This window comes from Pristis pectinata, chromosome 1, assembly GCF_009764475.1.
Source record: "Pristis pectinata isolate sPriPec2 chromosome 1, sPriPec2.1.pri, whole genome shotgun sequence".
Taxonomy (NCBI): Eukaryota; Metazoa; Chordata; class Chondrichthyes; order Rhinopristiformes; family Pristidae; genus Pristis; species Pristis pectinata.
In genome coordinates, this window is record NC_067405.1 from 56419859 (window position 1) to 56491947 (window position 72089).

At 41.0% G+C, this 72089-nt stretch overlaps 2 long non-coding RNA genes across 2 annotated transcripts in view; one reads left to right on the forward strand and one right to left on the reverse strand.

Annotated features, from left to right (window-relative positions):
- The first annotated feature begins 2110 nt into the window (after nt 1-2110).
- On the forward strand, nt 2111-39141 carry LOC127576056 (uncharacterized). The gene is made up of 3 exons (XR_007957163.1): nt 2111-2230; nt 36361-36452; nt 39030-39141. It is a non-coding gene; the product is annotated as an uncharacterized LOC127576056 (long non-coding RNA).
- Nucleotides 39142-71116: 31975 nt separating this feature from the next.
- Nucleotides 71117-72089, reverse strand: part of LOC127576051 (uncharacterized) — a 17568-nt gene continuing 16595 nt past the window's right edge. The window contains exon 4 of the long non-coding RNA XR_007957162.1: nt 71117-71286. This is a non-coding gene — a long non-coding RNA (uncharacterized LOC127576051). The remainder of the gene's footprint in view (nt 71287-72089) is intronic.

Below are 72089 nucleotides of genomic sequence, written 5' to 3' on the forward strand. Positions count from 1 at the left end.
TTAGAATGGAGCAAATTGCCAGGTACATGTACTGCTCACAAGCACAAACCTCTTTAACCGTGTGCGCAGATTGACTAATGATAGTTTCAGTAGTTGCCTAGCATATTGCAATGAAATGAAGCCACGGGGTTTCTCACTTTGGATACATATCACAAACGGCTCTCATCCGATGCTTTCTGCAGCAGCATGGCATCCAATTACTTGCAGCAGATTTACATATTTTGTTCCGTTTGAACCTGTTCCTGGCAGCTTCCTGACAAAATGATAAATCCAATCAAATAAGATCAAAACTATCTGCTATAACATCAAGCTAACATTTCTTTGTAATAAAAATTAAAACATCAGGTGACAAAATAAAAATACAGGAGACCATTTTGTATGCAAAGGTAAGAGACGCAGTGAGCTGGATCTTGCTGGATCTTGGTCCACTGCCCAGAACAAGGGATACAAGTGCAGGAGCAAGATGTCTTACTGCAGCTGTGCATTCTTGGTGAGACCCCCATCTGGAGATTTGTGTGCCGTTTTGGTCTCCTTATCTGGGAAGGATGTTCTTGCCATGGAGAGAGTGCAACGAAGGCTTCTAGTCATGTTACTGCAGCCCAATCAGCTGGAAAACATAAGATGCCTTCCAGAAATATTTAGAGCAACCAATTCAAGGAAGCTGCCGATTCCTGGGATGGCAGGACTGACATATGAGGAGAAATTGAGTTGGTTAGTCCTACATTCAATGGAGTGTGGAAGAATGATCAAGGATCCCATAGAAATGTCTAATATTCTTGCAAGACTAGACAGACTAGATACAGGTAGGATGTTCTTGGGTGGTTCGAGTGGTCAGAACCAGTAATCACGGCCTTGTGATGCGGTGTATGCCATTCAGAAATGTCTTCATCTTGAGGGTGATGAACACATAGAATTCTCTTTCACAGAAGGTAGTGGAGGCTGTCATTGAATATATTCAAGGAGATGGTTATATTTCCTAATGCCAAAAGGGTCAAGGAATATGGGAGTAGGGACTGGAGTGGATGATCGGCCATGGTCATATTACATGGTGGAGCCAAGCTGAAGGACAGAATGGCCTACTCCTTTCCTATTTTCCATGTTATGATGTTTCTAATTGTTGCCCACATTTTGCCTGATCCAAATGCAGAGGGCTGATCTTGCTGACCTCTGCAAACTCAATTCAGCAAAGGGGTCTGATTGGTGAAAGGCCTCAGGTGGCAAAGTGCCAATGACCCAGCCCAAACAGCCTTCAGTGTAAGGCAAGGGGTGAAGCTTCTGCCAAAGCCTGCGACTGATTTCAGCCGTGGAGGCTCAGTTATTGAATTCATTCAAAATAGAGATCAATAGAATTTTGGATATTAAGGGGATCAAGGAATGTGGGAGATAGTGCAGGGAAGTAGCACTGAGGTAAAAGATCAGCCATAATCTTGATAAACAGTGCATCAGGCTTGAAGACCCTATTTTTTATGTCTTTATGTAGAGGTTACAGACATTCAGAGACATTGAAAAACTATTAAACTTGTTGATTTTTTTAAACTGAATGAGAGAAGTATTTTTTTAATTAACCTTATTTAAAAGCAACTAACACACAGAACTAATTGAAAACCTTAAATTCAAGTAAAATAATAAAACAAGAATTACCTTGCCCTTTGCCTCCTAATCCAAAGGCATTGATTTTATAAAAGACTCGATCTGGCACATATTGGTAAGGGATTACTGCACCCTATTGCCAGTGAATGGACTGGATTCTGGACTTACTTCTGTTGCAGTGGCGAAGTGGTTATGGTTCCAAAGGGAACTAAAGACCATAGCCAAGAATGTTCACCCCATTAACGTTTGCCTCGTAACCTTTCAGATAGATCCACATACAAAACATTTTAACTTAGCCTTGAGTTTCACTTGGAATGGCAACAGTTAACAAAAAGTAGTAATACTAAATCAAAAATGTTGAAAGTGCACGGTAGGTTAATCAGGGAATAAAAGGGAAAGAAAAATCGCTTAATATTTCAAGAGCAACCATGTGTTGTGATCAAAGGTTGTATCTGAAACCTTTCTCTTTCAGATTCTGATTGATCTAAAGTGCTTTCTTAATGGCTTCTCCTTTTCTAAAGAAAAACACAGTTAATGAAAATATTGTTGATAAGAACATTTATAGAAAGGAAGCTTCTGTTCAACTGTCAACTCATCCCTCATCCATTTTCATGAAATAGTCTGCTGGTCCATACAGGAGGTAAGTGTTTTTAATCAAATTTGCAACTCATCCATAATCAGGTAAATGTTAATCTTGTGTGACATTACATGCACATTAAGCACAGAGAGTTTTAACACCACTAAGAACATGTGGATTTCTCAGTTGCTGTTATTTCATGTCAGTAGTAACCTATTTGAATTTAAATAAGTAGATACCACTAGTGTTAAAAGAACACTGAGGGGAATCCAGACCGATATCCATACCTATATTGTGAAGTCTAATACATTTATCATAATGTTATGCATACTTATAAGCTGAAAACCTGAAGACTAAGTTAACATGCTGCTTTAATTATGATTTTTGTACGCCTGTGGTGCTAAACTCTTGCAATATAGAGTTTGTGGGTGCAAACCCAGTTGGTCAGTAGGGCCTTGTAAGTGAAAATGAGACATTGCACAGGCATTTCCGTCCTATCTGCATGGAGGAAAGATTCACTTACACTGGAAGATGATACATTGGCTTTCTGAGAAATGTATGAAGGTCAAAGGTATGTATGCATGAGTGAATGCATCCAATATCAGCTGAAATTGCTGGAAAAACTTAACAAGTCAAGTGACATCCTAAGAAACTGGCACCTTTTCTCTGTTCATAGTTGATGTTGGACCTGCTGAGTGCTATCAGCACTTTCTGTTTTATCTCAGGTTTTGAATATCTGCAGCACTCTGCTTTTGGATTAGTCTCCAATATCATTTGTAATTTACAACATTATGCCTGCCCAATTTTTTTGTTTTGTGTTTATTAGCATTTATGAAAATTGGATCCTTGATCTTTTAGAAAACAGAAGGAAGGCTGAGAGAAATCAAACTAAAGACAGATAACCAGAAATACTTGGCAGTAAGGCAGAGAGAGAAAGAGCTTTAGTATTTCAGGTCAGTGATCTTCCATTTGAACCGGGAAAAGGTAGAGGCAAACAAGCTTCAAGTTGCAGAGAAAGGGTAAAGATTTGTGAGTCTTTGGAGGCAGGAGAGATTAAATGGCAAATGGTGGTGTGGCATGATAAAAGGTTGTCAGGGGTAAAGCAAAGAAAGAAAAAGTTGCTCTTTGGGGCATTAGCTGATGTTGAATTCAGTGGATGGATTTCACAGGGGGGAGCCCAGAGTTCCACACAAACTGATATGCTTTCACCATGTAAGAGCCAGCAACTTAGGGATTCCCATGTGAGCTTGAGCGAATTTGAAGTTTCTAAAGTCCCTGGCAGCTGATCACCTGCTGTACTACAATCACACTCCATCACTGGTTTCCTCAGAGTCCTGCAGCGAAGCAAAAGGATGTATAATTCCCCAGGACTTATGCTGAGTAGTCCCTCAGACAAGGCACACCTGCCAAGGAAGCTCTCCTTCACTGAGATCTATGGAGGAGAACAGCAGCAAAAAGTTAAGGTGAAACGTTAATATGTTTAGAATTTAAAAAAAATGTCAGTTTATTTGAATGGGATCATGTGGTCCAAATCCATAGCTCCCTGAAAGTGGCCGCACAAGTCGATAAGGTGGTAAAGAAGTATGGTGGTAAAGTATAGCATGCTCGCCTTTATTAGAGTCATAGCATTGAGTTCAAGAGTTTGGAAGAGTTTTAGAACGGTGAGGTTTTGTTACGGTTGGACAGGGTGTTGGTGAGGCCACGCCTGGAATACTGTACAGAGTTTTGTTTCCTTTACCGAGTGAAGAAAATGGTAGCGTTAGAGGCAGTCCAAAGGAGATTCACCAGACAAATTCCAGGGATCGGAGGATAGTCCTATCAAGAGAGGCTAGACCGTTTGGGTCTATATACCTTGGAGTTAAGAAGAATGAGGGGTGACCTTATTCAACCATACAAGTTCCTAAGGGGGCTTGACAGGGTAGGTGTCTTCACTAGTAGGAGAGTCACGAGCAAGGGACATAGTTACAGAATAAGGAGCCGGTCATTTAAAACTGAAGTGGGTAGAATTTTTTTTTGTCTCATAGTGAATCTCTGAAATTCTCTGTCCCAGAGGGTGGTGGAGGATGGATCATTAGATATACTGAAGGTGGAAATAGATAAACATTTGAAAGATTGAGGGATTGAGGGCTATGGGAAACTGGCAGAGAAGAGGAGTTGAAGCCCACAAAAATCAGCCATGATCACATTGAATGGTTGGTCAGGTCTGAGGAGCCGAGTGGCCTACTCTTGCTCCTGTTTTCTTGTGTTCTTTTGTTTCTGGCCTGCTGTGGTTATCAGACATCTTTCTCACATTACAGGTCTCCAGTGCAGCATTCACAACACTGTGTTGTACGTTCCCCCAATGAGATTGCAGAATAATTGCCAGCACCTGTTCCCACAACAATGCATTTCCCCTTTAAGTCAAGCTCACCTTAAATTGAGATCACACTTTGATGTTGTTTCTGATGCATCCACCAATCAACAGCACGCTGAGCGCAGTGAGCTTTGAGATCATTATAATGAGCAGCTCTTGAGGTTTTAAAACCCTCAACATGACTTAATTGGGTTTTGACCACTGGCCCACAGAAGGCTTAAATATAAAGATTATACAAAGCATATTTCAAAATTCTGGTTCATATAAATATGTTCAATTGACATCTTAATCTGCCAATTGTGGATTTCTGCAGTGTATTCTGAGGGATTTCTGAATGATGCAGACTGCTCACCAAATCCCGAGCAGAATGAGAGTTAAACATACCATAAATTAATAGCTCCTTTTGAACTCTGTGTGGCTATTGTCTACAATGCTTCTTGAGTGTTAGTAATGAAAGAAAAAATGGAGTATGTGGGGTGGCAATGAATGAGCCTTGCTTTAATTATCTCAACAGGAAGTCATAATTGCCTCCGGATGAGGGTGGTTCATAGTTGTTGGGAACCTGATGGCACCTATGGTGATAGGACTTTTGAAATGCTAATGACCTAAAGAGAACTGTAGGAAAGCATCCACTGACATTTGCCAATCAGTGGGAGGGAGGAGTTTTACATTTATTACTGCATGGGTTTCACAACCGACTGGCGATATTTTAGAAGTTGTCTCTTTTCCCTTAAATTTGCTTATATAAACTTTCTATTCAGGCTGAGGTCAAATTCAATAACCTGATGGTCAAATCTGTGAAAACGTACATGTGGACTCTTTCTTCTGTCTAACATAATAATTTAACAATAAATCACACTTAAGTACCAATAGCTGTCTAGTATGTTTAGATGTTTGATCATATAAGAAGTGGCAATAGATTTCTAACACACCAAACTTCTTATTGTTTAACCAGAATTAATACAACAACCATACTCTCACATTCAGTAGTAAACCCATTTGCAGAAACTCGACCTCAGTGCTTCACTTGCAGAGTGATAGGTTTATTCTGCCATCTCCAAGATCATATCTCTTCTCCTTCACTGTGTTCATGTCATCCATATCACCCTTTAACCCAGGTCTAACCAGTGTTCATCAGCACATTCAGTCCAAGTTTATGGATTGCAAACTTATTTCAAGCCGGTATTGTTCCTGCATCCCTTTATTTCAAGCTAAGGAGACTGAATTATTCATTATTCAATAGATTTTTGGTATGCAGGGGAATGAAAGAGAACAGGTGAAAATGTGGAATTGAGACCAAGATCTGATTGACATAATCTGAATGGCAGAGCAGGCTTGAGGAACCATATAACCCGGCTTCTGCTCTTATGTGTTCTCATAGAGACATATAGCACAGAAACAGGCCCTTTGGCCCACCATGTCTATGCTGACCATTGAGAACCTATCCCATGATCAGCACTCTGCCCATAGCTTTCTATGCCATTAGCATTTCAAATACTTATCTAAATACTTTGCAAATGTTCTGAGAGTTCAGGCACTGAGATCCAGATTCCAAGCACCTTCTGAGTAAAGACATTTTTTCCTCAGATTCCCTCTTAAATCTTATACCCCCTTACCTAAACCTATGTTATATAGTTTTAGATACCGCTACGATGGAGAAATGTTTCCTCCTATTTAACTATACCCCTCATTATTTTTTATACCTCTATCAGGTTCCCCCTAAGCCTCCACATTACAAGGAAAACAAACCCAGCCTATTCAGTCTCTCCTCATAACTGAGATGCTCCATCCCAGCAACATCCTGGTGAATTTCCTCTGCACCCTCTCCAGTGAGATCATGCACTTCCTATAGTGTGGCAACCAGAACTGTACACAGTACTCCAGTTGTGTCTAACTAATGTTTTACAAAGATAATATCTCCCTGCTCTTATGTTATTTTATATATATTTCTGAGTGAATTGAATTCACGAAAATCATTCTAATTATTTTAAATGTATTGTATTTGTATTTCAAAAATAATAAATTTCAAGTCTCAATAAATTAGTTGTTCACAGCTTTTTGAAGATATTTTCAACATCGGAGACTTCAGAATTAATTTACACAACCAGCTAAGACAGTGGGGAGGTGTCTTAGCCACCCGACAATGTTTTGTTTGTTTTTCAGCATTTGTGTGTGCGTGAGCGTGTGCGTGTTGGGGGGTGGTGGGCAAAGGGTGGTCACTACATGAGGATATTTACATCTCAAAGACCCATGGTTCTGACTAAAGAGGCTGTGGTCAGCTTTATGGAGGATGTTATCACTGGAAGATCCACTAAAGGTGAGTGCACACTTAGGGGTTAGGGGACGTATCATCTATGCCAGGATATTATGAGTCAGCAAGATAAGTGACTAGCAGATCCCTTTTCCTCTGCTCTTCAAGATGTTTTGCTGAATATTTAAAGTGCACCTGAGGATAGAGACCATGTTGAAACACTGACTGGATTATTTTAACCCCCTTGCACATGGCAACACCTCCACTTGTGTCATTAAATTTCTCCTATCACCAACTGTCCCTTTCTTACCCTTCCACCCTTTCCTTCTTTCTGTGCAACTTAAACCTTGTTTCATATTTAACTTTTCCCAGTTCCAACAAAAAATCATGGACCTGAAGAGTTAACACTTTTCCTCTTTCCAAAGATGGTTCCTGACTCCTGTCCTGCTGAGTGTTTCCTCTATGTTCTGTTTTTATTTCGGATTTCTGCCATCTGCAGCAATTTGCTTTGGGACAACTTGGATTGAGACAGGGATGTTTGACCCTGGAAAGTTCTACTTCATAGATGAAAGTACTATCACAGAGACTTAGGCTGGATCTTTTAACTATAAATGTCAGAAATCTCTACAGAGCTTTAATCTGAACACCAAAATCTTCAATAGTCTTTTTCACAGTTCATTGTACTAGTTAACACACTGATTAATTGAAGTGAGGACTAAAGCAGAATCCAAAAATAGCCAGGCAGACCTGGCTCAATAGCATGAAAGCTGTATTGCACAGACTACCTGATAGTTTTCTTTTCAATGGCTAATGAAGCTACAGGCCAATGTTTATACTTCTGCATTTGGATGCTTCAGCCAGATAATTGCTTTAGAGGTGGCAGAGGCTACCTCTACAGTTCTTCCTTCATGTTTGTGGATTGGGTCATGAGTAATTATTGTTCAGGCAATCATTACTCCCGGAGGAGTTTTTAGTTTCCATTTGTGCATTATGTCTACATCTTCCATGGTCCCTGGCGACACAGTTCAAAAGTTTCCTTAACTCGTGTGGAATTTCAAAATTCAAGGATATTCTGCAATGCATCTTTTATCACATATATACATGTGACTTCCTGTGAGAGCATTCTGCTTCCCAGGGACATGAGAAGTGGCTCTTATGTAATTGGTAATGGAGTGTGGTCCACAAGTAAAGATCCAAATGTAGCTACTATCCATCCTTTAAGCTGCTGTCCTTCATAAAATCCAGACAATTGAGGAAAATCAACATATTCCAGCCCATCAGAACCCCACCAACTTCCTCTCCCATCAATCGAAGTTGTAAAATGCCAACTAGCCCTTACCACTTGCCTTCCAGCAAGATCATTTCAACCCTACAGAGGTCTGGAAGGCTAAATGGAACTCACTGCACTATGATAAGCCAATAGCTGCACAAGGAAATATGTTGCCCTCTCTTATCCTGCATCTTACTCTAATTCCTATTGATTATAAAACTAAAACATTAGGCCATGTTAAAAGTATCTTCATTTAGTGTCCTCTTCCTTCTTTTCACAGCTTTTTTGTGCGTTTCTGTATTACTAAAAGCTGCCATTTCCTCTAATTCCAAGCGGTTTGTTTGGTTGCCCCTGATACAATAATGTCTGGTCGACAAAGGCTGTGGAGAGGGGTAAATAACACTTCAAAGTAACGAAACTAAAAAGGTAGGCAGTGAGAACCAAAACCCTGCAACAACAGCAACTCTAGACCCAACCAAAGCTCTTGTGGCTTTGAAAAAAAGAGGTTGAATAGGAAGACTCAGGTCTGCCTTAAATTTGGTCAGGCTGTTGCATTAACACACTCAGCCGAGCTGTGAGATTTGCTACTTGTCATGACCTGACCTATATAGGTTATGGTTTATTTTTATCCACTCTATATATCTTGTATCCTGGCAACAACTGAATAAAACAAAATGAACCATTCATTTGTCACTTATCACATTAACTGGAAGAACAATGAAGAGCTCCATCTGACTTTCCAATATAATTAGTTATAATTCCAAGGTACTTGAATGTTACTAACCAGCACATAATGTGTCTTTACACCATTTGATTTCTTGATAGAACAAAAAGAGCTGGTAGTGGTTACACTCTGTACTAAGCAGCAAATCCAGAGTGCTTGTGCGTCAGCAGCAAGCATACATAAATTTTGACTTAATGAAGAAAGCGGAGCACTTAGAAGTAGTTACACACAGCTGGAAGCTGTCTGACCCCATCATTTTTAGCTTTTCAAAATGATCTTGTTTCAGAAATATATGTGTGTAAATAATCATGTTAAAATTCAATTAATTTCCAATTATTAAAGAACTTAAAATTCTGCACTCAACAAAATTAATTTACATCTAATTTAATCTCCCAGTCACAAAGGTCAAATCTATACTTCTTGGAATTTAAGGATTGCAGCCAAATGACACTTTTGGGAACGGCAGGATTGGTGTACAATAAATTTAGGATATTGCATCTATTTCTTCGTATATGTCTTGATGAACGAATCTTCTACAATTACAGTTTGGAATAGTTGCATACTTGATGCAAATATTTGCAAGTATAATCTCTAATTTGAATTTTGCTTTTTTGTTTTGAGTTAAAGTTAAAAAAATGATGCATTATGGAACTAGATGGTGAATGTTTTTGAATTATTAGCATAAAGTCAGAGACAACACAACCCACTTAATGAAGCATTCTTGGGTTTTACTTCATGGTGGTGGTGGTACTTTTGAGAAGTTTTAGCATGAGGATTTTAAATTGGGCCACATTATCTAATTTATCTGTGTAATAACCCTGAACTCCTGGCTGGTTTGCATTCATTGTCTAGCCTCTACTATCCTAACTAATGCTCAGAAGATTTCAACCATTTCAAAAATGTTCTGATGTAAGGTCACCTAGTCTGCAAAGTTAACTCAGTTTTTCTCTCCATAGACGGAGGCTGACTTCTTGAGTGTTTCAGGTTTCTAACACCTGTGGCTTATTTCTTCTGTATATATTAAAACAAATTTTTGTCCCACTTTCACTCTACAAGAAAATCATGGAAATTTAATAACAAAGTAAATTGTAAAACCGTAGCCGAGCATCCGACAAGGGGTAGGGATCTTGAAAGACCCTGAGGAAAACCAGATCTGATTTATGTAATGTAATAAAACATTCCTAAGATAATGCATTGAATGTTCCGACTTCTTATCACATGCTTCTGGCTAAAGCTACTCTGATAGAAAACAAGCTCTTGGAGCTTTTCACTCCTCCTCCCAATCATCTGCTCACACCACAAAGAGAAAAGAAAGACTGAACCAGCTTTTACTTGCCCACACCGACAATGATTTCCTATTTCAATTCCTGCTACTGTTCCTGCAACTTAGGTTACAAAGGAATGCTCATCTGGAATTTGCCTACACGTTTGTTTTGTAGACTAGTAACATCTGGTGCATAGAGCCTGATGTTAGAGTGGCACACCCTCTCACTTTTACACGTGTTTAAGCTTGTTCCGAGAACTGATGGCTCACTGGTGTCAACTCAATTCCTGTCATTCTGGAATTCCCACACACTTAGAGAAAACAACTATGGCAGGAATAAAATCAGAAATTGCTGGAAATACTCATCAGGTCAGGTCACATCTGTGGGAAGAGAAACAGAGTTAACATTTCAGATCGAAGACCCTTCATCAGAACTGGGAAGGAGACAAAAGAGGCTGTCACGGAAACTTACTTCCATGCTGGGTGCCAAGGGGTGCCAGGCACCGATATGCCAAAGCCAACTGACCCACTCAGGAACCTGTTTCACTCTCAAGTCCACATACACAGCACGTAAAGAGCAGCTTATTGCTTCCGGTGAGGGCAGGATGGAAGCAAACCCAAAAGAAGCAAATCCTGGCTAGGCCTAGACTCGTACTGCACAGAAGCAGGCCCTTCGGCCCACCACACTCATGCTGAATATTATACACCCCTATACTAATCCCATTTACCCATGTTAGGTCCACAGCCTTCTATGACTTGATACAAGTGATCGTCTAGATCGTTTTTAAATGTTGTCCATGTATCTTCCTCCAACATCTCATTCGGCAACACAGTCCAGGTTCCAGCCACTCTCTGCATGATTCCCCTCTTGGTTCCCCTTCCAGTCACAGCTTAACGATTATTGACTCCTACCACCACATAATAGGAACGCAGGGCCTCGATCCAAAACGTTTGGTCCTGATGCACGGTCTTGATGCAAAACACCAACCATCCCTTTGCCTCTGCAGATGCGGCTTGACCCCGAGTCCATCCAACGGTTTGTTTTTTTCGCTCCAGATTCCAGCATCTGCAGTTTCTTGCGCCCACATAATAGGGAAGATCTTCTGCTGCCCCATAATTACGGACCAGCCTGCCTGGCGTGGCCTCAGGCACTTTCTTCCCAGCCTAACTCCAGCACGCCATGGCAGTGTGCAGCACAGGGGCTGGCTCAACTCAGTCAGATGGCTGCACCGTCGGGCTTTGACATCCCGTGAGGTTCCCTCCCATCACAGGCTTACTGCTTGTGAACACCTTTGAAATTAAAAGCCCTGAAAATCAAAAAATAAAAATACCTTTTAAAACATTGCAATTACTTAGAAATGCTTCTCGCAGGAGTAAAACTTTCACGGTCCAAATGACTAAGATACTTACATCAGTAAATAATAAGTAAAAATTCCACTTTACCTTTCCTCCGACACCCAACTTTGCCCATTATTGAAATGGAACTGCTATTTTTCCACCTGATTGAACCTGCCACAGTCTCAGTTGGAAGGTTTCCCAGCCTACAAGCTGAGTAACCTGTGCAAAGTGGACTTCATGAGATCTCCACTGATGCAGAGCAGGAGCAGCCAGCAGCAAAAGCAGCAGGGCAGGAGATACCACTGTTGGTTTAAGCCCACACCAGCAGTGGGCACAAGGACCTCCACTGAGAAATAGGGATAAGTCCCAGCAAGTAGTGCTGACATTGGGTCAGGAGATCAGGGCTAATGGTGTGTCAGTACAAGATGAGATGTTTCTTTTCTATGAACAGATTAATTCTAGGATAATTTATGTGAGGACTTGTGACTGCTGCTACTTTGTTGAATGATGAACCCATATGTAGACTACAGTTTGGGATCACAAGGGACTGCAGGAATCTGGAGTCCTGATGAAGGGTATCAATCCGAAACATCAGCTGTTCATTTCCCTCCACAGATGCTGCCTGACACGCTGAGTTCCTCCATCATTTTGTCTGTTGCTTCAGTTTGGGATGTTTAGGACCACATGCAAATTTTGTACTTCAAAGTTAGAGCAAATTTGAAATTGCCAAATATAATGAGGTAACACAGTGTTCTCATGAAGATGATTCTACAACCACCATCACATCTATTGCACTTTTTGTTAAATTAGAAAACTCACGATATTTAATATTAGAGTGTAATGTATTCAGTGAGAAGCCAGAATGTTATCTTCACCCACAGTTTGCAAACGAACAAATAACATTGCAGCATTTCCTCATAAACCAAGAGCTGTTACATAGCAAGTAGATTGTATGGATTAATTTTCAATGCTTATGTTCAAAACTGCAAAGAAATAGTTCACAGTTTGATTTTTCTTTATTCTTTCAAAATTGTCTGCAAGATGCATAGTTAAGTGAAAACTTATTTCCACCCTAGCAGCCATTGAATCTATCGTGAAGAAAATCTAGGACAGGACAAAAGATATGGTTGAAAGACTTTAAGGCAGACTGTTTATGTGGGTATTGCTAAGTCATTCCAATTCAGACATTTTAAATGAATATCCTGAGTAATAGACCGTAACTCTCTGTGCAAAGAGCTGTGAGGAGAAGAAGAGCTGTCTATACAGGGACCATCTGTTACCTGACTCATTCAACCCGACGCTGCCCTCAGAAGCTCTGATATTGGTATGCTTTTTTGATTGCCACTGGGGTCTGTTTGAAACATTCCATCTCTCGGTGACTAATACAACAGTCAGATTGTTCTGTTTGAAGGAAGGTCAAAGCATTCTATCTTTTTGTTAATGTACTAACAGTTGCAGCTCTTTCCCCCATCTACTGCATCTCTCCCCATCTGCTGCACGTCTCTCCCCATCTGCTGCACGTCTCTCCCCCCCATCTGCTGCATCTCTCCCCATCTGCTGCATCTCTCCCACTACTTGCTATATCTCTCCCGTCTGAAACATCTCCCTCCCCATCTGATACAGCCCTCCACTGTCTGATGCAAATTTTGCCCAATCTGATGCATCTCTCCGTGTCTCTTACACTTCCCCCCTGTCTGATTCAGCTCTCTCCCTCTCTGATTCACCTCACTCTGTCTGACTCAGCTCTCTCCCTACATAATACACCTCTCTCCCTGCCCAATACACCCATCTTTCCCCACTGACGCAGACATCTGAGGTGATGCCATTTGAAGTTGATGATCCCATGTACAATAATTTGTTGCATTGGTTAGATGAGGCATTGCCTGAAGAAAATCAGCCTCATCCATGACTGGTCAAGGCATGACCCTGCTGCTAGTTGCACATTCACAATGACTACTGTGTTGCACCAGTAGTGAAGCAAGTAAATTCCTACTTTAGGGTTTTCTCTATAACATTGATAAGAGACTCTTCAGAAGCTTACAGCCCAAAGCCCAACAGCAGCACTCTCTTCAGGGGAGCTAGTTTACTTGTGCTTAGACAGTGCTTCGTAAAGCTGTGTTTCATACAACTCCTGCAGGTTTCACAAAATTCCTGCAGATTCCACAATAGCTTTCAGTGCAACGTTGATCCAGCCAATGAGCTGCTCCAAACTTCACGGCAAGTTTTGCAGAATAATCAAATATGTATCCCAAAATAATGCCCTCAAGAAACAGTTTGAAGCAGTCTTGTTTCTAGTATGTTATATAGTTCAATGTAGTTAAGTGGGTACAGGTAGAAAACATGATTATATCAGGTTTTGGGAATCCTATTTAATTGCGTTCTACTGCTTGCTCATTTTGTGTCTGTCTTCACAATAGACAACACTGCAAACACACCACAAAGAGCTGTAATAATGGCACAAGAGGGAGGGAGGAATGTGAAACGATCACTACCACTGGAAAAGAAAAGTAGGCAAAGTGATAAGAACAAAGGCTGACAAGTTTTAGGATGGCCAGGATCCAAGGTTTCTAAAAGAACTGTCTGCAATAATGGTGCATACATTTGGTTGTAATCTTCCAAAATTTCCTGGATTCTGGGAAGGTTCAGGTGGATATAACACCCCTATTTAAGAATGCAGCGATGGAGAAAATATGAAGTTAAGAGGCATTTGGCCCAATGTCGTCTTTGGGAAAATGTGTGAATCTATTAATAACTGAGTAGTACAGGACACATAAAAATCAGAATACAATTAGGCAGAATCACCAGGGGTTTATGACAGAGAAGTTATGCTTGATAAATTTATAGGAGCTCTGTCCAGATGTAATGAACTAGGCTGAAAAAGGAGGGGCGATGCGTGAAGTATATGTTGATTCCCAGAAGATTTCACTAAGGTGCCACAGAAAAGATTATTCCACAGAGAAGGGCTCATGGTATTGAAGGTAATATATTAACTTGGACAGGAGATTGGTCAACTGACAGAAAACAGTGAGTCAGGATAAACTGATCATTTTCAGTTCCCAAGCTGTAACTCATGGACTACCATTGGGATCAGTATAGCTTTGCATTTTATCCAAGTCTTTTGATGATGCAGAGATGGGTGGTTAAGCAAGAAGTAAGGGGAAAACAAAAAGTCTGGAAATAGCTGTGTTGAGATTAAGACATTTGGAAGAAAATTGATAATTAATTTTCACCGGTGACACTAGTACACCTCCACTCTTGCTTCTCCCTATAGAAGCTAATCCTTCTTGGGTAACCTTGTTCTATATTTCACCCGCCAAATTTCATGTTGTTTTTAACTTGGTACCTTTTCATTAATTCACACCATGTCATGCCATGTTATTCCATTCTCATGCCACTGTCCAGCACTGCATTCACTCTTCTCCCAGAAGAAAGCAATCAGTGTGTAATTCCTCCAATCTAATGTACTGTATTCACTATTCATGGTATAATTTTCTTGACAGAGGTGAAATCAAACACAAATCAGATCACTGTTGTGCTAAAAACCTTATTTCCATTGGTAAATGAGATCTTGATTCCCTTGTGGTCCTTCTGCACTTCCTTTTTTCCAAAAATGACTTGCAATCAGTCACAATAGATGCTTTATGGACAGAAGGATTTTATTTTGTATCTGGCAATTCAGCAAGTTTGTGGTCTATGCACCAAATTTAATAACTTCAAACCTTGTATATATTCCTGTTTTCTTTGTGGTACAGCAAACAACTGGTGTAGGTGACTGGGGAGTGGAAAGGCCCTAGGGTGAAGCAAAGTGGATTGAGGCTTCAGTTGTAAATCCTTTTTCAGAACCCTGCTTCTGGGCTTGGGTTGGGTTGGTTAAAGACAACTCTTTGGGAGATTGGCATATTTTGCCAGGTTAGTTTTTTTTTTACCTTCTCCAATTTCATGTACAGTTTGGAAGTTTGCAAGATCATTGTTTACTTTTATTGTGGCATCTGATAGCCTGGGAGGATTCTCCTTCACAGATTGTTCTTTTATCCTGTGATCCTCCTGTATGTATGTCTTTGTGTTGAGGGTGACTGACACTGTGTCATATCAAGACAATGTGAGTTTCATGCACTAAAGCTGCCAGTGTGAATGTTTCTTTTGTGTCTTTTGAGAAGACTGTAAAAATGTAATATAATTCTTGCCAACATACATATTCATTATCTTGACGTTTGATTCATTGATTGCTTTACTTGCTGCAGTCACTGGCTCTACCCTTCACAAATTTCAATTTACTCAGACCGTTACTGCATTTATTAACCTGCAACAGAATCTCAATCTTTAGATAGGCAAGGGTTTCCCAACCTCACTCCAACCTACTTTAACCCCCTCCTTCAGCTGTATTCCCCTGCACCCCAGTTCATTGACATGAAAATATATTTCTCATTCCCTTGGCTCTATCATCGTAGATATTCAAGTCGTTCAAATTCCTCCCCGCAGTGCCTCCACATTACCATGTCCCTGCATTCTCAAGTTATCTAAAATTTTCTATTGTTAACTTTGCTCTCCGGTGCTCTTTGCTTTCTCTTTCCCTTTTTCCTACTCGGCTTCCATCCATCTTCTGAGACATTTTCATTTTTCACTTTAGAAATAATAACTGTGTATTTCAAATAGCTTAATTAAACATGAGGTGGATTGTTACAATGTTCCTGACATTTCTATGTTGCTTGACATTGAATTGGTCCAATTGAAACATGATAAAAGGGTCAATTTTATCCAAACCATCCTCCTGGAAATTGGTGCAATACAGCTTTTACACCCTAACTGACTGGAAAACCAGTCAATTGCCAACTTAGAAAATATAGCTGGGATGAAATAAAAACCAACATAGATTATAGGGACAGTTTGTGGTTGATGGGTTAATGGGTGCAGTTATAGAGTGATTCCTAGGATGGCAGGACTGTCATCTGAGGAGAGATTGTCCCAGTATTGACTATAATTTACAACAATGAGAGGAGATTTCATTGAAGTGGAACAAGACATTTAGGGTGAGACATTTAGGACTGAGAAAAAGAGGAATTTCTTCACTTGGAGGGTAGTGAATCTGTGGAATTCTCTACCACAAAAGATGGTGAAGGCCAAGTCACTGAACATATATATAAGGAGATAGATTGATTTCTGGACACAAAGGGCATCAGGGGTAGGAGGAGAGAAAGGAAATATGGTACTGAGATGGAGGATCAGCTGCAATCATATTGAATGGTGGAACAGGTTCAATGGGAAAAATGGCCTTTTCCCATTCCGATCTTCTATGTTTCTATTCCACCCAATAGTGTAGATTTTTTGGAACAAAAATGTGTTATTTTCCCAGGGTTTGTGTTTAGAAGAAAAACACTTTTGAATAAAGGCTATTAGCAGTATCATACCTCAACTCAAATGCAGCATGTAAGTACATATAATGTAATCACAGCACAGCAGCATTAGGTTGACAGTGGGCTATGCGCTGGATGCATTTGTATTCAAATGAGCTGACCTTACATGAGTTCATTAAGTTAGTTGTGTCTCCTACTTGATGGCCCAAGTCCACTCGAGAGGGCAGGTGTGGAGTCATGGCTGATTGCTCATCAAACCACTGACACTTTAGCAGCTGAGATGCAGTGACTTCTTGACACCTTGGAGATCAAGCAGAGAGTGCTGAATCAACTTCCAAAGTACTTCATTGGTAGTCAGGCACTTTGGAAAATCTTGAGGTTATGTTGGGCACTATACAAATGTAACTCTTTCTAATGAATGGAGTATGTTTCTTTAATGTAAAATATTCTTTTTACCTTCAACTTTCACTGATCCTCCTGTACTACTATTTCCCATCTACATTTCTACAGCAGACATTATCACTTTACTTCAGGCAGGTCCAGTGCCAAAACATCACAACATATAACGCACTGCAGAGGGAAATTTAATAAACTCATGTCTAAGAAATGGCAGAAAATGCAATGTAACCTGAGCTGATTGGAATTATCTTGCCAAACAGAATCAACTCCATTGGTCTTTCAGTTCAATGGGAGACATCATCTGATTCTCTATAGAATAACATGGACTTAACAAATACCATTCATCTTACGTGACATCTGCTATTTTTTTTGAAAAGTGCCAATACTACCAAACATACCTTGACTATCTTGACACCAAAGTCCTTTCTTTCTCTTCACCTTTTATATCCAGTCCTTTCCCTTCACACTCCATGTAAAGTCTTCCTCCCTTCTTCTGACCCCCTCACCTTTTGCAGAATGACGACTGAAAACTTTAACAGCTTTGTCACCAAAAATGGTAAACTATTGAATATAATTATCCAAACTCCCACATCCAGCTCCATGAATTGCCACGTTTTAACAATGAAAAGCAAAAAGAAAACTACAGAGTCTGGAAATCTGAAACGAGACATAAAATGCAGAGATACTCAGCAGGTCAGGCAATAACTGAGGAGGCAGAAGCAAGAGTTAATAATGTTTCAGGTCGATGTCCTTCCATCAAAACTGAAGGATCATCAAGCTGAATGATTCTGATGAAGGGTCTTTGATCTGAAACATTAGCTCTGTTTCCCTTTCCATAGATGTTGACTCGCTGAATGTTCCCAGCATTCACATTTTAACTTTGTCTACTCTTTACTGAGATGAAAACGTGGACGGGTGGGTTAGTAAGTTTGCGGACAATAAGATAAGGTAAGATATCTTTATCAGTCACATGTATATCGAACACACAGCGAAATGCATCCTTTACATACAGTGTTCTGGGGCAGCCCACAAGTGTCGCCATACTTCCAGCGCCAACATAGCATGCCCACAACTTCCTAACCTGTACGTCTTTGGAATGTGCGAGGAAACCGGAGCACCCGGAGGAAACCCAAGCAGACACGGGGAGGACGTACAAACTCCTTACAGACAGCAGCCGGATTTGAACCCAGGTCGCTGGCGCTGTAAACTAACCACTGCACTACCGTGCCTGCTCTGATATTGATTGGTGGCATTGTGGATAGCATAGAAGATTGCCAAAGGATACAATGGGATAAAGATAAGTTGCAGATGTGGGTGGAGAAATGGCGGATGGAGTTTAATCCAGCCAAGTGTTTTGTGTTGCACTTTGGAAGAGCAAATGTGAAGGGACAATACACAGTTAATGGCAGGCCCCTTAACAGCATTGATGTACAGAGGGATCTTGGGGTCCAAGTCCATAGCTCCCTGGAAGTGGCTGTAAATGTTTATAGGGTAGTAAAGTAGGTCTATGGCATGCTTGCCTTTATTAGTCTAGGTATCGAGCTCAAGAGTCAGGTAGTTACGTTACAGTTTTATAAAACTCTGGTTAAGCTGCAGCTGAAGCATTGCATTCAGTTCTGGTCGCCCCATTATAGGAAGGATGTGGAGGCTTTGGAGAGAGTGCAGAAGGAGTTTACCAGGATGCTGCTTGGATTAGATGATATGAGCTATAAGGAGAGGTTGGACAAACTTGGGCTGTTTTCTCTGGAGCGGCAGAAGCTGAGGGGAGATATGAAAGAAGTTTATAAGATTACGAGTGGCAGAGATAGAGTAGACAGCTGGTATCTTTTTCCCAGGGTTGAAATGTCTAATACTAGAGGGCATGCATTTAAGGTGAGAGGGGGAAAGCTCAAAGGAGATGTGCGGGGCAGGTTTTCTACACAGTAGTGGGTGCCTGGAATGTGCTGCCGGGGTGGTTGTGGAGGGAAATACAACAGAGGCATTTAAGAAGCTCTTAGGTAGGCACATGAATATGCAGAGAATGGAGGGATATGGGCCGTGTGTAGACAGAAGGGACTAGTTTAGTTAGGCTTGTAATTACTGGTTCAATTAGTTTGGCACAACATCATGGACCGAAGGGCCTGTTCCAGTCCTGTACTATTCTATGTTCTGTTTCCATTGTTATTTCGAGATTTTTGAATATGAAGGGAATCAAGTGGAATGGGATTACTGCAGGAAGGTAAATCTGAGTTGAAAGAGCAGCTATGATCTCACTGAATGGGCAGAGTAGGTGTGAGGCGCTGGACAGCCTACTCCTTCTTCTATTTCCTACATTCTTATATCAAAATAAGATACTCACACATGATCCATTACACACTGCAGGTTGAGACTCCCCAGATGGACATGTCTAGTGCATAATAATTCCACTGGGGGTCTTCTAACCAAAGTTATCTTTGGTTAGAAGACCCCCCATGAATTGGCTCTGCTTGCCAACTAAAAGAAGTAATATGGCTATTTTAAATCAAATTCTCACCTTTGTTAATTGAAATACTAGTTTTAATACCTGTAGTTTGCCTGCTTGTTAACAGAGAACAATGGACAGTGTTAACTTAGACTGAAATACAGGCAAAGTTCTTTCACAAGCTCAAACTTCAGAATATCAGGTGTGTGTCTGAGTACAATAACAAGGCAATGGAACCAAAAAACTAACTTATTCAATGTCCTATCCAGGGAACCTAACAGAATGTACCCACAAAGTATAAACAAAGGAGTGATCCCTTGGGTCAGGCAAATGGGCCCTGAGGAGTCCAGAGGAAAGACTTTCTTGTGCAGCTGTTCTCTTTTAATTGGACAGCTGAGTTGAGGGTGGGAGTAGGGCAAGAAGTGGTGTGATTAAGTTTAAAATCAATGGAGGAGTCTGGCCCAGTCATTGAAAAGTGTAGGAAGAAAATACATTACAGAGGGTGAGGTCAGAGAAGATGGAAGAGAGAGAGAGAGAGAAAGAGAGAGAGAGAGAGAGAGAGAGAGAGCTGTGAAGGGAAGTCAAGTTTCAGCTTGATGCTCTGATCAGCTGAAAGTGGAAACAGGAAAGAACAAATCACTGACAGAACTGTCATAGAAAGATGGATCGTTACCGCAAGGTAGTTTCTCTGCTCTGTCAGCTAATTGTTAAACAATTCACTTGTTACAAGTTTTGAGGAAATTGCCCAGAAACCACTTGTAATTGTCTAGAAATCACTTCATTATTTCTCAGCCTTTTGGGTCATCTGTGGCCTTTGAGGAAAGTTAAAATCATACTCAACCTTACAGGTAATCAAGTGTCAATCTCTACGGCACTATTGGCATAAAAGGAAATGCTAGTTTCAAGCAGACTCATTACACCATGTCCTTTGGGCAGGTTCCCCTCTCTCAAAGTCTTCAGAATTGTGGACCATTTTTCACTGGAACTGTAAATTACCACAAAAAAATAATCCACGGATGAACAAAATTATTTAAACCCTTACAAAAAAATAGGCCCAGAGGAAGATTTAGGAGCACAGACTGAGGCTGCTTGGCTCAGTTCTGTGTTTGTTTAATGTGTTTAGAGAAGAGAATTGAAATGATTCAGCTTGAACAACTCAGTCTTCTATGAATATATTTTCTTATTCAGTTCGATGATTTTCAATTTTCTCAGAAAATAAATCCAGTGTTATATTTTGGTGGTAAGGAGTGGTAATGTGACTCATAACTCGACAATATTCCAAAGCAGCCTGTCTTTATGTATTTATTCATTCACAGGATGTGGATGTTGCTGACAATACCTACATTTATTGCCCATCTCTAATTGCCCTTGAATGGAGGAGGTGGTTAAGAGTCAACCACATTGATGGAAAAGTAAAAAATGCAGATGCTGGGAACCTGAAATAAAAACATAAAATGCTGGAAATACTCAACAAGTCAGACAGCATCTATGGAAAGTGGAACTGGAGCTAACATTACAAGTTGATTCCTCAGAACTGGTCTATTCTGACATAAAGCAGAAAGGGTGGCTATCTGAAATTGTTGAATCCCAAGAGTAGGAATATGTCGAGTCAGAAGATATGAATTTGAGCTTACCAAGAACATAGAACACTACAGCACAGTACAGGCCCTTTGGCCCACAATGTTGGGCTGAAGGGCCTGTACTTACATTGGGTTTCAATAGAAAGAAGTTGAATAGAAAGGAGCCAGAGTGGGAGTGGGGAGGAGAATTAAGGTGACAAGTAACTGGAAGCTCAGGACTACCCTTGTGGACTGAATGGAGATGATCTGTAAAGTGGTCATCGAATCTGCATGTGCTTCCTCTGCTATAGAGGAGACCACATCGTGAGCACTGAATGCAGCACATGGGATTGAAAAGTGCTAGGGGAAAAGAGAATTTACCTGTAAGAATTGTTTGCATCCCTAGACAATAGAATGGTAATATTGCTTCCCAAAACTTTGTAACGACCCAGGTCAGGTATCAAGCTACCGTCCAACATCACTGCTCCCTGTAGGTTTCAAGGTCCCAAAGCAGCAAATTCTCCCACTAGTAACACCACAAGTGAAGAATGTCTTGGACATTGATCAAGAAAAATAAAGGATAATAACAATTTTCGAGTAGAGATTTTTTATTCATATGAGAATCATTGGATAAAAAGTAGCAAATAGAGTTCAGGAAGATCATACCACATTAGTTAAAGGCATAATACATCTGGCTGAATAAATCACTCTCTCTGCTAATCAGAAAATCTTGAATATTAATGAGTTAAAAAAAGACTGGTTAATTTACATATGAGAGAATAACTCGGTGCCTGAAAAGTTGGACTGTCTGAGCTAATCAGTAGATACTTGATATCCCACCAAGTAGGTGAACAGTTAAGTTGAACTCCATCAAGGCAAAAGGACTGCTGAGGAATGGCAGTCTGGAGCACACATTCATTGAACTCATTGGCTGTATTGAGCACCGCTGCTGGAAAAAGCATCTGACAGAGTCAGATCAAGCTCTGTGATCTGACCATGTGATCGAGCTATGTGAGAATGAGTAAGTTAACCTTAGAAACAGCCTGTGGCTCATAGATAATGTGCATGTGATGCTGCTGCTAAGTTTTTCAGAATCAGAATCAGGTTTATTATCACTGACATATGTCATGAAATTTGTTGTTTTGCGGCAGCAGTACAGTGCAAGACATAAAAATTACTATAAGTTACAAAAATGAATAGTGCAAAAGAGGAATAATGAGATAGTGTTCATGGGTTCGTGAACTGTTCAGAAATCTGATGGCGGAGGGGAAGAGGCTGTTCCTAAAACACTGAGTGTAGGTCTTCAGGCTCCTGTACCTCCTCTCCGGTGGTAGTAACGAGAAGAAGGCATGTCCCAGATGGTGAGGGTCCTTAATGATGGATGCCACCTTCTTGAGGTACCACCTCTTGAAGATGTCCTCGATGGTGGGGAGGGTTGTGCCCATGATGGAGCTGGCTGAGTATACAACCTTCTGCAGCCTCTTTCGATACTACACATTGGAGCCTCCATACCAGGCAATGATGCAACAAGTCAGAATGCTCTCCACCGTACATCTGCAGAAATTTGCAAGAGACTTTGGAGACATACCAAATCTCCTCAAACTCCTAACAAAGTAGAGCTGCTGACATGCCTTCTGCGTGATTGCTTCAGTGTATTCGACCCAAGATAGATTCTCTGAGATGTTGACTCCCAGGAACTTGAAGCTGCTCACCCTTTCCACCACTGACCCCTCAATAAGGACTGGTGTGTGTTCTCCCGGCTTCCCCTTCCTGAAGTCCACAATCAATTCCACTTGTGCAGACAGGTATTTGTGCATATGAAAATAAACTCGACTTTGATAGATGCAGTGAGCCCATAGCTTCCCTGTGTACTTCATTGTTCTACAGACGTGAAAGTGTTCTTAAACATGGATGTTGTCACAATAGTGGACAATATTTTGTCGTTCACCATTATTACTCCACAAACCTGCCAACTTTGGAATTTCTGTGCATGAATAATTGAACATGGAACTCCCACATTCCTCTCACTGATACAGTACTTCTCCCCAGCTTGCAGTTTCTCTGTCGCACTCAAAGGAAATTGATGTGAATTCAAAATATTTATAATCTGGTCTCACTGTAAAATCATCTGAAAATCTTATTCAACACATTAAAATCACATATGCTGGAAATCTGAAATAAAACAAAACTATCCTCAACCTGAAACATTAGGTCTGTTTCCCCCTCCATAAATGCTGCCTGACTTAACTGAACAATTTCAGCATTTTCCATTATAATTCTGAAAATCTTACTCTTTGTTGCATCAAGTGTAAGTAGGATTCTTATGGCTTTTTAAAGTCTAATAGTTGATTAGCAAACTACCTGGCCCTAATAATCTAATTTATTCATGTCCAGTGTAATTTCCTCACAACATGTAAGAGGCTTCAAACTAAAATGATTGATAATCCAGCCTTTCACTCTCTCTCAACCTTTTCTTTTCCAGTTGCTGATGCAACAGCTGCCTTGATTTCAACCTCACCCTGTCTGAATGCTCAGCTGTCTACTTGCTCTGCACCTATCCCAAACTCATCAAACTGGCTCCACCTGTCTATCTGGATTCAGCTTTCCATCTCCTGCCTCACCCCTCACCCCTCACCCCTCACTCCTCACCCTCACCTTTTTATCCTGGCTCTCTCCCTTTTATACGCTCAGTCCTGATGCAGCGCCTTGACCCAAAACGTCGACTATCCCTTTGCTTCACAGATACAGCCTGACCCGCTGAGTCCCCCTAGCCGTCTGGTTTTTGCTCCAGATCCCAGCACCTGCAGTTTCTTGTGTTGTTGATATTGATATTATAATTATTGATATTTCTGCTACTGCTTTGATCAAATGAAAAGTTCAGATCTTTTCTTCGCCCTCTGTATGTTCTTGCAAACATTCATTAAAATTGTGAATTTTGCTTACTGGTTTGCCATCATGGAGAATTTTCACTGGCTCTTCAACTAACTTAATGACGTCACAGCAGCTGGATCCTATAAATTGAAGCCTGAAAGCAGTAGACAACAGAAAAAAGGGCATACTTTGTAATGATGAAAATCTGTGGAGAATTTTCTTTGAGGTCAGCACAATCGTTTCAAAGCATTATCTTTTCTTCCCACCAACAATCTGGAGCATATTTCTAAGATAGTTTACACCTGTATATCAAGGGTTCGATCACCATAGCAGCAAATGAGAGGGAAGTAAACACCTTGCTGTGTACTCAGCTGAGACTATTTGCCCATCATGCTTGACCTAGTCTCTGCTGTTGGACTCCTACAGAAGTCCTACATTTGCAATAACCTTTACAGCCATGCAGCTGCATAGGTCCTTGAGTGTTGCATTATGATGGTCCCAAGAAGCGGATGGTGTACGAGCAGCGATTAGGCCTTGGGCAGTGGATCCTTGTGCTCTGCCCAAGGACGGCCATGATGGCTTTTTGACAGCTCATTTTAGAGTAGGCTCTTTCACACTGTCTCAGTGTCAGAGATGATCCCAGAGAACATCTTTGACCTAGGGATGACAACTGCTCTGCCCAGGACTGCAAGAAACTGCAGAGGGCTGTGGACACAGCCCAGCGCGTCATGGAAATCAGCCTCTCCTCCACGGATTCTGTCTTTACCTCTCACTGCCTTGGTGAAGCAGCCAGTATAATCAAAGACCCCACCCACCCGGGTCATTCTCTCTTTTCTCCTCTCCCATCAGGCAGAAGATACAGGAGCCTGAGGCACATACCACCAGGCTCAAGGACAGCTTCTATCCCACTGTGATAAGACTATTGAGCAGTTCCCTTATCTGATGAGATGCTCTTGACCTCACAATCTACCTTGTTGTGACCTTGCACCTTATTGTCTACCTGCACTGCACTTCCCTGTAGCTGTGACACTTTGTACTATTATTGTTTTACCTGTACTACCTCAATGCACTGTGTACTAACTCAACCTAACTGTACTGGATAATGAATTGATCTGTATGATTGGTATACAAGACAAGTTTTTCACTGTACCTCGGTACAAGTGACAATAATAAACCAATACCAATACCAATATAGAGCTTAAAATAAGATAAATAATTAAAAATTATTTCAAAATTACTGGAAGGTAATATGTTATATTTAAAAACACTTTTACCTCATGTATATTAATTTAAAATTTTAATGTGAACGTTTAATAAAAGCAAACCACTTAACTTTACCTACTCTTTTAATGAAGGTCAGACACCGCATTTAAATGAATGGGGCAGCGTTAGATATGCCGGTGGAGTCAGTGACAGAGCGGGAATTCAGATATACTGAACAGAAAAGTTCAAAATGCATTGACACAGGCACTGCAGCCTGCCAGTAGTTCTCTATTGAATCACAAAATAAAATCATTGCAATCCAGCTGGATATCATCAGGAACAATTGAGGAATTAGGTTGGAATAGTACATTGGACATAATTGTTGCCCAAACAACTGCTTGATGTGTCTCCCATTACCTGTGCAGTGCCACCTACATGTACTTGGCAATGGGTTATCATTTGGGGGAATATCTGTGTTTATTATTTGTCAAATAGATTTGAGAGAAAACTTAAAGACATGATAGGGCAGCTTTGGTGAAGTGACTGTTGGGCAAGTATACAAAGTTTAATGTGCTTGCATTTAACATGAGACGACTTTTGTGTACTGAAATATTTCTCTGCCTTTGGGGCTCCTCTGATTACAAAAAGGAAATCATCTCATTGTGTTTGTGTCTTCATACACTCTTCTAAAAAAGTTCTCTTTCCATCCTTTGATGCCTAACATCTCACTGGGTACTTGGAAGTGCTGAGAACAGCAACTTAAGGACGTTGAAATAGGGATGAATAAAACTCTACTGAGAGTTATACAAAATGTAGAAGGTAGCTTAATAAAGGTATCCTCCAGTGATGTTGAAGATGAAACATGCAAGTGAAGTCCATCTGCTAGTTGCAGTTTATTTTCTTGACCTATAATTTTTATATACTACTTGGGATCTTTTATTTTTAAACTTTGTTTGTAAGACTTACAATGCACTAATCAGTGGTAAAGCACAACAGAGATCAGTTTCAAAGTAAAACAAGTGCTCCCCATTGACATACATAAGTAATGACATGATAAAACTCATTGCTGACCGGCAGGTGTGTTTTCTCTGGATCCTCTGATCTGACATCATTAGATTCCACCTCCCAATGAATCTGTTCTTGATTGTTCCCAGGATCCTCCATTTAAACCTGGAAATGCTCCGCAATCAGGAATTATCCGAGGACCAGTGAACGGAGAAGTCATGTTCGAACTTCAGGTTGATGACCAAAACCACTAGCCTAACTTGAAAAGTTAACACTGTTTCTCTTTCTGTGAATGCCACCTGACCTACTGAGCATCTCCAGAATTGTCTGCTTTTTATTTCAGATTTGAGCACTCATCTTTACAATGTCTTCCCAGTTGTAGGATGTGTTTACTTTTGTCACGTATGTGAAGTTACAAGATGAGATTCCAAAACCTGGAGTCATTATCGAGGTAAGGAAGTGATGTCATTCTCATGGCTTTGTTGCTGTTCCGAAGCCATCTGAGGAATGATTTTAGTGCAGCCCATCATGGTCATCTTAGTGCACTTAATTCACAGAACTGGTGGTACAAGCTGGTCACAGCTTGCAGAGGTGACCGAAGGTGAACACGACTTCAACATACACTTTGAGCCACGTGGTAACTTTTGGCTCATGAACATGGCAACTGAATGCCAAAGTCAGGTGGATTACAGGGGACAGGTATAATCTCATTTTTTCACAGCTTATTTCAAAGAGCTGTTCCCACTCTATCCTACTCATTGACTGCTTCTGTGTGCTAGCCAGCAGGGTAGACTCTCCCTCTTCTTCTCATTTCCTTCAGTCCTGTAACAAGACTGGCTTAGCTTTCAGTCCTCACACCCCAATTTGCACATAACAGGAACTTACCTGTCTGACTTTCAGAATTTTCCATTTATTGTAGAGGAATTGTCTCAGCCTCTTGACCAGTGTTTGCCTCTCAGCCAGTGTCAGTGAACACGTAATTGTCGTGTCATGATCCCATTGCTGGTTGAGAGTTCTTGCTCGGTGCAAATAGGCTTCCTGTCTTCTTCATAGAGAGTCCCTCGGGATTGAGGATGATTTACTTTCATTCCAGTTCTGTGGGTTGTGAGGTGGCAGATGAGGCCAATATGGGAACCATAGACCTGGGCAGGAGTTGACTGACTGGGTGGTCTGTGTAGTTTGTCAGGTGCTGGGCTCCTTCCATTGCTAACACAAAGCTTCTCTGTGCTCCTAATGCATGACTTTGAGGTTCTCAGTGCCATCCTTAATACTCTTTCTCCACTTTGAGCACTCATGGGTTAGAGGTTCCCAAGAATAGATTGGATGTTACCTCTTCAAGGAAGTTTTGAACCTTTTCTCTGTCCACTTGATAATCTTCTTCCACAGCAGAGCTCGGAATAGAATATTTGTTTTGGGAGTCTGTTAACTTGGGCCTCATTACTGGGGATGTTATCCTTGGAGAGGCTTTGGTTTGCAGATCCTTCCAGTGAACTTGCCTTAGTGCATTCAGCTTTGGTAGAATTATTCCAGTGCCCTGAGTGCTTGCTGCAAGTAGTCTAGGTCTCATAAGTGTACAGGAGGGCAGGTATCACTGTTGCCAAGTAAACCATGAGTTCTGTGCCTTTAAATGTCATTTTTTTCAGTCATCAAAGGCTGTGCTGATGCAGTAAAGGCAATGGTGAATTTTATCAACAATGCCTTCTTTTGTCCCATATTTCCAGAGTCTTGCTGTGAACCTTTATTGGTGGAGGACAATTTGGTTCAGCAGGGAGGTGATAGAGGGTCTTACAAGTGTTGTGTATGAGGCCCAACCTCTCATCTGTTCCAGTGATTAAGTTGATGATGTCTTGGAGTCCCACCTCCAAGTGTGCGCAAATGCGAGCATCATCTGCACAGTGCAGCTCAGCCACTGAGGCTCAGGTCACTCTAGTTCTAGAGTGTGGTTGTCATCGCTTGAACAGTTTCCCATTAGTTCTGAAGATTAACTCCACTCCCCATGGGAATTTTGTTGGCAGTGAGGTGCAACATTGCACCAAGGAAAGATTGAAAGAAATTGGGACAATGACGCAGTCTTGTCTTTGCTGAGATTGGTTCAGATGCAGACCTGTTGGTTGGCATCATGGCATGCCAACTGTTTTGAAGCTGGAGTAAAATTTCTGTGGGCAGTGGAAGGATGTCCTGTAGACTCTCCTGCCTGATGGAGTGGAATGCTTTAGTGAGGTTGAAGTGGCTAGTGTTGCTCCCTGCATTTCCTGGATTTGTCACATGGTGAAGATATTACAATGATGAAAACAATTCAACTTTCCATCAATAGTTATATAGAACCTTTAAACTGTGTGTGTGTGTGTGTGGGGGGGGGGGGGGGGTTGGTGGTGGTGGTTGAAGTGCATTGGATATACAGGACTCACAAGTGATCAACAAGCAGATTACGAATTTGTGTGTTTGTATGTTCTATATCATACATCTATTGAAATGCTTCCCTAAAACGGTCAAGTTTAAATACCCTCATGCTCCTCTCCATGGGAAATCCAGAGGTTATGAAATAAGATGCAATCCTCTTTCAATCCCTTGCTCTATTTCTTTTGTTTATTCTTCTGGTTTTTTGTTTTGTCCATAAATTTGTTAGTTTATTTGTTCTAGGTCTGGCCTGACACTGGAACATCGGAGAGCCTCAGACGTGTGTCACTGTAAAGAGCATTCAAATTCTTTCAAACTCTACCTTAACTCCCTGGGAGTCACCAATATTATTCAGAATTTAACAGAGCAGGAACATTCAGTTGCCTTTGCCCGAGCTGTGCTGAAGCTGATTTCTACTGTATGGAGTTTTGGAAAATATTCTTGTTACTCTTTTATGAAGACAGAAGTCCTCTCATTGACACACCTTGTGATGCTGCGACTTGATTTTATCTGGCAATTTTATGTTGCCATGGATTTGCAGCTACTTCCTCCAGTCTGCTTACTTCTTCTTCCTCCGTCCTTTAAACTTTTCTCTGATCTCGGTGCTTGTCAGGCCCATCAGACTTCCACTTAGCACCAGCGGGAAATCCATGCTTGTGGATTGGCCAACCACCCGGCTTCAATGCTTTGCTTGATTCATTTAAAATCTTTATCCATCGCCTAATTGTCACCAGATTTTTGATTTTATTTCCCCTCCCCACCAACCACTCCCCCCCACCCCCCACCCCCCCGTCACATCAGGGCAGTCAAATTCTCCGCTAGGCAATGTCCTGCTGAACTTTCAGAAGGTAGATAAAGCACAATGGAGCAGCAGAATCAATAGAAGTCAGGGTGTGACATCTCCCAAGTGTCCCAGTCCTTGTCTGCAGTTTATTGTCTATGGATCAAAATCGTAGCCTTCTTGCAAAACATCTGAGATAGGTAGATATCACAGGATATGGCTAAGTTCTATTAACCAAGAAAATAATGTTACATGAAGGTGCAGAGGAGATCTACCAGGATGTTGCCTGGATTGGAACGTTTCAGTTACAAGGAGAGATTGGCTGGGCTGGGTTTGTTTTCCCTGGAGCAGAGGAGGCTGGAGAGTGACCTGGCAGTGTTATACAAAATTATGAGGGAGACAAATAGGAGAGACAGTAAGAATCTTTTTTCCTCATGATAGGGTATCTCAGACAAGAGACCATAGGTATAAGGTGTGAGATAGGAAGTAGTCGTGCATGCCCCACATTAGAATCTGTGGCCTCATGCTGAATGATCTTAGGATTATTTAACTGCAAAATCTCCCATATCTACTTTGAAGTGTTGTCTCAGTGGCTTTGGTAGATATATAATAGAAAATAATGTTCACAATATTGCAGGATGAGTAGATAACTCCTCTGTAATGTTTCCTCCAGCTGTTTTCTGAGCACCTATATAAAACAATGGACAAAGAAATATCTAAAAGCAAAATATTGTGAAAATCTGATATAAAGCTGAAATTTCTGTAAAATATCAGCAGACCAGGTAGTGTCTGTGGACAGAGAAGTAGAGTTAATGTTTCAGATCACTGATCTTTCAGAGTAATACTATATGTACCCAGTAAGCATTTTTCCATGAATAACGCCAACAGTTTATTGTTTTCAAATATTAATACTGGACAATCCTCTTCAATGCCATGTCCCTTTTTATGATTTTCCTGATTGCAAGTTTAGTTCAGCTTTTGGCTTCATACTGAACCTGTGCAGCAGTTTAACTTACTGAGTTTCACCAATGTATCAGGCTGACTAAGTGATTTCCTATTACAGTTCAACCATTGATAAATATACTGGATAACCATGACTCTATACCAGTTACAGCAAATCAGCAATATCTTACTAACACTTGCATCAATCAACAAACGATTAAACTGTTAGAGATTGGGCAAGGCTTTTACTGCCTCATCATTTATTTCTATTTAGTATTACTTAATATTATTGCAAGTTGTCACAGTCAAATTGAGAGACTATGATTTTTTTCTTTGCACTTTCAGTGCATATAATTGAAAGAAAATCTACAAATATTTTATAAAAGAGTAATAATGACACAGTCTATCCGTGTTATATCGAAATCCTACCATGTGATTTTAAGAAAAGAATCACAGTTACTGGAATTAGATAACTGGCTATATAGCTGTGATAAATGTTTCTGCTCAAAGCGTTAGCCTCAATGATATGGAGACTCTATTGGTGCCTCTTGGGCCTTTGTTTCTAAAGATTGTAAAATGAGTCTAGTACCGCGGTACAAAATCTAGGGTGACATCCAATGTGGTGCCCAGAGAGTGCCAGATTATTGTATGCCGTGATAAATCAAGATCTTGTCTGTCTGTGTGTGAAGACGATTTACCTGATTCCTTTCAGAAGTGAGAAAGGAACATTCCTGGTGATTATTGCTCCCTAAATTAGTATTTAAAAAAAACAGAGTGGCTGGTCATTCACCTCAGTTGCAGTTTTTTTGGGTTTTGTTTCATTTCTTCACAAAGTAACAAAAGGTGCCAGAGCCTGCTTTATTATAGCTTGAAAGTTGAAGGCTGGAATCAGTAGTTCTTGTCCTTTGACTGTTCATCATATGAAGATTCTCACTGATGTTCTGCAGAACAAAGTCTAAGCCATTCAGCTGAATCAACGGGTAATTTATTTACAGCCTGAGTTATCAGATATGTTTGTTTTAGCAAAAATTGTCAATTATCTACTTAATGAAACATTTCCACTCCAGTCACTTTGATACTGTTGTTTACACAGGGCCTGATCACTTTTACTAATTGGTCATTATTTTCTCAGAACAATGCCTGCACCTGAGAAGATGGCTTGAGAATAAACTATGCTCATAAACAAATCATCCTGACATGGAAATATATTACCATTCCTTCACTGTCACTGGAAATAATTCCTGGAACTCAGTGCAGGAGTACTTTCACCAGAAGGACTGCTGCAGGGTTCAAGAAGGTGGTTCATCACAACTGTTTCATGGACATTTAGGGATATGGAATTCATGCGGGCCTTGCCTGAAATCCCTACTTGCTGAAAAAAGGAATAAACTAAAAAAAACTGCATTAGATGTTGACTAATGTTCTGCGCTTTCTTCCAAGCACCTTTTGCTGCAAAGAAATGGTCAAGGAATTATTTCCACTTTTATAATAGACAGAAGAAACATGCCGTAGTTCCTTGGCTGTCCAGGGCCATTGTGTCTCTAATTATTGGCTTTTGTTTCCTGATTAACTTGTGATATATAAGTTAGAGGCAGCAGTATTATTCCTCTGGAATTTAAAGCTGTGCTGCGGCGTGGGCACTGTATAATCTACGTCGGGTTATTAATGCCAGTGTTAGAAGAATGCTACAGGATGGAACAGAAGCTGAGGATTGGAATATCTGACTCAAACCTACATTGTTGGATTCTTGCCTTGTTACTGCCACACATAATTTCCTGGTTAATGTTCTACAGCACTGTAAAATAATCTTGTCAGAAAGGAATTATAGGTCTAGAAGCTGGATAATATGCAAAAACACTCTCTAAAGTGTGTCTGCACATTGGGCCAATTGTCAGTTCCTTGCATGGTCATTGTGGTCAGATGTGCATCCCAGACCCTCAGTGACTTTACACGTTAAAGAAGTCACATACAAGTGCTGACTTATGTGCTACTGACTACAACTCTTACCATGGTGGCTCAGAATACAACCATTTGTTCAAGAAGGACAATTGAATTGGACTGAGCAAGCCAGGAGTGACAGGACAGAAAGAAATGTAGGAACCTTGTGCTTTCAAAATAAAAGTGCTATGTGACAGCAAATCTGGACAGCCAAGTAGACCAACGAAAGAAGGCGACCTTGAATGGCACAGAGCAACTTCAAGCTAAACAGTGAAGATTCGATGGCTGTTTTCAATGACAGTCTCCCAGACAGTGACTCCAAGGAAGGACTGCCTCTTTAACTCACGCTTGAAAAGGTCTTTACCCTACGTGGTCAGAACCCGTGTCGTTTCTTCAGCATGTACTCGCACTCAGATGTTGCAGCAGTGACATCAACCATGCTTCGCCTGCTGTTGAATGCCACAATTACACACCTGAATGCCACGAAATATCACCCACACTGAGGCCAGCAAACTTCACATGATGTGCTGTGCAGATATGTTTTCCTTGATCTCATATCATGTTCAATTTTAAACCAAACCAATCACATAGTCCGTAGAAAATAAGACCAAACAGATTTCTGGGTCACTGTTTCATTTATATCCACATGTTATAATATTGTGATGCATTTAATTTGGATATATACTTGAGAGGAGAAAGGACAGGGAGTGCAAACACAGGGAAATCTCTTTGATAAAGCCAGCAAGTACACAGTGGGCCAAATGAGTTCCTTCTATGATCTTGAGAAATCAAACCAACTGTAACTTTCTGTGAAGTTAGTGTATGACCATTCTCAGCAATCCACCTGGAATGGACAGTAGGGAAGTTCTAGGCATACTGTATTACTTAAAAGTTATAGATTATTTAGCCTTTGTTTAATTTTCTAGTTTTAGAATATTAGCATCTTTTTGCTTGTTGTGGAACCTAATATAGCTTTACAATGGATGAAAATTACATCAATGTCTCTCCTGCTCTTCTTCCATTAATTTGCCATCTATGCTTGGATATATACTTAAAAGGAGAAAGGACAGGGAGTACAACCACTGGGAGATCTCTTTGTGGGTATCTGAAATGTTTACTCAACACTCCACAGCAGTTTAAGGCTTCAGAAGGTTTCTAGATAAGATAAGGTAAGGTATCTTTATTAGTCACATGTACATGAAAACACACAGTGAAATTCGTCTTTTGTGTAGAGTGTTCTAGGGGGCAGCCCGCAAGTGTCGCCACGCTTCCGGCGCCAATATAGCATGCCCACAACTTCCTAACCCGTACGTCTTTGAAATGTGGGAGGAAACCAGAGCACCTGGAGGAAAGCCACGCGGACATGGGGAGAACGTACAAACTCCTTACAGACAGCAGCCAGAATTGAACCCGGGTTGCTGGCGCTGTAAAGTGTTACACTAGCCGCTACACTACCGTGCTGACGAGGAACTCTTGCAATACAAATTGTCACTGAAGCCAAGAGGATAACAAGGTGTCCAAGTGATGAGTCCCTTGGCAGTTGGCAAGCCAACAGCAGTTTAACTTTATCTGGTGCATTTAATACTGTAAAACATCCCAAAGGGCTTCATATGAGGAATATCAGATGACATGTTGACACCGAGCTGGTTGAGAAGGTGCCGGGACAAAAGCTTGGTCAAAGCGATAGGTTTTAAGGAGCATCTTGAAGAAAGAGAGCAGGAGGTCAGGTGGTTTAAGGAGCAATACACATCAAAGGGCCTCAGAGGCAGAAGGCACATGGATTGTGAGGATTACTTTAGCAGAGCAAAAGTACTTTATTTCATGGAGTGAGTTGTCTGAGAGGAAAGAAATTCCAGGCAGATCTGTGGGCTACCTGCATTATACCACCAAGCTGGTTTGCATGGGTCCTTTTGCACTGACTCAGTAACAATAGTGGGAGCCTTCTTCTGAGGATGTGATGCAGCTAATAACCAGCTGCAGATCTTGCAAGGGCATTTGAAGTAAACTGCATCATAGTGCAGTGTCTCCAGAGGCAATAAGCAGGGCTTTCTCACTCAGGTTTTACCCCTGTCTCCCACTGGGTTGGTAAAGTGATTATTAATTAACCAACCAATGGGCTGCCCAGGTGACCGACAAATTTTAAAATTTGCAGGATGTTAGTTTACATCAAATTTAACATTCAATTATGCATTCCAGTTTTTCAGGGGGAGGCTAAAGGTCAACCATGTTTGTGTGGGAGTGGGGACACTTATCAACCGGAATAGGGAAGGTTTTATTCCCTGAAGGGCATTTCAGAACCATTTAAGTTTTTACAACAATCCCTGGTCACATTTATTCGTACCAGCTTTATATTTTATGACATTAAATAAACATAATTCAAATTCTCATGCTCCCTGCATGGGATTTGAACGCACCTTTAGGTATTTTTGCATAATCAATGTGTCCAGGTCACTAGTGGAGAGAGACAATCCTGCACCCTCGTAATTTCCATCTCCTTTTGAGACGATTGTCAATGGCAGTGTAATCTTACTCCCTTGCGCCATTGCTTTGCTGCATTCAAGTGATTATCTTGCAATCCTTTCACTTCAAATGTTGCAACAAGTTTTTCTACCAAGTGGAAGGTCTTTAAAATTTAGATGCAGTCATTTGAGGGTCATTGACATTAACAAACGATTTCTCGAACGTCCGGTAACCCCAGCCCTTCTTTTTCTCCCCCTCCCCACTCCTTTGTCTTCCCTTATTCCTGTGGCTCCCTTCCCCCACCTTGATGACCTGCCCATCTCCTCTCCTCCCCTCCTCCCCTCCCCTCCTCCCCTCCTCCATCCTTTATTCCACGGTCCACTGCCCTGTCCTAACAGATTCCTCCTTCTTCAGCCCTTTGCCTCTTCTACCTATCACCTCTCAGCTTATTACATCTTCCCCCCTCTCCACCACCCACCTACCTTCCCCCTCTCACCTGGACTCACCTATCACCTGGACTCACCTATCCCCTGCCTGCGTGTGCTCCTCCCCCTCCCCCCACCTTCTTATTCTGGATTCTGCCCTCTTCCTTTCCAGTCCTGACGAAGGGTCTCGGCCCAAAACTTCGCCTGTTTATTTCCCTCCGTGGATGCTGCCTGACCTGCTGAGTTCCTCCAGTGCTCTTTGTGTATTGCTCCAGACTCCAGAATCTGCAGAATTTCTTGTGTCCCAGACTTTAGAGAACTCCCTTTGCTAAGCTCAATATGGCCCTGAAATCTGCCTTGAATAGTAATCAAAGCAGATACTGGATGAGCCGGTGCTTTAGATCTGTTGGGAAGTTGTGACTTATACACATAATTTTGCAATTCCAGTGCTTTGGTGCCAGGATCTGAACAATACACCCTCACAGCTCCCTTTCAAGTGATTAGTAAGCGTAAAGTAATTTGAAGCAACTCCAGCATCTTATTATATTTTCAGTTTAGTTGTTATTGTTGTTTGGATATTTGTCGAGCATAAACAGACCTGGCATTTTTATTTCAATAACACAGCCATGGCTTTTGCACCAGTTCAGTGTCTCAATGTTTTCCTACTAGCAATCATCTTATTTTGAAAAAAATATATAAATATGACCACCTCTTTATACTGGCTATCTTCCCTCTACACTTTCAGTCCTGATGCAGGGTGGTTGACTATCTCTTTGCCTCCACAGATGCTGCTTGACCGACTGAGTTTGTAGTTTGTTTTTTTGCTGCACATTCCGGCATCTGTAGTCTCTTGTGTCTCCACAGGAAAGCAAAGACCTGCACAAACTGTCCCCAACACACATGATACTTTGTTTGTTAAACCCAACTCACCCCAAAACCATGTGATCTTCTGGGAGAAGCAAATAATTTGAAAACTGCAGTCGCTTAAGGGGAATAAAATATGGAAAATTCTTTCTTGACATCATTAGACGATTGAAACCAGCCCATGAGTCTACTCTGGACCTGAAATTTATAGAGTAATATCTGGTAGTCAACTAGTAAAAGTGTAATTTTTTTCATAAATACTATTTACCAAGAATGAAATTCCTGGTGTAAGTAATCTCCTGCTGCAAAGAGTAACCTGCCACCCATCAAAATGTATTTATCTATTATTCACTTACAGCTGTGTTCAATTCCAAAACTCAAGCTGCAAATAGTTAAGAACTGAGGTGCACCCTTTACAGATTCTGAAGTTGCATCATAAACTAACTGCAGGTAAAGATTCATATTTAGATTCTCTTGATGACTGCCACCCTTTATGTGTCAACTCCTTCTCAAAACATTGTGTCAATTCCATTATCAGAGGTCAGCATCTGTTAATGGAATTGATATTTTCATATTCTCTGTGCCAACACTGAGTCGAGGGTCATCTTGCTGTTAAAAAATTTAGTCCAGATTCATTTCCAACAGCTGTAGATATCCATTTCCAGTGCCGTAATACAGTGGGAGAATACTACCAACCTACTGCTTCCAAAATGTCCAGATGTTTATCCTCAGCAATGAATAGTACTTCATTCACCCAAATGATTTGCCTTTGCTGTATGATTCATCAATCAGTTGGTTTAAATGTATGCCAGTATCAGCTAATCGTTAGATTTGCAGGAGGTGGAGGCTTTTAATGTCAATCTATTCTCTATAGGTGTGCAAAACAGGTCATTAAGGAAGCGTATGGCAAGGGCATATGTGGTATGAAAGAATGTATTGCCATTTCACAGTGGTCAAATAGGATTAATGCTCAGAGATAGAGGTGAGAGTGAATCTCAAAGGAAATGAGAATACATAGATCTACAAGTATCAACAGCCTTCTGAGAAGAAATAAATAGAATCTAAATAGGATCTAAATTCAAAAGACTCTTCTATGTGGAACGGTCTAGAAATTACAATATGGAGTTGGTTATACTGTTAGTGGAGTTCAGTATAAAAATCACCGTATGATTCTTCCCTTTCGTAGGGCTTTCACATGTTAACATTTGGAATATTCCAAGCAAAGAAGAAATAGTGTTATATCTACTGCCAGGGCTCTAAACACTCTGGAAACCAGGTACTCTTTCTTTGTTCCAGATTCCAGCATTTGCAGAATCTCTTGTGTCACTCTTTCTTTGGAGTAAGTTATAGATTGCAGTGATATAATTAGATCTTTAAAATATAATATGAAGACAAAAGAGACTGCAGATGCTGGAATCTAGGATGAAAACACAATGCTAGAAGAATTCAGCAGGCCAAGCAACATGACGCCGTGTCATCCATTGAGTTCTTCCAGCATTCTGTATGAAATAATTTAGCGGATTGGCTGTCTTGCAATGGGAGGTCTAGGACCTTCTATATAAACTGTGAAAAGACATGTTTAGGTTAGATTCAGGAAATATGCTTTCTGCAGAGACAATTCAATCTTTGGAATAGATTATCAAAATGCTCATTAAGTGGTGACTAAATGCAGACCTTCAGAAATGAGACAGTTAAACTGAAGAAGTCGAGATTATCCACATGATAGGAAGATATATCGACATCAGTTACTACAGTCTTAATTGATTGACTTTTGGGAATGGAGAGAAATTCCCAAGAGGTTTTTTCCCTCAATTTGCCTGAGATTTTATCTATTGTTTGCCTTAGCCTGATGACCAGGAGTTGTTGATAGTGCATGCCTAATTAGGACTGGCTGGTTGGATCAATTGGCCTTTCTCTGACCTTCTTGTATATTTTGCATGGCTCACATCACTGAGTGGAAAATCTAATTGCTTTCCCTTGTTTTTGGTCTGCTTAGGCTGAATTCATGAATCATCTAGGTGACAAATCTCCTAACATCTATCCCCACAACACAACAGATGCTCAGTCACTGAGTGTACTGGGCAGCATGGTGGTGCCACTGGTAGAGCACCAGAGACTTGGGCTCAGTCCTAACCTCCAGTGCTGTCTGGGTGGAATGCGCACATTGTCCCTGTGACTGCGTGGGTTTCCTCCAGGTGTTCCAGTTTCTCGCCCATCCCAAAGAAGTGCAGGATGGTAGATTAATTGGCCATTGTAAATCCCCCCTCGTGTTTAGTGGTAGAATCTAGGGGGAGTTGATGAGAATGCGTGGAGAGGAACAAATGGGATTAATGTAGGATTTATGTAAATGGGTGGATTATGGTCCGGGGTGGACTCAATGGGCTGAAAGGCATGTTCCGGTGCTGTAACTCTCTATGACTCTAAACTTGCTATCTGTTAGAGTACCAGGAAAGCAAAAGAAATGGGGATCAGGCAGGGAAGTAAATTGGAGATATGGGACCATCCGTGACTTTACGAAAGAATGGGGTACCCTTGAGGAGCCATGTGACCTCCTACTATTCCTATCTTCAACATGCCCTCGAGGATAGTTGGGTCAGAATCTGCCTTATTTGGGAAATAAAAGAACATTTGCAATTCATTAAAGTTGACTTTTGGCCATTTAATGTCCATGAACACTTGTACAGCATTGCTGTAACTGGGAGATGTTAAGTGACTCCTGAGCTACTACGGGGCATCTGGGACCTTGTGAACGTGGAAAGCAAACAGATGTCTCTTCAGTAATAAGTCAAATCAGAGAATTGTCACTGAACAGCGCAGAGCCTGAACTTGGAAGTGCAAGCTAAAATGTTTTTATTCAATATTCAATCAGGTACAGACAGCAAAAAACAGATAGGATAGGGAAGATCAAATTAATAGGGAAAGAAAACCAGAAATAGAAGGAAGTCTGAAGAAATAAGACTCCACATTTATATAAGTTAATTTTCTGTGTTCGTGACATTGTTTGACAGTAACTAAATTTTATTACAGGGTTAAAAAGGATACATTCCGAAATGGACAAATCCCAGCTTTCCGCAGCAAAATTGGTTTGTGTCTACCAAGCAAGTACAGGAACTTCACGCCTTTAATGGCAATATATTTCCATGACAGTGCTGTCAGCACATCTGAAGCAGCAGCCTTTAGAATTTTGCATTTAAGTCTGTATATGGCTTTGCCAAGTTGCTGTGCAATAAATAACAGTGAGTGCCATTAACCTTGCAGTTATATTGACTGCAAGTTTTGGCCTTACATCTTCTAATCTTGTTAATCATCAAAGACAGATTGCAGCTTTTTTGTGAATTACTTGCACATTTTTCAAAGTTTCCTATCATTTTTACTTCACAAAAGACCTGGCAGAGTCAAAAGAGAATCATTTGCATGCTGGGTTACATTTGTGGATTTTATATTTCAGACTGTAATAAGCAACAAAGTGGGCATGCAAAAGTAAAATAATGTAGGTGTTGGAAAGCTGAAATAAAAACAGAAAATGCTGAAAACAGGCAGCTGCCACCTGTGATGAAAGAAGCAGGGTTAATGTTTTGGTGTAATGACCTCTAGAGAAAGAATATTTGTTTGGAACTAGAGCTCACCTATTTTAATGCCTTAAGCACCTACATGGATCCCTGCAACAAAATTGTGACATTGGCCAAAACAAAGGTTAAGAACAATGTTGCAGTAGTTTATGTCCAGAAGTCTGAAACAGGATGTGCAATGCTCCCAAAGGCGGCTGTGTGAGTAGCTTTCATCTTTCATGCCTTTGCTGTGTTGATCACCGGGATGCATATCAGATTTTGAAGGAAATCTCCCCATACCAGCCACAGAAAAAGACTGCCATGGAAGTGTTGGAAAATACAAGAGAAAGGGAAGACTGCTATCCTACATACACGATACTATATACTATACTATACTATACTATACGATACTATATGATAGGGTCTTTTAAGAGACTGTTGGATAGGTACATGGAGCTGAGAAAAATAGAGGGCTATGTGTAAGCCTAGTAATTTCTAGGGTAGGGACACGTTTGACACAGCTTTGTGGGCTGAAGGGCCTGAATTGTGCTGTAGTTTTTCTATGTTTTTCTATCCTTTGCATGTGTGGATACTCTCCAGGCAATTGTCCAAAGCTATAATTGGCTCTGTGCCATTGCAAGGTGTGGAAAGATCAACAAGGCAGAAATTGAAGCATGTAGCTCCCATGTGACTAGATCAAAATGACTGCAATTAGTGATGGAACAACTAATGATGAGATTTCAAATATCTTAAGTACTGAAAACTGAAGCTAGCAGATCTCCACGCAAGATACCATGTCAGAATCAAGACCTTTTAATTGGCATCCTATTGGCAATTTCAACTGGATATGCTCCTAGTTTCTTTTTGACTAAGTTTAACAAAGGTTGTTGGTTGCACCCTAAGTTCACTTTATGTTGGAATGTGGGGAATTAGCGGTACGTGACCTGCAGTGTTGTTAGGCATGTGATTGATGCTGGGATTGTGTCATTCATGCTGAGGTGAATTGTACAAGGAAGTGGCAAGTCCAGTTTCCAATTAGTGTAAAATTTCACCCCAGACATGATCACAGGGAAGGTCTTATAGATTCATAGCTTTATTCAGCAGGGAAACAGGCCATTTGGCCCAACTCATCCATGCCAACTAGGATGCCCATCTAAGCTAATCCCATTTGCCTGCATTTGACCCATATCCCTCCAAGCATCCCTCAAAAATGTTTATTAAATGTGTACTTGTAACCCTCTGTCAACTGCTCAGGCAGCTCGTTCCATATACCCACTGCACTCTACGTGAAAAAACCTACCGCTCGGATCCCCTTTAAATCATTCCTCCCTTGCCTTAGGCCTATACACTATAGTTTTAGATTCCCCTACCCTGGGAAAACACTTGACTATCTACCCTATATATGTCCCTCATGCTTTTATAAACTACTATCAGATTACCATGCAACCTCCTTCACTCCAGTGAAAGCAGTCCCACCCTATCCAATCTCTCCTTATAACTCAAGACCTCCAGTCCTAGTAACATCCTTGGGAATCTTTTTTGCACCGTCCCTGGCTTAATCATATCTTTGCTATAGATTGGCAACCACAGGTGTGGTCCAACCAATGTTTTGTACAACTGTAACATGACGGCCCAACTCTTGTACTCAATGCTCCATCCAATGAAGACTACCATAACATACACCTTCTTCACCACCCTGTCTATCTGTGTTGCCACTTACAGGGAACTATGTACTTGCACCCCTCATTCTCTCTGTTCAATAACACTCCCCAGGGCCCTACCATTCACTGTGTGTGTCCTGACCTGGTTTAACTTCCCAAAATGTATCACTTCACACATGTCTGAGGTAAATTCCATCTGCCATTCCTTCGTCCACTTTCCCAATTGATCAATATCCTGTTGTAATATGAGACAACCTTCTTCACTGTTCGCTCTACCACCGATTTTGGTGTCATCTACAAAGTTAGTGATCATGCCACCTACGTTCTCATCCGAATCATTAATATACATGACAAACAGCAGTGAACCCAGCACTGATCCCTGCAGCACACTGCTGGTCACAAGTCTCCAATCTGAAAAACAACCTTCCTACCACCATGCCAATTTTGTATCCATTTGGCTGGCTCACTTTGGATCCCATGTGATCTAATTTTCAAAACTCGAGAAAACCATAGTATGCAATACATGTGCATGAAAAATTAATGCTAATGTATTTGATATGTAGGTAGTTTTGCTTTGAATGCTATCCTTAATAAAAGAAAACCAAATCCCTGTTTTAGGAAGGGATGGATTCTTCAGCAAACATATAGAGGATTTCTCCAATGTATTTATGAACTGTTACCATTGCTTAAAATTAAAGTATTATGTATTTATAGAATTTAATATCATTCAAAAGCCACTGCTGGCAATCTGAATACTGTATAAATGCTATTTTCTAGCTGTGGTTGAATTACCAGTGGGATCATAGTAATTTTCAGGTTGAATTCCTACTTCCATTATTTTTTTTTCCCTTTAGATATCTATAAGTTTCTTGAAACTACATATCTGGCCAATAAGCTGCCGCAGTAGTGGAATATGACTGCTTCAATTAAACCTCAATGAGTCAACACAAAACCGAATGTGTGAACTAGGTTGCTAAAACGTTAGCGGTGATCCATTAAACTGGGAGTCAAAATTGCATAATTAGATCGCATCATTACCTCCATTGTTTTCTAGGAAAGGTATTGCTATAAGACAGATAACAGAGGATTGGTATAATAAGACAACAACTAAATTGCATTAAAGTTAACTATAGAATAATGAATAGGTGGGTGAAATACAAAATGGTATACAGTCCCAAGGTGTGTCCAGACCATTACCTGTGCAAGTGGTGCAACTTTGAAGACACAAGTGCTCCAATACACATCTGAGGTTCATCCCCTGATCATCTGTTATTTTGCATCACTTATACAAACTTGCTTCCTTTATCTCTTCATGAAAAGTATCTGATCGAATGAGTTTTTTTTTCAGGATGTGTGTGTCACAAGCAAGGCCAGCATTTACAGCCCATTCCTGATTTCCCATGAGAAGTGGTGATGAGCTGCCTTCTTGAGATGCTGCAGTCCTCTGGTGAATGCTTGACTGGATGAAGGTACTCCGACACTGCTGTTGGATGGGAAGCAATGGAATTTAGACTCAACAATGATGAAGGAACAGTAATATCAAGATGTAGTGGGACCTAGAGGGAAACCTGCTGGTGGTGACATTCCCATACACCTTCTGTCCTTGCCCTTTTAGTTGCAGAGTTTGCAGTTTTGAGATGTGCTGTTGAAGAAGACCTATTGAAGAATCAAAGGTATTTTGTTTACAATACAGCTGGCAGCTACTGTATGACAGGGGTGTTCGGTGAAATACAAAATGCATTATTTTCTTATCATCTTTAAAGACAACAGATTTGCATAATATCATAGATAGGAGAATTTAGTTCTGAGCACATTGATATTGGAAGTGAGAACATGTTCCTGACGCCAATCCTCTGTTATCTGGCTTATAGCAACACCTTTCCTACAAAACGATAGAGGTAATGATGAGCTGGTAGCAATGGACATGGATTTCACCCTACTAGTATTCATTTAAATGAACTCACTTGTCCCTGGGTCTTTGAACCTTAGTTTATGCATTCTTTAAGCAGTTGGACCTCTTGCTCTCTACCAGTCCTGCCCAAGCATGTAACCAGATACATTGTGGGCAACAACAGGGCTGCTGAGTTTTAAGTCTTGATTTCCAGTCTTCAAGGTTTAAAATAATGTCAGAGAGTGGAGACTCGTTGCAAACTGCTCTCTGCAGATCTACTCATTGCAAGCCGCTCTCTCCTAGTCTGCCAAATGACTTTCTTGCAAGCTGTATACTTGTGCGGTTCAATTCTCTGTACAATACTGATGTGTGAAACTACCTCTGACGGAAAGGATATTTAGAAAGTTGAATTCTTTCTACATTTCCACCTTTGGTATAAGCAGATGCCAAATACCCAGTTAGTTGCATGTTGTTGAGTCATTTCAATAAGGAACTGGTACCCTCACAGTGATGTAGAATAAGTGAAGGCATGGATAAGGTAAGATAGGATATCTTTATTAGTCTCATGCACATCGAAACACACAGTGAAATGCATCTTTTTATGTAGAGTGTTCTGGGGCCAGCCCTCAAGTGTCGCCACGCTTCCGGCGCCAACATAGCATGCCCACATCCTCCTAACCTGTACACCTTTGGAATGTGGGAGGAAACTGGAGCACCCAGAGGAAACCCACGCAAACATGGGGAGAACGTACAAATTCCTTACAGACAGCGACCGGATTTGAAACCGGGTCGCTGGCGCTATAAAGCATTATGCTAACCACTACACTACCGTGCCTGCACTACACTACCGTGCCTGCCCTAGACAGGTGCCTGGACAGGTGGAGACACCATGTTATTGGGACAAGGATGAACCAACAACCTGCAGCTCTTGGAGATGCTGCTCCACACTGCATGCAACAAGACCAGCTGGCCTGCTTCTCCATCCAGTCACCAATATAGCTGAACTTGGGATTACTTCCAAAAAATCAAGTGAAAATTTCTGCTGATATCAAGTGGTTATGTTAGAGCTGCCATGAGTTAAGATTAGGTTGAAGGGAAAAATCAATAGGTCTTTTTCAAGTGTTAACATGTATTGCAAGAACCAGTGCTTCAGCCTCAGATGTGTATATTTATATCAGAGTGTAACTTTTCCAGAGATGGGACAAGAAGGGAAAATAAGATGGAAAAATCCAAATGATCTACCTGGTACATAGAACATAGAGCATTACAGCACAGTACAGGCCCTTCGGCCCACAATGTTGTGTCTACATTTTATCCTGCTCTAAGATCTATCTAACCTTCCCTCCCACATAGCCGTCCACTTCTCTATCATTCATGTGTCTAAGAGTCTCCTCTCTAATATATCTGCCTCCACATCCTCTGCCGACAGTGCATTCCACACACCCACTACTCTCTGAGTACAAAACTTACCCCTGACATCCCCCTTATGCCTTCCTCCAATCAGCTTAAAATTATGCCCCCTCGTGTTAGCCATTGTCACCCTGGGAAAAAGTCTCTGACTGTCCACTTGATCTATGCCTCTTATCATCCTGTACACCTCTATCAAGTCACCTCTCATCCTCCTTCTCTCCAAAGAGAAAAGCCATAGCTCACTCAACCGATCTTCATAAGACATGCTCTCCAATCAAGGCAGCATCCTGGTAAATCTCCTCTGCAAAGGAAGACTATCTTCCATCCCACTAGTATCTAGAGTGCTAACAAAGCGATCATAACTGCAAGTAATAGCATTTCTTTCACCAAAACAAATAGCTGGAACAGAATAAGGCAAAACTGTATGATTCCAAAAGTCAGTGGAAAACAACAAAAACAGGAATGAATCATACATTAGTGCTAGTATCAAGGAACTCCCACGGTAACCTTGAAATCAGAAAATTATGGTCCCCTCTCCAGAGACTTATGTGCAAAATATCCAGCCAGACACATCATTAGTACCAAGGAAGTGCTGCAATGTCAGAGTGCTATTTTTCATGCGGGCCATTAAACATCTGCTCTGTAGGGTGGGCGTAAAAAGGAAATCACATGGCATTTTTTGAAAGAAAATCAAGGGTATTATCCCTGTGTTGTGCTAATATTTATCCTTCCAATCAATATTTCCAAGAGATTATCTAATCATTGCTATGCTGCTGCTTGTTGGAGTTTGTCATGTGTATATTTTTCACCACATTTCCTGCTTTAAGATACGATACCTTTATTAGTCACATGTACATTGAAACACACAGTGAAATACATCTTTTTGCGTAGAGTGTTCCAGGGGCAGTCCGCAAGTGTCGCCACGCTTCCGGCGCCAACATAGCACGCCCACAACTTCCTAACCCGTACGTCTTTGGAATGTGGGAGGAAACCGGAGCACCCGGAGGAAACCCACACAGACACGGGGAGAATGTACAAACTCCTTGCAGACAGTGGTCGGATTTGAACCCGGGTCACTGGTGCTGTAAAGCATTATGCTAACCGCTACACTATCATTCCTGTGCAACAATGACAACATTTTAAAAGTACTTCATTGGCTATAAAGTGCATTGGGATATTCAGTAGGGGATGCAAAATACACTACTTAAGTACATGTCCTGTTTTTTAACCAAACCACATGCACAACCTTCTATTCATTCATCATAGGCTGTAGTTCAGAACATCCCACCTTTGTACAAACCCGCCTAACCGGATGAAGGTTCACACTTCACTGAGGATCTCTTCAAGCTTCTCAGTGACATACACCAGGAAAAAATCAGCAATCCTGCATGCTCAGTATTCTAGGTTCTATTTTGCGATGCCCATGGGGAGCCGAATGAAATAGGACGTATCCAAGCCCAATGCAAGTGCCTAGAATGACATGGAGAAATGAAACTTCAGTGCTTCAGCCACTTTGACAGCCACGGACAAGACTGTACATGATCTCAACAGCTACCACCACACATTGCTTCTCTGTGAGTTTCAGATAAGCTATGCAGCAGATGTTAAAGACAAATTCAAGATGAGTTTCCTTCCATTAATTTTCACTGAAGCTACTGCTCTCTGGACTCTGACCCCCCTCCTCCTCTGTCTCTTCATCTTTCTGTAAATGCCCTGGTGGTATACACTGTAAACCAATTTGAGAGCAGTCAATCGTTAGCCAGGAAACTCCGGTCAAATTCCTTCTACTCTTTCACCAACCTAATTCATTAACCATAATGATTGGTTCCATTGGCCAAAGGTTAAAATAAAACTCAAGAAGAAGCCCACTAACAGTCCACAGAATTAACCCATGAGAACAGTTGATGTTGATCTCTCTAAATAAGCGAACCCTTCTGCAATATCAGGTTTGGGGAATTGATTTAGAACAAGGAAATAAGACTATTCTGCTGCTAGGGCAGCATAGTGGCAGTTAGAAGATTTGCTGCCTCAAAAGTCCAGTGACCCAGGTTCAATCCTGACCTCCTGTACTGTCTGTGTGGAGTTTGCATGGTCTCTCTCTAGGTGTTCTGGCTTCCTATCATGTCCTAAAGACGTGCAGAGTGGTAGGTTAATTGTCTCCTGGTAAATTGCCCCTAGTATGCAGGTTGATAGTAGAATCTGGTGGGTGTTGATGGTAATGTGGGGAGAACAAAGTAGGATTTGTATAAAGGGGTGCTTGATAGTTTGCACTGATCCAGTGGGCTGAAGGACCTGTTTCCAAGCTCTATGACTTTCAAAAAGAAATCTGGATTCCTTTAGAATCACTGGGACCTAAGGGCTGTCATTAGCACGTTCAAGTTGACATCCATCAAAGTCAGATGAACATGCTGGATGTCTAAAAGAAATCACAGTATGAAATGGCAATTGGTATATACAAGCACAAAATGGCTGTAGATAATAGGAACCTGAGTTCCAGTCACCAATCTCCATTTATTCTGGAAGTCAAATGGGCATAGTCAATTTGAAGCCTCCCCCACCTCTGCTCTCACTGCAAATTATTCACTGCCCCATAGCATGTACACCCTTAACAACAAACCTAACAAATCAATCTATCACACAGCAACTATTAAGCTTCATAAGTGTATTACTCCAGGGAAATATCTATCCTTATGTAAACTCTCAAATACATAACAATGTTGCAATACAAATGCGACAATATTCTAGTGTAAAATCAATCATATAATAATTCCAGGGACACAGGAACCACGTGGTTATCATTTTAATGCTGCAGGCAACTTCTATGCTTAAAGCTAAACAACTTTGAAATTTTAAAATGGTGCTGTCTCCACTTCCAGAAAGGTTAAGAACAATAATATAAAATCCAAGTGGAGCATGAATTGGGTGAATTAGAGTTGTAATGGAAACAGTTAAGGAAAGGATAATGACTTGATGCTGTAAGGAGAGAAGAATGAAGCAGATCCTGAATTCGTTTAGCCATGTGAGCAGACTTGACCTTTGATCCAAAGAGAAGGTTCTGACAAGACAGCAATCTACTTCTGAGATATTCCAGATGGCTCCAGGAAATATCAGGTGCCCGAAGGAAAAGGATGGAAGGAATAAATGTGTAATTGGGGTGTCTCCAGGGACGGGGAAAAACATTGATCGGTAAATCAAAGAGGTGAAGGTAACATGGATGTCACAACATCGAAACAAACTGCAATGCCTGAATGGTGGTTGCAAGCATTTAGAAGTGAATGTGAGGATGTGAAATACCAAAACATAGGGAGTGATTTTAACTCCACTTGCCAAACAAACAAAATTAAAATCACCAAGGTGACTCAGCTGACCAGAAACCTCCAAGAAAGGAACTGCTGTGATTTTACCCAATTCCAGAGCAATGGCAAGGACATTCATGTTAAACTGCTAAGGCTCTTTCTAATATATTGCTGGTACACCCATAGAATTTCCACATATTTGCACAGTTCTTCATCTTCACAGATGAATTAAATGCTACCTCATAGCAAGAAAGTATTCAGCCCTCCCCTTTCCCTGCAAATATTCCCATTTCAAGTAGTTATTGAATTTGCTTTTGAATGTTATTGAATATGTCTCCCCCATCCTTTCAGACAGTGCATTCCAGATCACAACTCAGTGTGCTCCATTACATGTTCCACCCTTCTGCAATGTGTGACAGCTCAGACTGCAACGTACAATCACTGCCTCTTGAGCAGTTCACTGTCTCTGGCAACCAAAGAGACTCATTTTAAGAAAAAGGAGGAAAGATTTTGATTCTGAAGTTTTGGAAAAATAATTGACATACAGAAGCTATATTTCAGTTCAGTTTGCCTGGAAGAGAAAGCATGCATGGATTTTAGCATGGTCAGCATTATCCATCATTTGAACAAGTTCAATTAAGCAATTGTTCAAAATTCCTTTCACTTCTTTCAGGTCTTTTTAATGTTGCACATCCTGAAGCAATTGCCACATCAATCTGAAGCGGTTGGATACATTCTTGCATTTTATGGTAGCCATTATTAAATAATGTGGTTATAATGTAGTGAAATGCGGATAATCTGTGCCAGTCCCTAAATGTCTTGTCCATTGTCAAGTAGGGGAAGAACTAAATCATTCAATTCAGATTGAAAAATGATCCTTGACGCAGCATTCACAATTCACAGATGGAGACTATTACTTCACTCGTGTTTTCTTGTAGTATTCTGCTTGGAGTCATTGTTTGCAATGCTGTATAATCTGCATTAATATAATAGTGGTGGAACTGACAAAAGGTTTGCATTACTAAACCTAACCATTCAATATGTTATGTTCAATGGGTAGAATTGTTTTCCCTCTGTGGAATTCATCAAGCTATGTGTTATTGAATGATTCAGAAAATTGAATGAGCTTATGGGATGGCTTTAATGCCTGCAATTCCTCACAAATCCCACTCATCTAAAAGAAGATGCACTGAGCAGAGGTTATAGTTTACCTGCCAGACATCCGTTAACACATCTGCTCTCCCTTTGCACCCATTGCATCAGACTTCAATGAACTTGGGCTCAAAATCATAGCCTATAACATGCCCCAATCTTCACTGCCAGTCACCTCTCTACCTCAATTTTTGCCAGGTAATGCTTGGCAGTACACACGGACCCAAGAGCAGGGAATATATAATAAATCAATATCTGGAAATAAGGGAGAAAACTTCTGGGAAGTGAACATACAGAAAAGCAATTGTGTTGACATTGTTTTTCAAATATATAAGATAAAATTCTATATCTATAATTTTAGCAGGAGAATGCTGCACAGAAATTTAAAATTCTGTTTCTGGCCTTTTGTACCCTGGCCATATCAACATCCGGTGCAGGTTACACAAGGACAGCAACAATTAACGATAATTGTGCACTTTAGTAGAAAAGAGATCATTTAACATAATTTCAGCTGCAGTTTCTGGTCTCCAGAAGCCACCAGATGGTGTCTTTATTCATTACTGTGTGCCCAAGAGACACCGAATTGTATCCTTCTGAAATATTTTAGAGCTGTAACAGTTCGTTAATGCAGTCCATGCATTTGAATTCAGCTGGTTTACTTGTCAAATGTTACATTTTTAAGTATGTTTGTTTGAATATTATAAATGTAAAGTTGTGCATGAGGCTGAGCTACAAAACATTGTACAAACCGGTTCTATTCTCTGTGACTGGGAGGACTATAATGCTTGTCTCTGAAGGTGTCATACAATAGGAAACAGCTTACACCCTCTCATTTCTGGTTTTAAATATGGTGCTTCAACAGTAGGTTTTAAGATTTGATACGTAACTTTTGGTGAATGGAGCATTTTAATTTCAATTTTCAGAATGACACATGCATATTTATATGGTAATCCAACTTTGAAATGATTGTCTGATGCAAATATGTACAAGTCAAAAGAATTCAGCAGAGAACAGACCAGGCACTTAATTTATGTATGCTCTGAATATTAATAAGGTCCTTTAAAAAATCTAGTTGAATCTAGGCATCCACAATATGAAAACTTTGAACAGATTGCATTCAGGCTGTGTCAAGTGTCACCAGGTTCACAATGTGTAATAAATGAACTGAAGAGTCGTGTACCATCTTTTTTTTATATAAAATGAACCACTTTTGACATTTAGGCATTTCTAGTAGCCAAAATATTTAATAAAACACAATATTTTAAAAATTGCAAATGGCATTTATCGAAGTATATGTTCACTATTTAAAGCCAATTGCCTGTCTTTATGCTCCGTGTAAAACATGGAGTCTTCATTTACAAAAACACCAGGTGTTTTTCTTGGTGCACTGGAGGGAGAAGCCAAGTGGCCTTCTCATTATTGTTGAGGACCATATCTCTGAAGATGATGATTTGGATGGTTAATTTTCAATTGCTAATAGAGGAAAGATATTAGGCTTCTTCAAAATAGAGCTGAATGTTAAAATGAGAGGGCTGGAGTATCTGTAGCAGAAGGCAACATTATACAGTTAAGCAAATCATGAGCTCATTTAAAGGTAAGGTTAATGGTTCCACTAACTAACCTTTCATCACTACCCATGGGACTGGGAGACACATCAACAACTTCATTTTTCCCTTTGTAGATTATAAACTATTTGAATGTTAGTAATGTAGCTGATTAGAGGGAGAAAACCTTGCAGTTATTAGTGTCTTTACATCCCCTTTAGGAGATCCCAAAACATTTTCAGTGAAGTAAGTACTTTTGATATGTAGTCGCAGTGGTAATTTTAGAATCGAAGCAGAGAATCAGCCATCCAGCAGAATTGTAAATGAAGCCCAACCAACAGAATCAGTTGGGCCTTTCCCAGATAGGACCTCTGTGGCAGTTTGCAGAGGAACAAGGTGATATGGCCCAGTAAATGAAACGAGTAATGTCCTTTGGAGAGTCTCATGGCTCCACGATCCTTGTCTCGGAACCAAACTCACTTGGCAGCATAGTGTCGAGTCTCTCATCCTTTTCAGAGCTTTGAAGCACTGATATCTCTCATCTTAATTTTCTTGTATCTTACTGTTACCTTGTGTGTGTAGTGGTGCAGCAGGTAGTGCTGCTTCCTCACAGCTCCAACAGCCCGTGTTTAATCCAAACATCTGGTACAGTCTGAGTGGAATTTGCACCTACTGCCTGTGACCATGTGGGTCTCCCATAGGTGCTCCCACATCCCAAAAGTATGTTGGTTGGTGGGTTAAGTTGCCACTGTAGGCTCCCCCTAGCATATGTAGGTGGTAGAGGAATTGGGGCTGCTGGGCAATGATGGAATTGATGGATGTGTGAGAAAGAACAGCCAACAGTGAAATAAGTGGGGGAAAGCAAAGAGGTAATCTCGGACTGAATTGGAATCACAGATGGACGCTCGACAGCTGTGGCAGGGCTTGCACAATGTTACTTCCTACAAGGAGAGATCAGGTTGTATAAGTGGCAATGACCCATCACTCCCAGATGAGAATGCCTTTTATGCACGCTTTGATAGGGAGAAGTATGACACACCCACACGAGCCCCCACATCTCTGGATGACCCTGTAATTTCAGTCTCTGAGGTCGATGTCTGGGCATCCTTCAAGAGTGAATCTGCAAAGGGCATCTGTTCCAGACGCCATACCTGGCCGAGTGCTAAAGGTCTGTGTGGACCAACTGGCTGGAGTATTTATGGACATATTCAACCTTTCACTTCTGCAGTCCGAGGTTCCCACCTGCTTCTAAGAGGCATCTATTTTACCGGTGCCCAAGAAGAGCGTGGTGACCTGCCTCAATGACTACCATCCGGCAGCGCTTCCATCATCAACTGTAATGAAGTGCTTCATGAGGTTGGTTACGGTGCGAGTCAAATCCTGCCTCAGCAATGACCTGGATCTGCTTCAATTGTCTACCGCCACAACAGGTCAACAGCAGATGCGACTTCTCTGGCTCTTCAGTCTGACCTAGACAACAGGAACTCATATGTCAGTCTGCTGCTCATCGACTGCAGTTCGGCATTTAACACAATCATCCCATTCAAACTCATCATTGAGTTTCAAGACCTGGGCCTCTGTACCTTCCTTTGCAACTGGATACTTGACTTCCTCATCAGCAGACCTCAACCAGCTGGTAACAACATCTCCTCGCTGATCACCAACACAGGTGCCCCTCAAGGCTGCGTGCTTAGCCCCTGCTCTACTCTCTATACACGCACGACTGTGTGGCTAAGCACAGCTCTGATGCCATTTTCATATTTGCCGATGACATCACTGTTGTTGGACAAATCACGGGTGGCGATGAGTCAGAGTACAGGGGTGAGATAGGACACCTGGTTGAGTGGTGCCACAACAACAACCTCTCACTCAGTGTCAGTAAAACTAAAGAGCTGATTGTTGACGTCAGGAAAGGGAAGCAAGGTGAAGATGCACCAGTCTGCATCGCTGGATTTGGGGTGGAGAGAGTCAGCAGCTTTAAATTCCTGGGCGTTAACATATCGGATGACCTGTCTTGGTCCCAGTACATAGATGCCAGCACCTTTAATTCCTTAGGAGGTTAAGGAGGTCCGGCTTGTCGCCAAACACTCGAACAAACTTCCACAGATGTACTGTTGAAAGTATCCTGACCGGTTGCATCATGATCTGGTACGGTAATTCCGATGTGCAGGAACATAAGAACCTATGGAGAGTAGTGGATTCAGCCCTATACATCACAGGGACATCCATCCCCACCATCGGTGGTATCTACAGGAGGTGCTGCCTCAAGAAGACAACATCTATCATCAAAGATCCCTACCATCCAAGCCATGCCATCTTCTCACAGTTAATGGGCAGGAGGTAGAGAAGTCTGAAGTCCCACACTACCAGGTTCAAGAACAGCTACTTCCCTTCAACCATTCAGTTCTTCAACCAACCGACACAACCCCAATCACTACCCTTCAGCATCACTATTACCACTTTGATCATTTTGAACTAAAATGGACTGGTTTTTTTTTGTTCTAATTGTGTTCTTTCTTGTAAAAATTGTGCATAATTTATGTTTAATTCATGTTTTTCTTCTAAATGCCCTTCTATGATGCTGCTGCAACTAAGTTTTTCATTGCACCCGTGCATACATGTAGTTGTGCATATGACAATAACCTCAACTTTGACTTCGACTGAGTAATGGCACAAAACAACAAGAAATAATACACTGTCCTGATCTCTAGCCTGACCAGTGAGGGTGGAGATGTGGAGCTGAGACACCATACTTTCAGTGGGTTTGTTAGAACCCATAGAACTCAATGTCTCACCCACCTCTTTTCTTTATGTTTATGTGAGCTTCTTCTTGGAGTTCCTCAACAGGTATCCTGGGCAGAGACCTGACAAAAGGAACAGATACACCATCTATCTCGCTGCTCAGTTGAAATACACCTTGACCTGACAAAGTGTAAAGAGACCACAGCATCTCCCAGCTTTCTTCTTGAAGTCTAAGAACCAACTGCTGCCACAATGCCTTGGTGTTGAAGGATTTTGTTCCTGATATACCCTAACATATTGTGGCATCTTACAAATATAGTCCATGGCTTCTTGCAGTTGGGTGGAATAATTTCAGTATTAGAACCACGGACACCAGCACTTCTGCAACCATTTCAAGTTTTCCCTCAAAGTCACAACAGAGCAGAGGGAGAACTTCCATAGAAATATATTCCATTGTGCTCTTGGAGGCAAAGTTACAAATATTGCTTAGCATGTTTTCATTACGAGAAAGCTTTTGTAATTTGGTTCCCAACTGAAAAAGGATTTATTCTAATGCTCATAGTCACCAGCTGGCCAAAGGTTTAAAATGCTCCTGTGAAAACTATTATACTTCAGGGACTCAGATATTGCCTCTGCTAGGTTCAGAAACATGGTCACCTTTCTCATAAAACAACACCTGAAATTGATTACAGAGCCACAGGCTAGTCAGAAAAAGACACAAATGTGCAATTGAAATACGCAGTGAACACAAATGACAGAAGTAAGTCAACCACATTTTGTAGCAGTGGCATCAGCCAGAGTTGCCAATCCGTTAACCGTTCAAACTTACGCAGAAGCATCCCCCAAGTCTGATAAGATTATATTAGGCTGGCCTCGGACAATCAGACAAATTGATGTGTTTTAAACCCAGGCCAACCATACTCCACTATTTTGTGCATTTGATACCATTTTACCATTTGCAACCAAGGAGATAGGAGGAGGCCATTCCTCTCTGCCAGCCTGCTCCGCCATTAAGTATGGCCATGGCTGATCATCCAAATTCAGTACTCTGTTCTCGCTTTCTCCCCAATACCCCTTGATTGCTTTAGCTCAAAGAACTATATCTATGCCTTTCTTAAATATATTTAATGGTTTGAAGGAACTGCAACAGCAAACACTACATTGAAGAACATCGCACTGCATCTGGAGGACTGGTTAAGATTAAGGGGAAGTGACTGGGGTCCTCTTTAATAGATTTCCACAGACGTACAATTATCGGAGTGAGGAGATTGTTTCCAGAGACCGGATGGCAGACCATTTACTGTAGGGAATTCCCATTGTAAGGAATTTTTTTCCCCCCCAGTAAACAATGTGAGGAAAATTAGGATCAGTGAGATAAGCATTTCCAAGGAAAAACAGCTGTAATTCTATTGCTTTGTTGAAGCTTTGTTTTGGAATTACATTGCTCATCCTGTTTAGTTTGGCTCATGGCACATTTCCTGAAATGGAAAATAACGTTTCATGTTCATAGAAACATTAATAGCTCCCTGTGCAAAATCAGGTTTCCCAAAAGAACATGATAGGAAGAGCAATTAGTGATAGGTCAGCACAATGGTGGGACTGAGAAAAAAATTAGACTGTAAACACCTAAAACTTTTCCTTTCCAATTAATATATGATGCTACAGTCAAGAAATGTGTCCTCTGGAAAGAGATAGAATGACCAGCAATGGGAGCCAGCTGCTTAAGTATTTGACTGATAATGCAATTTTAGAATGTAATTTCCTTGTAGTAAACTTCACTGACCTTTTGAAAGAATGAAATTAAAATAATAAACATGTTTTTAAACAACCTATGTGATCCAGCTGCTCCCACCATTCTTGTTTACAACACTTTGAAGGAAACATATTTGGATTTGGCAACAGATTTATTCCTTGGTTTCTGAGGTACAGCTTTCACACAAAGACTTTACTGCTAAGGTCAAAGATAGTTATTTTAACAATACTGTCAATTAGAATTCTTCCAGTATACCACAGTATATCTCTAGATTTTTACCAAGCTTTCATAGATTTTTTTTGTCATGAGTAAATAAAAGTAATATGAGTGGCTTTTATGGACCTTACATTGATTTTTTTTTGCTCTTTTTCATGGTACACAAAAGGAAACAGAGGGCAAAACCAAGATGAAGAGTTCATTTATTGTTATTGCACATACTGAGCTTTATCTTTGATACCAACATCATATCCTGTAGCTGTCATTATGATCCTGTGCTACTTTTATTACTTTGTCCAATCTTCTTTGATTGAAATGTCAGCATTCAAGCAGACCTTTGTATTGAGCTTCCGGATTTCCACAAACCAATGCCAGAAGAAACATCATCTATTGTTTCATCTCTTATAATCCACACTTTGCTTGCTACTCTTTGCAGAACAAAGATTATCAGGCTTCATTCAGACCTAGATGAACTTTCTCAAGCCAACCACTCTTAAATTATGCACATCCAGATTTACCGCATCTGTGAACACTACAAATAGATTTTGTTAAGCATGAATGAGTATGAAGAGTAACAGAACCAAAGTAATTGGAGGAAACTATTAATGATATGAATGATGAAATAAACTCAAGGGGTTGATCAGCCATATCTGTTTTTATGTCAGTATGTAACCTTATCACTTTGTTATTCATGGACACATTTCTGAAGCTCATTTTCAGATTAATCACGTTGTTGACAGATTTTCCAATTTGTGGTGGAATTTTCAATCCCCACCCCACCCCTCACACTCCCATTTTCCAAATGGCAGAAACATGAATCAGTGCTCTACTCTACACCATGTTAGAATTCCTTTTTCCAGTAGAATGTGGTCAGAATACATTAGATTTAACACGTTTCCTTGTCTTCCAAGTATAATGGCCCAAATAAGGTGCGAGACATTCAGACAGACAGTGCAAAGGTCAGTTGCAGCTTTGTGAGAGTGCCATTGCTGCATGTTTTACACAGCAGACCTTGGATGATGTGGAGATACAAAGGGAAAGAGAGTTGTGCATTGCTGACCAAGGGTTGTAACTATACAGACTCACAGGCATGATTCATGAATGGGGGACAGAGAGAACAGAATGTCCGCAAAGCCAGGCAGAGAATAAAGTCCGAAAAGAAATAGGCATTGTGGTTAGCCTGGACAACGTGGGCCAAATGGACCCATTTCTGTGCTGTATGATTCTATGATCGTATGCCCACAGATTGGTTAAGAATAGAAAAAAAATTGTACATTGTACAAATACATCCAATCTCTTAAAAATATTTTGTGACTTTTCTGCAACTTATGTGAGTATAGTGGCAATATTTTATCATGGGAATCCAAAACGTGAACAATTCATTTATGTAATGACGTGAACAGTGTAAAATATTCAAGGTGCTATAAAGGAGTACTATCAAACAGTGTTTGATGGAAAACCACATAATGAGATATTGGGGCAGAAGACAAATAGTAGTGGGTCTTCAGGAGGATAGATGGACAGGGAAGTTGAGGATGGGAATTTCAATTCTTTAGGCTTTTGTAGTTGAGGACAGGGACATAAATTATGGAATGACAGAATTCAGGGATAATCAGGAGGTTAGACTTAGAGTGCAAGTTTCTCAGAAAGTAGAAATGACGGTGTAGATTAAAGAGATAAGAGGTTATGGATAGGTTTGAAAGCAGCTGAGAATTTTGAAATCAAAAGATTTGTCAACCAGGACTTGTCCACATAGGGCTGACTAGTGAATGGAGCTTGGTGCAGTTTAAGGCATAGGTGTGGATAACTTCATGCCTATAGAGGAGTCAGGCTGCGCAGTGGCAGTCTGTTACTGGACACCGTCAATGAAGGAACAATAGACTGGATCACCTTGGAACTGGTCCATACCTGATGTTCACTTCTCGCTGGATGTCTGCAGTCGCACTTACGTTTTGCGACTATCCTACTTGCGTTCTGCCAACAGACACGTTGCGTGGCATAGTGGGTCACAAGTGGTGACAGGGTCTCACCCACATTCTGCCCTGATTCCTTGCTAAAGCATAATCTGTCAAAAAGTCTTTTCCACTATTTCTGCATATATCTGATCAAAGGCATTTTGAAACAGTTGAAATCCATTTGAACAATTAAACCAATTAAAAAATAATTAATAACAAATGTAAAAGTTTGAATTTACAACCACATTTAACATGTAAGTTAATTAAAAACATTAACATTTATTAAAAAGAAGTTACAATCTCTTAACTTCACTTACCTCCTTATGAAGATCATCAACCCCATTTAAGTGTGTGGGCCTATGCTAGACATACCAGCTGGATTTGGTGTAAAGCTGAGGGACTGGCTATGGGTTGGATCCTGTGCCTCAGATGAGTATGTTTCCCCTGACTGGGATATCCAGAACCAGATGTCAAAGTAAAACATTCAGAACAGAGTGAAAAGAAATTTCTTCATTCAGAGTTGTGAATGTGAAGTACACGTACAATGAAAAGCTTACTTGTAGCAGCATCACAGGCACATAGGTTCAGACAACACACAAAACAATTTATACATGAATTATACAAGACAGTGAAGAGAATAAAAAAAGATTTTGCATTGATGTCTGTTTTTGCACAAAAAAAAACACAATAGGAGGCCAATCCATGGCAGTGCAAGAGGTGGTCCGTAGTGTTCTGTTGCTGAGGTGGGGTTAGGGTTGTGCAGGTTGGTTGTAGGAAAGTAGCTGCTCCTAAACCTGGTGGTGTGGGACTTCAGGCTTCTGTACCTCCTACCTGACAGTAACAGCGAGAAGAGAACATGACACAGATGGTGGGGATCCTTGATGATAGATGCTGCCTTCCTGAGGTAGCGCCTCCTGTAGATGCTGTGAATGGTGGGGAGGCCTGTCCCCCTGATGGACCGGGCTGTGTTCACTGCTCTACTTGCCATACCAGGCTATGATGCAACTAGTCAGGATGCTTTCAACAGTGTATCTGTAGAAGTTTGTTGGAGAATTTGGTGACATGCCAAATCTCCTTAATCTTCTAAGAAAGTAGAGGTGCTGGCACATCTTCTTGGTGATTACATCTATATGCTGGACCTAGGACAGGTCATCTGAGACATTAGCACCCTGGAATTTGCAGCTGCTGGATTTCACTACCCAAGAGGCCTGCAGGCTCAGTAGCTGAATATATTCAAGAAAGATGTCGATAGATTTTTGGATGTTAGGGGAATCAGAGGGCATTCTCTCTTCTTTCCGCTTCCATCAGGTAGAATATACAGGAGCCTGAGGGCACGTACCACCAAGCTTAAGGACAGCTTTTATCCCACTGTGATAAGACATTGAACAGTTCCTTTATACAATGAGGTGGACACTGACCTCACAATCTACCTTGTTGTGACCTTGCACCTTAATGGACTGCACTTTCTCTGTAGCTGCGACACTTTACTCTGTACTGTTATTGTTTTACCTGTACTACCTCAATGCACTCTGTACGAACTCAATGTAACTGCACTGTGCAATGAATTGACCTGTACGATCAGTATGCAAGACAAATTTTTCACTGTACCTCAGTACAAGTGACAATAATAAACCAATACATGGGTTACTTCAGGAAGGTGGCACTTAGTTAAAAAGATCAGCCATGATCTTATTGAATGGCAGGGGAGGTACGAGGACCTGGCTCCTCCACTCCTATCTCTCATGTTGCAGAAACACCCTGCATTCTAACGGCTCAGCATGAGATCAGATGAACCCACTTCTTGATCTCCAGCTCACTCCTTGCTATTGTGTTACAGTGCGCTGGAGATCAAGAAGTGGATTCATCTGGAACACCCTGACACATTGCACTGCAGTTTGCTAATAATACTCTGCAGGACCATGATCTAGCCATCAGTGTAATACTGCACAATGTAAATATTTCAAGATCACAATTACTAATGGACTAATTGGGTCACACAAATACCACATGAATGAATTTGAACTCACCATTTTCTGAATATTTTCCATATTGAAAATAATGCTTTAAAGCCACAAGTAAAAAATATATATTTAATCACAGTTTGATTAAATTTCTCCTCTGCACTGTCTTTTTATGTCTTTAATTTGTTCAGGGCAGTCACATGTGTCAAAATCTTGGAATTGACTGGATGTTTTCATCTTACCATTAGAGATGGCTTTTGTATGTTCTGTACAAAATGAACTGTGCAACATTTTACGACTTTAATCTGGTTGGCCTAGGAGGGATTTTTGGTTTAATTTATATAATATTGATGATATCAGTTCACATTCAGCTAACAAAACGTTAACTGCTAGCGGCACAGACAGTCTTGAGAATGTTGATTGGGACAAACACCAGATACAGCAGTCAGAGGGTGTTCTGAGGCCATAGCATTCACTTGGTTACTACAGAAAGGGATCCATTGATTGAGGCAGGATTTGATATTGCGCAATTGTGTTAAAAATGGTATGAAGCAAATCACCAGGCTGCTTTTTATTTCTCCTGATTTTTATGTCAATTGACGTATAGAAATAAATAAAAATCTTATAAATGTAGAACAGTCTGCAGGATTGTTATCACCCGTTTCACACTACGTCAAGGTCTACTCGATTATACCTAACAGGAAGGCTCAACGTCAGTGCACTACAGATAAAGGTGAGTGATCACATTACTGCTGGAAAAAAAGGGGCAATCACACTACTACAGAAAGAGCTGGGCAATTACCAAGCTACGGAAAGTGTTGGACAATCACAGCATAGCAAAAGGAGATAGAAATCACATTGCTATAGGAAGAGACAGGCAATCACAAGGCTAGGGAACAAGATAGAAGATCATACTACTACAGAAAGAGTTAGACAATCACAGCACTACAAAGAGGACTGGATAATCACAGCAGAACAGAGAGATGGACTTTCAAAGCCCTACAAAGTGAAGCTGGAATGTTACACCAATGCATACAGTGAGAAGTGGTGTGACTGGTCTTTCAAAATGACTAAAATTCTGAGGAAATAGAGGTCAAGTACCCAGAGCTTTGAGGTGAAGATTAGATCTGCATTACTGGCAGATTCTTAAAAGGTACTTCTGTCTGCACATTGCATGTAATGTGTTAAAACAAAATCCTGGCTGCTTCATGATTCAGAACCAGATTATCCCTTTATCCTGATATAAAGGTTCAGAGGAAAAGCTTTAAGGCATGCACACTGACACATCAGTGGCCCTCTATTGTTGATGGGTCGATTCACTCTGCCAATTGAAAGGCAGTTTCTCATCATAGATTTCTGGTTAATATTTTGAGCACATCAGTGAAAATAAGTTCTAATTCTTCTCTGGCTCTTTGGTTTTACAAGATAAAAGAAAATGTGAATTTCCTTAAAGTATTACATGCTAACCCATAAGCTTTGGAATGTGTTAATATGAAAAGGGCACTCAGTTTTATTATATTTTTGTTAACTGTTGATCAGACCAAATAAGCTATGAATGCAGTTAGCATTTGAAGAGTGGAGGTTACAGAGCTATAATATGAAGAGTAACAATACCATAAAGACATATGAATTGTACTTACAGGCCATCCCCAAGTAATGAATGGGTTCCATTTTTATACAAGTTGATTTTATCTATAAGTCAGAAAGTACACAAAACTCACTCAATACCTCCACAGTATTGTAATGAAGGGCATCTAAAGTACATAAGACCAATGAGAAAGAACAATACTAAAAGTGGAGAGACAGAGGAAACTAATTCTGCTGCTCATAGGAATGAACATATGTACATGCATTAGACTTTTGAATTTAATGATATTTTGGGAGCTTATATGTTCTATGTCCATAACTCAGGCATTCTTAACCAGATGACCTGAAGTCACCATTTAAGGAAGAGAAAATGAAACAAAAAATTGTAGATGCATACACATGTCAAATGAAAGAACATTTTAGTAATATTGGCCCAGACATTCCCATTACAATGGCACATCTATAGCAATGTTGTTGTTTTCTGGCTCCATTGAATCAATTACATCACACACCCGCCACTGAAACTTTGTGAATTTTGTACAGCTCCACTGATGCCTTTGCTGCAACTGTGAAGTGCTGTTTATCATAGCTTTCTGTGTGGTCATCAGTTGTTCAGCAACTCAATGGGAATTCAGAATTTCCTCACTGCAGCCATTTAGAACAATGTATCAAATTGTAAGTTCAAAATAAAGAAGCCACGTAACACAAGATTCCTACTCTTTTCTGTACAGTGGATGGATTAGAGCACTAAAGTGTCTGTATTGGTATATTATTGTCATTTGTACCAAGGTACAGTGGAAAAACTTGTCTTGCATACCGATCATACACGTCAATTCATTACACAGTGCAGTTACATTGGGTTAGTACAGAATGCATTGATGTAGTACAGGTAAAAACAATAACAGTAGAGTAAACTGTCACAGCTACAAAGTGCAGTGCAATAAGGTGCAAGGTCACAACAAGGTAGATCGTGAGGTCATAGTCCATCTCACTGTATAAGGAACCATACAATAGTCTTATCACAGTGGGGTAGAAGCTGTCCTTAAGTCTGGTGGTACATGCCCTCAGGCTCCTGTATCTTCAACCTGATGGAAGAGGAGAGATGAGTGATCTGGGTGGGTGGGGTCTTTGATTATGCTAGCTGCTTCACCACAACAGTGAGGTATAAACATCTGTAAGTGTGCTCTTGGAAGTAAGAATGATGTTTGTGATTTTCATTTGGCCACTTTTTGGAACAGTTGCAGTACATGCAAGTCAAATGTCTGTGCCACATCTAAAAACTGGGCATGTGCTCCCATCAAATCAACAGGGAGCTGCAGGAATCTCCCTGTGGAGATCCAATGGATTGAGTTGGGTTGGCTGTGATGCCAGCTGCAAGTTAGCCAGGTTCTTGGAGGAGACATGAGAGGGCAAGAGAAGAGGCTGGCACTCCATCTCCTGCCTCTAAATTAAGGTGATAAAAAGAAACAACTCTCTGCCATCAAAGCTCAATAGTCTCCTTAAGGCTGGTTAAGCTGTAGACTGCCTAACTCTTGGTCTGTTTTTAATTTTGAACAGGGTTTTTAAAAAGGTGCAAGATACAGAGCTTGTTCCAGGCTGCCTGAACCTATTGGACAGAATGGTTCTGATGGAAGGCCTATGATTGACACACAAGCTGTTTCTCTCAAGGGATGAGATCTGATAATTTCCAGTATCTCTTTTATGGTAGGATGTAATCTTGCAAAATGAACATTTTTAACATTAGTTCTGAGCCAGAGAAATGGGCAAAATGAGAATCAATTTCACTTATGTGCATTTAATTGTGTGGCTTAATATAACTGTCATTTTCTGAATAAAGTTCAAGAGAAAAGAATAAATCTTCACATCATAATGTTCCTGAAAAATGGAGCCAAAATCTGAGTGGATCCATAACTTGGATTAGCTTTGCCAAGTAATTCAAAATTGTAAACAGGTTTGCATTCAGAACTTGATGACTTAGATCATGGTGATTGGTTAATTAGTTCATTGGTACTGTTGAAGGAAGTCATTACCTGGACCATTTCTGAGATCCCCATTTTGCCTGTGTGCACTGTAGCATATTCAAATGGCTTTTATGGGAAGCTTAGAAGTGAGCTAGCAACCTAAATATAAGGGCATGAAATGGCATAATTACTGGTGTATGCTACTGTTCATTTGCCATCAGGTAATTCAGGGTCATCATTTCAACATCCTAATAACATTGTAAATTTGTCACCAAATTGTCCCATTAATTATGCTCTGACATTTGCCCCGTTCCTTTCTGGCCTTTCCATGCTCATTATTAGGCTCTACACTTGCATTAGTAGTGGGCTGGTGTTCTCTCTGTGCAAAGGCAAAGGGTAATCTGTTTACAGTATAAGGTGAAGTTTAATTAGATCAGTTTTTGTGTCTGGAATTTTGTTACAAAAATGAAGAAATCTGTTACAGAAGTCCAGATTCAACTGTAAGTCTTTGTAATTTCATTGCTCATAGGACCTGGGAGACACCATCTATGCCTGTAATAATTTTTCAGTGTGAGTGGTGTGCTGGGGAGAGGGCATTCAGAGTCAATAATATCAGTGGGTCTGGAGTCACACATAGGCCAGAATGGGTAAGGGTGGCAGATTTCCTTCCCTGATGAAGCTGATGGTTCTTTTCACAAAGCTGTACTTTCATGGTTACCATTACTGACACCATCTTTTTTTAAAAATAATCCAGAATTTGTTAATTACCTGAATTTCACTGTTCTTGGACCTGGGGCTCAACACCTCCCTTTGCAACTGGATCCTTGACTTCCTGACCAACAGACTGCAATCAGTGAGGATAGGCAGCAACACCTCCAGCACAATTATCCTCAACACTGGTGTCCCACAAGGCTGCATCCTCAACTCCCTAATCTACTCCCTATACACTCACGACTGCATGGCCAGATTCTGTTCCAACTCCATCTACAAGCTTGCAGATGATACTACTGTAGAGGGCTGTATCTCAAATAACAATGAATCAGTACAGGAAGGAGATAGAAAGCTTAGTAACATGGTGTCATGACAACAACCTTTCCCTCAATGTCAGCAAAACAAAAGAACTGGTTATTGGCTTCAGGAAGGGGGTAGTGTACATACTCCTGTTTACATCAGTGATGCTGAGGTCAGGAGCTTCAAATTCCTGGGAATGGATATCACCAATAATCCTGTCCTGGTCCAACCACATTGACGCCACAGCCAGGAAAGCTCACCAGCACCTCTACTTCCTCAGGAGGCTAAAGAAATTTGGCACGTTCCTTTTGACACTCACCAGTTTTTATTGATGCACCATAGAAAGCATCCTATCTGGATGCATCACAGCTTGATATGGCAACTGCTCTGCCTGTGTCTGCAAGAAACTAGAGAGCTCAGCACATCAGAAACTAGCCTTCTGTCCATGGACTCTTGTCTACACTTTGTTGCCTCAGTAAAGCAGCCAGCATAACCAAAGATGCCACCCACCCTGGACATTCTCTTCCCTCCTCTTCCCCCCCCCCCCCCAAATCAGGCAGAAGATAAAAACCTGAAAGCACAGACCACCAGGCTCTAGGACAGCTCCTATCCCACTGTTATAAGACTATTGAATGGTTCCTTAGTACAATAAGATGGACTCTACTTACAATCTACCACAATATGACCTTGCACCTGTGTTGCACTCTCTGCAGCTGTTACAATTTATTCTGCATTCTGTTATTGTTTTACTTTGTACTACTTCAATGCACTGTTGTAATGAATTGATCAGTATGAATGGTAAGTTTTGCACTGTACTTCCATACAGGTGACAATAATAAACCAAGCATCCCTTCCCAACTGCCATGCTGGGATGCAAACTCATGTCTTCAGGTCATCCATCCAGTTCTCTGATAGATTTGTTAATGTACAGCAACCTGTTAAACATGGTGTCTTCAGGTGGCACTCTCAGATTGCCTGGCAATTGAGATGGTGACCCTCAGGTCTTTGGGATTTGGGAGGAAACCAGGGCACACTGGGAAACCCATGCAGCCACTGGGAGAATGCACAAGCCTCCAAAGGTTTCAATTGAACCCAGGTTGCCAGAGTAGAGGCAGCAGCTCCACTAGCTTGTACCACGATGCCTCTGGATTTTCAACCTAGATTATTCTGATGCTTAGATGTTGCTTTCTTCTGAAAGTGCACTCAAAAGATGAAGATATTCAATTTACACACACAGCCCCACATAATTCCTTCATTGAGTCTGTTATATTGCACCCTATGGGCTTTGGGACAGTACTAACATATTCAATGCCATTTATAAAGGGCAGCAATGTGGTCAAGAAAGCAATTATGAAAATGTCAAAGCCAAAAATGGCAGATTCTGGAAATCTGAAATAAAAATAGAAATGCTAGAAACACTGAGAAAGTTAACATTTTAGGGCAGAACTGCTTCACCAAAATTGGAATTAAAAATGATGGAACTTTGATGCAGAACACAGCTGTTGCTGGAAATCTGGAATAGAAGAGAATGCTGGAAATACTCAGCAGACCAGGCAGTATCTGTGGAGAGAGAAAATGTTACAAGTAGATGGCCTTACCACTGAACCAGCCAGTTCTTACTCAAACAGGAAATGTTTGTTACCTGAAATTGTTGAATTCAAGATTGAGAATCTTGAGGGTTTCAAGATGCCCAGACAGGAGATTAGGTACTGCTCCTTGAACTTACATTGGGCTTCATTGGAACAATGCAGGAGGTCAAAGACAGAGGTCAGAGTGGGATGAATTATTACAGTGACAGTTGGATGGAAGCTGAAGAGGTTCTGAAAGTTGTGACCTAATGTGAGCCCATAGTTCCAGCATGTTTTTCCCCTCCCTCTCCCTTTGTTCACATTTCTCCAGATAGATCAGCAGTGATGATCAAGCATTCATCGCCCTCTCAGACAGCTTCAACAGCATTCATTTCACCCAGACAATCTAGGTCTCCACCCAATCAGACTTCCTTCTCCCCATCCAGCCCTACCCTTCTCTGCAAGATAATACACTTTCTCTCATCTCTGAAAATGTCTGAATGTTTGCTTCTATGCTTCACATACTGTCTTGACGTAACAGCTTAACATAATGCATTTTAGCAATGCTTCAAAAGGCTACATTTAGAAAATCAGGACCCTTAAGTCATTTGAAGGAATAAATTGAAATATGTCAGGAATGCCTTATAGGTTATTTGCTTGGTTTGTGGAACATCTTGTATAATAATCATTACAGAAACATGTTCAGCTGATGAAGCCATTTACACACCACTTAAAGGTCTCATTACCCATAACATCCAAGAGCTAATGTGGACCTCAGGTTTGGATGGTTCAGTGTGTATCTGGGGTTCCATCTGAGAGAGAACCAGCAAATAAATGGTGCAGGATGTTATTATGGATTAACTCAATGCAACAGACTTGTTGGAGATCATGTTTCCGCTCCCAAAAAAAAGCAGCAATCTCCCTTTTAAAAACCATGGTTCCTTGATTTTTTCCCCATAATTTAATATTTTACCATTGCACCAATCATAGCAAACATGTTACTTTACTATCAGTCAAACAACAATCCAGGTATTTCATTTCCCCTCCTGCTGTGCCAGTATAAATATTAAGATGAAGCAGCTATAAATTACTCACATTACCACAACTGAATTTTATTCAAAGAAATTTTGCCTGAAGTTTTAGATTGTTACATCTCTCACATCCAGTATGCTGTTCAGGAATACACCTTGATTATAACCCTGATCATTTTAATCCACTGTGTAGCTGAATGTGGGAAAGAGAACATGACAGTAATATACACACCACACAGGTGCCAGGCAATACTATCTTCAGCAAGATAGTGTCTAACCACCTAACCTAAACACACAATTGCTCTAATCATCACCAAGTCGACCACCATCAACATTGGGGTCACCGTTAATCAGAAACTCCACTGAACTGACCACAAAAATACTGTGGCTACAAAAGCAGATCAGAGATCAGGTGCTCTGTTGAGTGACTCACCTCCTGGCCACCCATGGCACAAGTCAGTTGTCAAATACTCTTTGCTTGCAGAGATGAATGCAGCTCCAACAACACTCAAGTTTAATGCCATGCAATCTGATCCACAACCCTAAAGATTCATTTCCTTCACCAGCAGTGCATAATGGCTGCAATGTGTACCATTTACAATGTATAGTTGTAGTTACTCACCAAGGCTATTCCAACAGCACCTCCTAATGTTACCAAGGACAAGGCTTTCATGTGCATGGGAACACCACTACCTTCAGGTTCCCTTAAAATGATACACTGTCCTGGAAATATATTGCTGGTCCTTCATCATTGAAGAGTCAAAATTCTGGAACTCTACTCACCCACCACCGCCACCCACCCCCCCCACCACAAACCAACAAATCCCACCCCCTTCCCCACCAACCAAAATCATCAAGAGAGCATCTTAACCATAAAACTCACCAACTTTGAGGGCAATTAGGAATGGACAATAAGTGCTGGTCTTGCCAACACATCCTGAAAATGAATAATATATTTCTTTAAATTTGTGGGTGTTTGTGTTTTAAGTGCTGATTTGATATGTACATTTTGCTGTAGATTGTAATTCAGTTGAAGGTTGATACTTTAAGAAAATGTTTTCTGAAGAAATGGGAGATGTTATTGAATATCTTTATCAATATCTTCATAACTTGGTGGTTGAGAAATTGATAAGCAGGTATCATTGTGGTTTGATGAGCAACACCAAAACACCCGTGCTGAGGGATGGGCTGTGGTTTCAACTACTCAGGAGGACATTATGGGGCTTGCTGGAATAAAGGCAAGTCACCTACCTGCCCTGTCTTACTTAAACTGCTTTTTTGACCAAGGAGGCAGGACACCAGAAGGGAATCGGGTCAGGAGTGTTCTACTTAACCCTTCCCGCTCTTGGCCAGAGTCAGTGCTCCTATTTTGGATTCCTGCACAGAACCTCCTCACTGAAGCTCCCGATCATTCCATAAGTGTTCCTTCCCAAACTGACCACTGCCAGTTGCCCGGTGCCTACCCTCCTGCCCCATGGTTGGGGTGGGACCTGCAGAGTCTAAATTAAATGAAGCTCTACCAGCCTGGTGCTACAGTGAAGTTCCTGTCACAGCCCTGCCAACAATTTCCTCCGTCTTAATGGTGGGAATCCAAAAGGATTTTGCCTGGCATATGAAATGACCCCTGGCCCAAGGTATATGTCATGACATCTAATTACCATAGTGGGAAGAGGTAGTTCTGGCACAACCTTGGTCTAGATTGCAGAGAGGCAGAGTTTGTCACTGGCAGTTGCTCTAATTGCCTGATGCAGTTAAACTGAAGAATGGGAGTGTGTACAACCAGCAACTCATGCACCAACTTAGCGTGAACTACTAAATACAAACTTCTCACCCTATGTTTATTGCCTTGACAAATCTGCCTATGAGCATTTAATTTTCTTCTGGAGGTGTTAACACAATGCCTTGACATATAAGCACACTGCTCCCACAGCAAATATGACAAATGTTCAGTGTTATGTTTTGTAAAAAATAATTCAGTGCTACTTTTCACAGCATATTGCTGGTGAGTGTAGGCACACCGTGAGGAGCAGAATAATCACATTATGCTCCACCCCACAAATTTAGCACTGCTGTCATTAGTCATTGTTGACTAAAAATAAACATTTTAGGAAAGTTTTTCACACTTGTAAAATGATAGTCACAGCACCAAATCTTCCTACTATATTCTGACTGAGGATGATGACACACCTGACATACACCAACTTCTTTGCACATCCCTGGAATGCCATCCTGCACTGACATCTTCACAGCCACACAATACTCTGGATACAGAAACATTAACTTGGATACTGATGCAGCAGAAGTTAAGATAGTTCATTTGTATCCAATGATAAAGTTGGTTAAGTTGCCCAGTAAGGAGGGAGAAGGGTAATTGTATGATAAAGCTTGTGCATCTGCTGGGGAGGGTGCAGCCCAATGGGATAATATCCTCAGCCATTATTTCTAAAAATCTCTGGTTGCAGCTTGCTCCCAGCTAATACTTCTCATGTATTGAGTGGTTTGTCCATGAGGAAAGCCATCCCTTGTCCATAACATGGGATTGGGAAAAGGTGAGCAGCCATGGCTCACAAAATTTGAGCTGGAAGGAGAAGAAAACAACAGTAAAATCAATTGCCTGTTTTGCCATTAATCTGTTCCAAAGATTACAGACAGAATCTGCCCCTAAGTAAACTGAAAATATAAAGGGTGGTTTAGGAAATATTCCTGAAAACTTGCAAATGATAATTGATAAAGGTCTTTGTAATCAGCTCAAATCCATTTTGTCTACAGCATCAGATTTATTTTACTGTCACATCACTCTGAATGAGAGTGTAATTTTCTGATAGGCTGCTGCAAAACAACAAATTCCATGACATATGTCAGTGATGATAAACCTGATTCTAAAGCTTGTTGTAAGCCAAAAAAGGTCCATCCACATCAAAAGAGCAGTTATTCATTTAATTTAGACTCTGCAAGTCCCACCCAACCATGGGGCAGGAAGGCAGGCACTGGGCAACTGGTAGTGGTCATTTTGGGAAGGGGCACCTGTGGAAAGATTGGGACCTTGAGTGAGAAGGAGGTTCTGTGCAGGAATCCAAAATAGGAGCACTGACTCTGGCCAAGAGCGGGAAGGGTTAAGTAGAATACTCCTGACCCAATTTCCTGCTGAGGGGCTTTGGCATGAGAGATGCATCAATAAAATGGAGGAAATAATGGTAGCAAAGCTGTGTAAAATGCAAAATGACAGATTAAACTTCAATAAACAATCCTACCATGAAATTATGGACTTACCTTGAGTTACACACTGTGTCCGATTGTTAAAAGCATGGAGTTCAGGCATAAGCAGTCGTGTCCAGTGTGTAGACTGTCTGGATGCCAACTCCATGATTTGGGTTTATGCATACATGGCTCCTTGTGAGGCAGGCCACCCAAGAACAAGCAGTCTTTATAAACCCTGTGCAGTTTGCTGGATCATTACACAAATCCCAGGCTGTTGAGTCCACCACTATGAACTACCTCAAGTTGATCTCTCTAAACAAAATATTTACCCATCATTGCAGCAACTCTCCTTTGGTCTCCCCCAGTCTCAGCTACCCAGGATCTCCACCCTCACCTTTTTCAGGGACTCCACACCTCAGTCTCCAAGCTCAAATCTTTCCATCCCTACCCCACCAATCTCTAGCCTGACGCACTCCAAGCTGCAGTTCCCCCACCACTTCACACACGCATATCTAGGTTGACAACCACCCCCTCCCCATCCTGTGGAAGCTGGACACAACAGCCCTCTACCTGCACAACTGACCTGACCCAATTCTCAGGATCCGAACTGTCCCCAACTGCTGCACCAACTCTTCTCCCCCCCCCAGTCTTTGGATTTTTCTTCTGCCTGACCACACCCTGCCCACCCCTTCCATTCCCACAACCCAGACACAGACCATTACCTACCTGTTTGCCTTTGTGCAGTAGACAATGACCTGGATTCATTCTACTGTCAAATTACCCAGTCTTCCTCAGCATCTTGCAAGGTCCTGACCAAAATCCCTTAGTCTTTTCAGTGCGATAAAACAGGAAGTTCATGGCTGTGGACTCAAACCTATCGCAAATTAGTTTAGTTTGGAGATGAAAATAAACTACAGAGGCCATTGAAATTGCTTATGCAGTCTGACTGTAGACTGGTTCAACAAAAATACAAGTGAGTTGGACAATGGCTGATGGAACTGATTGCAGACAAGTACAAAGTTCTATGAAAAGGAAGTACATGAGAAATATGTCCTGGTGATGGTATTTGTGGTGTATGTAGTACTTGCACTACAGTACTGAACAATATTGACAAAGCAGTAAAGAGCAAACAACAGCATAAACACTGAAAATACTGGGCTGTATTTTGCTAGCTGTGGCCAGTCATTCCAAAGGGAATGAGCTCTTTTGAGTGGAAGTTAGCCCCAGAGTTAGGTGCACACATTGCAAATCTGGAACTTAGATTTGGAAGGCCACTGGTCAAGTCTCCTGGGCTGCTAAAATGGAGCTTGGTCTCACTGGGATCCCCAGCACACTAAAGTTCCCTTCTCAGATCCCTGTGTCAGTCAAACCTAGCCTAAGATGCAAACCCCACTGACTTCAAGCATGAAGATTAGGACCTTAAGGGAAAGGGAAAGAAAAACAGTTGTTAAAAAAATACCTTAGTTTAATAGTTTTAATTGTTTTGAAGGGCTTTATATATTTTGAAATAACTTACTTTGAAAAAATAAGTAAAAGAGATAATTGTTTACAACAATTTTAATCACTTGTAAAAAATCTGACATTAGAAACATTCATTGAAGTCCATGACAGCTTTGACAGAAGTTGGTGTTCCGGTCCCAATTCTGCCCTGTTACTGGGGTGGGCGGCAGTGGTTGGGTTGAAGCCCCTGCACAATGCTGCCCAAAGGCCAGGAGCTGCAGAGGTCTCACTGCCTGACCTCAGTTAAGCAAGTTGAAAGAGGCCTGAGGCTTGATGGTCAACATTCAGTCTGCATAAACCTGCAAATGAAACAATTAATACCGCGTGGAATTACGTAGGAGAGTGTAGGATCCGAGGGCAAAGCCTCAGAATCAAGGGACATCCCTTTGGAACTGAGATGAGGAGGAATTTCTTCAGCCAGAGGTTGGTGAATCTGCAGAATTCCTTGCCACAGAGGGTTGTGGAGGCCAAGTTATTGGGTATATTTAAGACAGATTGATTGGTAAGGGGGTTAAGGGTTATGAGAAGGCAGGAGAATGGGGTTGAGAAATATAAATCAACCATGATCGAATGGCAGAGCAGACTTGATGGCTCAAATGGCCTAATTCTGCTCCAATGCCTTATAATCTTATGCTGGTAAAACAGTAGATAGGAAATCTTAATCAAATACAGAAGCACCGCTTTAATGAAATAAAACATTTTAGAAAATAAGCTTATTTATAGAAGCATTGGGCTGGAAATTCTTTGCTGTCTCAAAGGGCATGAAACTGGCAACATTCAACCCACTGATTTTTAACTGTCTCCTCTAACACCCATGATACCCAAAATATTGTCTCCCATAGGATGGGCTTATACATTCAAGTACACACATTGGCATTTACTCTACCAGCTCCAAAATGGTGGAATCACTGGAGGAAATTCAGTAGCTTTTGCACTGTAGCACATGGAGTAGAGATGGAGCAGAGGAAAGATGCCAAATGAGAGGACTTAAGGATTGGTGCTGTCTACGTGGATCAGGTAGGTGCTGGGAACACAGACTGACTCTGGGCAGCAGAGTGGGTCCAGTAAGATCTGGCCTATATTGCCGTTTAACATTCAAAAA